Here is a 72,089-nt window from a genome sequence, read left to right on the forward strand (position 1 = left end):
CCTCTGTGAAAGATAAAGGTTAAAATGAAAAGTCCATTGGGATAAAAATAGAACAACTTTAGGTGTTCTTATGTTCCCTAAAATGGGACTAAAGTTAGCTCCACCACAATTATTTAATATTTATTAAAAAATGATTTTCTTAAACTCTAAGAGTATTTTATATCCCTTCTTTATTTGTCTAGATTTCCTTCCACCTCAAAAGTTGTGAGTTGCAAAACTCTGGCTCCTTCTCTATGCAACCTCTTAATTTTGGAAAACTTCAGGCCTCAGTCCCAAATCTTTTACTCTTCTCTCTTCTCTTTCACTCCCAAGAGTTTAAAACAGTACACACCGCTTTAAAACACACTGCCAAAGATTTCCAAGTTTATATTTCTGGCCCTGGTTCGTAAACTGAACTTCATATCGATATAACCAACAACATACTGGAAATCTCAGCCTGATTTTCTTACTACTGTATCAGACTTAATGTGGAAGAAAAGACAACTTTTTACTTCTCAGTTTCTGTCCAAAGACTTCCTAACATGGATTTTCCTCATCCTAGTAAAGAGCTACATCATTCATGCAACTGTTGAAGCCAAAAAATTATGAGGCATCAATTCTTCACTTTCTTACATGCCTAAAATGGAAGCATTAGTAAGCCCTAATACCTTCGCCTAAAATACACCCCAAAGAAATCCTCACAATCTGCATATTTCTATTTCTTTCCACACGTTCTGTGCTGTCATCTTTCACTTTATGTAACTGCAATGGTCTCTTAAATGGTTTTATTATATCAAATTGTGCCTCTCTTCAATCCACTACTTTCTTGTTTTTAAAAGCTAATAATGGCTTTAACACTTTCTTGAAATAAATTCCAAGCTTCTGGCTAGAGCCGGAAAGCTATGCCCATCACCATCTCTACCGCTGCATCTCAGAACCATAACACATCTTTGTTCATTGATATCCAGCCACGTTGGTCTTTTTGTTCCCCTTGCCTGCCAAACATGTTGTTGCCTTTGAATCATCTTTCTTTACTGTTACCTCAGTGCAGAACGACATTTTTTTTTTTTTTTGGTTTTAATTAAGTGTAAATGTCCAGTATGTAACTGGATTCCTCTTGCATGGATCTTGTATATGGTTTTATTTTCTGGACTTTCATGATAAAATAACTGGTGAATCCTTCTGGTTGTAGTAAGTGGGAATTCTTCATTTCTTTGAGCTTAATCTCAGAACAAATAGCAAGGAAAAGAGATACCATCTCTGCAGTTTTCAATAGGCTTGTTCACTGCAGGGGGACAGCTACCCAGGGGAAATAACAAGGAGTAAATTTTTAAGATTTCTGTGACATACTTGTCAAAAAATTTTCCTGGGTTTTCTAAAATTCGTTACCTCCAAAAAAACCTGATTTTACAGTAGGCCCATGATTAGGTTAGATTAGATTAGATTAGTAGTACCAAAAGTTGAATGGAATTGGGCATGGCTCCAAATTTTCTGGCAGTTAAAGAAAAAAAAAAAAAAAAACAAAACAAAAAACCTCTTTAGAATTGAGCAGACAGCTGACCAGTGGTATTTTTCAAGCTAGAAAGGCAAAACGAACAAATACTGTGAATGGGTGGGGAGTATTGGCCGGGCAGAATAACTTTCTGCAAGGATAAACGTGAGAAACACAGTAACAACAGAGGTCCAGAAGTTTGTAACTATTATCCTTACCACAGTTCCTGGAAGGAATTCCTTCTTGCCCTCTAGCAGCATCCCTGTTGATGCCTGTTATTCTCTAATTTTTTTTTTTAAATGTTTATTTATTTTTGAGAGAGACAGAGACAGAAAGTGAGTGGGTTAGGGGCAGAGAGAGAGGGAGACACAGAATCCGAAGCAGGCTCCGGGCTCTGAGCTGTCACTACAGAGTCCTATGCGGGGCTCGAACTCACGAGTTGTGAGATCACGACCTGAGCCAAAATCAGACGCTCAACTGACTGAGCCACCCAGGCACCCCGATGCCTGTCATTCTCTAAAGCAGGGGTCAACATTTGTTTTCTTCCTGCCAGATAGTAAATATATTAAGCTTTGTGGGCCATTTGGTGTGTCACATAGAAGGTAAAACATTTAATGGTTACCTCTTCCTGTAATTCAGACTTTCCTTGATATTTGGTTAAAGGTAGCATTTTTTTTTTCTTTGCTAATGTATAACCCAGTATAGTTTTCCTTATAGCATTCAGTTGGCATTAGAAAGATTTCTGTTTGTCTGTAAGTTATCAATCTCAATTTCAGTAAGGATTAATCCACTGTCCCTCTCTATAATTGCAGCAGCTGCAAGAGTTTCTGACAGACAGCAAGCACTATATTTCATGAGTAAAGGAATAAATGAATGAACACCATTTTATCTATTTTAAGTGGCTTATATTCACATGACAAACTGTTAATTATTAACTGACATATTTTATGTAAAAATTATGCAAATATTTTGTAATATCACAAGATGTGTGATGAGAATCTGAGTCAATCATTCAAGGAGAGAAATGAAGAAAAAATATTTCGCAGATCCTCATTGTACACGTGTAACTTTATTAAAAATTGTGGAAGTAGACAGTATGTCTAAAATATTAAGGAATTTAACATCTTAGGTTATCTCAAAGAAATATATCTTATGTTCCATTCATTTAGCTAATCTGGCTAAGAAATCCAACCTCACCCTCAAGCTATTAAATTAAAATAGCTATTCTGTTTCTGAAAAAAAAAAATAAGTGATTCATAGGATGTTTTCTTAGGATGTATTTCAGCATTTCTCACAGAAAGTATTCCCTGGTTAAAATAATGTGGGAAATATTTTGCTATGCCAAGTAGCAAGGTTTTTTGCTATATGCATTCCAATAGCCTTTATAATGCTAGCCCCACTGTAAGTCTCCAAGGGAAAATGTACCTTCAATGTTTTCCCATGGTACTTTAACCAGGAATCGTTTCTTGCCATGGCACATATCACAATTGGGGGAATTAAGAACATGGTCTCATTTATCCCCAGAATTTAAATTATACTTCAAATAATATTTTGTCCTCAGTATCTATGAAACACCAGTCCTACCTCAGGGCATATAGGTCTGCTGGGTGTGGTGAACAAATACCAACATGAATTAAAACAAAAACACAAAAACCCATTCTGACACAGGTGACCAAAGTTGTCTAAATGTCATTTCTAAATTACTTCCTAAAGCTTTTTCCAAAAAAACACTTAAGTGTAGGGTTTTGTATTAATATAACAGGATCAGGGTACAGGCAGCATCCTGCTAGGGTCAACCATACCTGGGGACTGAAGGGTGGTGACCCAGGGCTGCTTGTCAACCGTGTAAAGTCATGGAACTGAGGCCCTGGGCCCAGAAGACCAAGTCTGAAGCAGAAGCTGCTGCTGTGCTAAACCTGGCCAGGAAATCTCTTTCCATCGAATTCTAACAGGGTGTGAGCTAGAGATCTGCACTGCTGTGCTCGCTGGGGTGGCCACGTTTGCCGGATGTTAGTTAAGCAGAGGTCGTGGGCAGGCACGCATGCACAGACATCTGCTTGTGCAGGTGCAGATGTGGGGGTGGGGGGCACATGACACCCACCAGTGTTTCTAGTCCCGGCGTGCCTGTCCCTCCTACCATTGCCAGTCCCAGTGCAACTTTGAAGGGAAACAGTTGATTTCAGCATGTTTGTAAGAGGAGTAGGGAGATGGGGAGACGGATGAAGTGAGTGGGACACGGTGTCACCAGGTGCTAAATGACCTACCTTTCCAGACATCACCTGCCTTTCCACGACACAACTCGTCATCTGTCTGTTTGAACTCGTGGTGTCTGGCATTTCACAGTGATGCCCACTCTTAAATTTTGTGTTCAAACTCCAGTTTAAATGGTTATTTTTGTATAAATTTGTGGCATGTTAAATTTTTCAAATAAAGCGGATTTGATTTAGAGAAAAAAAAAAAAAGCTTCCCCCCATCCCACTCTTAAGACTTTTACACATGGGTGAACCTTCACAAATGGCCAAATGAAGTCAAAACATGCAAAATTCTAATTATAAAATCAATAAAATTCTGGAGGCTTAATGTACTGCCTGGTGACTATAATTAATAATGCTGAATTATCTATTTGAAAGTTGTGAAGAGAGTAGGTAGATCTTAAAAGATCTCATCCCAAGAAAAAAATTTGTTCTGTACTTTACATTTTTTAAACTTAAATTCAAGTTAGTTAACATATAAAAAAAGAAAAAAAACTTTGTAACTATGTATGGTTCAGATGTTAACTAGACTTATTTTGGTGGTCATTCAAAATATATACAAATACTGAATCATTATGTTCTATACCTGAAACCAATATGATGTTAATATAATGCTATATGTCAATTATATCTAATAAAAAAAGAACTCCACACATCTATTTAATTTCTGCATGTCATTCAATTATTGACATTAACATTATTCTAACCACATAATGAAAATAATGCTCCTCAAAAGAGAAAGGTGAATGTTGATTACCCATAGGACAAAGCTATCTTTCTTTTTTTTTTCTTCATCTTCCTAAGAACATCTTTGGGATCAATAGGCTCTGTCTCTTGTTTTACTCTTTTGGAGCTTGTGCTCCTGGGCCTGGGGAGATGGTGGAGGATCTAGAAGTGTGAATCTCCCTCTTCCAATTAATCCCCAGCTTCCGAGAGCACCAAAAGACACAAGGAATTGACCAATAACTTCCCAGTTGTGGAAATAAAAAGAGCAGTTGTGAGAAGCAGGCGAGAAGTGCATTAATGTCCCTTTTCCTGTTCGTAAAGTCCTTGTCCTGATGATCCCCCCAGCTGGTCCCTCTCCCTCTGGGAAGTACAACTGCCACATGTGACAGAGTAGAAAACCAGATTCCAGGCAGCTGTGTTCTTTCCACTGCTGTCCACCCATCTCCCAACCACCAACATCATCAATTTGATGATTCCTTCCAATGAACCAGGACCAGAACGCCCAGTCGGTTGTACCTCCTGCTCTTTCATTTAGGTCTCTTCCCACTTAAAGTCTCAACTCCTATTTGATTCTCTACAGAGTTCTGATGACATCTGGCTCACCTCTGAAAGGAACCTTATGATTGGATATCCTTGCAAACATCCAGTGAGTGAGGATTTACTTCCATGATGAATGAGAGGCTGTGGAAGCATCTGTAAGGGCCACGGTGGGCCATGCTCTCTAAAGCATTTTCTTGAAGAACTGCTGGTGCCATCTCGCTGGAATCCTCTGGTGTCAGTGTCACAATCTTCATAGGCTTGGCTATGAAAGTCAGCCAGCAGAAGCCTCCGTAAAATTTGCTTTCCTCTGATCTGCACAATAAATACTGACTACTGCTGTTGGCATTCCAATTGCTGAATACAATCCTCCTTCATGTCATGGCAATTCTACTTAACTGTCTTCTGTTTTTCCACATTCTCTGCCCCACCCCCAACTTCAAAGTCCTGCAATCTATGGATGCTCCCAGCCCTGCAACATATGTCATATTAAGACGAGCTTTCAATACATTTATAAACCAATGTCCTTTGATATACAGTTTTGATTTATTCAAACATTCAGCAATGTCCTTTAAGATTACTGGGAATTCAGAGGCTTATGTCCCCTGGGCTACTAACAGCTCTGATTTCTGTTAATTCTCATTCTCCACTTGGTGCATTGCAGCTGCACTCCAGCACAGCAGCAGCTTATATGTAGGACCAACTCCCTACCTTTTAAACTCCTACCTCTCAATATCAAAAGGCAAATACAGTAGAGTTTTACTGCTGATTCAGGGGGAATAGGAAAATTGGCTTCCATCATGGTGGGATTCAGCAGATAATGGGGTAATGGGTTTACATAATGGTGGGATTCAGCAGATAAATATCAGGCTTCTCTTTTCTTGACTCTCTCCACCATTTCTGCCCAAGGGTGTTCTAGCCTCGCACTTTTCTGCAGAAATATCTGCTTCCTGAGTTCTTCCTTGTCCTCAAATTCTCAACAAAGAATTCTCAAGTTCTGTTGTAGCTTTGTTTTCTCCTTCTGAGCCCCACATTATCCCTGGGTAAATTAGGGAGGCTCATTCCTAGGACAGATTTTGGTTCCTCAAGAGACACTTTGGCAACAATTTGGCAACAAGTAGGAAATTAATAATTTTTCTTTCTGTTAGACAAGTGGTTCCTAAAGAATTATCTACTGTAACCAGAGCCTAGTCAAGTGGCCAAGGATGGAAAGAAGGAAATGTCATCATTCAGAATTCCTCCTTGATAGTGTCCCTTTTAAGCAGCTTTATTGAGATATATTTCACATGCCATATAATTCATGTATTTAAAGCACACAATTCAATGGCTTTTAGTATAGTCACAGAGTTGGGTATCCATTAATACAAATGATTTTAGAATATTTTCATCAACTTTGAAAAGAAACTGCAAACCTTTAGTTTTTACCCCCAAACCCCATGCCCCTGAAAACATAAGAAAGCACTAATGTAGTTTCTGTCTTTATAGATTTTCCTAGTCTGGACTCATATACATGGGATCATGCAATATATGGTTTTGGAGTGGTTTCTTCCACTTAGCATAATGTTTTTGAAGTTTATTCATGCTGTGGCATGTATCAACATTTCCTTCCTTTTTATGGTTTAACATCATTTCGTTTGTATGGTTTACCACATTTTGTTTACCCATATTTCAGTTGATGGACATTTGGATTATTTCCACTTTTTGGGTATTATGAGTAATGGTGCTGTGAACATTTGTGTATTACTTTTTGTGTGAATGTATGTCTTCAATTCTCTGGAGTGAATACTTAGGAGTTGAATTGCTGGACATATAGTAACCCTCTCTATGACTTCTTAAGGAATTGCCAAACTGTTTCCCATAGCAGCTATATCATTATACATCCCCAGCAGCAATGTGTAAATGGTTTCCAATTTATCCACATTGGTATTTTCTGTTTTTGTGTTCGGTTGGTTGGTTGGTTTCATTTTTTAATTTTAGCCATCCTAGTGGGGTAAAGTGGTACCTTGTTGTGGTTTTGATTTTCATTTCCTTAATGACTAATGATGTTGAGAGTCTTTTCATGTGCTTATTGGCTACTTGTATATCTTCTTTGGAGAAATGTCTACTATTCAATTTTTTGCCCATTTTTTTTTCCTTTGTCGATTTTTTAAATTGGATTGCTTGTAACTTTGTTGTTGAATTTTTTAATAAATTCTAGATACTAGATAATTAAACAATATATAATTTCAGGTATTTTCTCCCATACATTGTGTTATCTTTCACTTTATTGATAGTATCCTTTGATGCACAAACATTTTTAATTTTGATGAAAATCAATTTATCATATTTTTTCTTTTGTTGCTTATGATTTTAGTATTATTTTAAGAAACCACTGCCTAATCCACAGCTGTGAAGACTTATACCTATGTTTTCTTCTATGAGTATTCTAGTTTTAGCTTTACATTTAGATCTTTGATTGATTTTGAGTTAATTTTTGTATATGATTTAAAGGTCCAGCTTCATGCTTTTGCATGTGGATATCGTTGTCCCAGCACCATTTGTTGAAAGCCCATTTTTTCCTCCATATGATGGTTTTTAGCATCCTCATTGAAAATTAATTGCTTGTCAATGTCTGACATTATTCTGGACTCTCAATTCTATTCCATTGATCTGTGTATTTAACTTTATGAAGTACCATGTGCTTTGATGACCATAGCTTAGTAATAAGGCTTGAAATTGGTAAGTGTGAGTCCTCTTAGTTTGTTCTTTTTCAAAATCGATTGGCTATTTGGGGTTCCCTGAAATTCCATATGAATAAAATTGTGACTTAAGGATCCTCAGTATTTTTAGGAGAGAAGGGAGTTCACCTCAGGGGTATGGCAGGATGGAAGACATAAGCACCTTATGGAGATATAAGACCTTATGTCTGCCACTCAGTACATAGGCAGACATAAAGACCCATACACGTTCACACCAAAAACACTCACGGAGAACATCAGTAAGTGATAAAATCACTTCTTCCTAGTTCAGCCAAATTAGGACCCATATTCATTCTTAACATATCATTCTAATTTGAAGGTAAAATTCATGTATTAGTTATATAATTTAAACATCTAAAAAAATCATTATTCTGTAGGACTCTTATCAAAAACCCCAAAACAGAGATCACAGTAATCCCCTGTCCAAGTTGTTTAATCCCACTTTCAGTAACTGCTCACTGAGCATATTATGAGAAAGGCAGTATCTGATAGACATAAGAATTTAAAAATTGCAGGGGCGCCTGGGTGGCTCAGTCGATTAAGCGTCCGATTTCAGCTCAGGTTGTGATCTCAAGGTTCACGAATTGGAGCCCCGCATCGGGTTCTGTGCTGACAGCTCAGAGCCCGGAGTCGGCTTTGGATTCTGTGTCTCCCTCTCTCTCTACCCCTCCCCTGCTCATGATCTGTATCTGTCTCAAAAATAAATAAAAGCATTAAAAAAAATTTAAAAATTCCATTCATAAGAAAAGGAATAGAGTGGGAAGAATAAAAACAGAGTTCCTCATAAACACAAGATCAAAATCTGTTAAATGGACATACAGAATTCCTGGAAACTTGCAAACATATTATACGTTGAAACCCTCTGGGGATGTTCCTTGGGACAACAAAATGGTTGCTCTTCTTCAAGTTGGGCACCAAAAATAATGTATTCATGCTTCTGAATCTTAACCACTCCCACTTAAAAAACTTAATTTTCTTTTCACCCACTCTCCTGCTCCTATCAGATTGTTCACAATGTCTTCAGAACAGCAGGCATTGTTCTGGCAGTTTGGTCTTGATCTCCTCAGGTAAGAGGGGCTCCAGCACCAGCAGCTGCAGGATCTGCTCCTTTCCAGTGTCTTAGATGAAAGTCATTTGTAACAGGTCATCCAGAATTGGCTTAGACCATTCCATAGCCCACAGACCTCCAGAGAGATGAACCACCTATGACACTGGTAGGAAGTCTCAAATCTGGGGAAGAACATCTAATTCTAGATTCTTTCCCTTAATTTTACTATTAGAACACCTATCTGCACTAGGTGAGTGTGTCCCATGCTCTGAGAATAAGCTTTTTCAACACTAATGTGTGTCTTCTGTACATGGGAAGAAAGAGAGAGCAATCAAGGTGGCAATGCTACCCAACTCAAATTTGGTTGCCTGTTGCTCGAAAAACCATTATTCAAGAGATGAGTTTTTGATTGGAAAGGAATTTGAATTCAAGAAGCCAGCAATCTGAGAAGGCAGACGTCTGTCCAAAAGCCAACTCTGAGGTTTCTGACTGGCCCGGGAGTTTTAAGGAGGATTAGAGTAGTAAATCAGAAAAGGGAGTGCAGTGGCCTGCAAAATTTCTTGATCACATGCAGATTTGATGGTGCCAGGCACAAATATTATCTCAGTGCTCAGGCCTTGTGCAAGGTGGTCTGGTGCTTGTTTCATTATGTGAAGGAGTACTCGGCTGTTTCTGCAGATACACAAAGGGAGGTCAGTAAAATCATTTGTGTGATCTCCAAAAAAAAGAAAAGCATTTTGCTAAAAATTGCTAGGTAAATCAGAAGGCTGAGGTGGCTTCATACTTGATGACTTCTGTGGCTTGGGAAAGTTCTGATCCTTCAATTCTCAAGGACAAAGAAAGTCTGCAAATCTCAAAGAAAGGAAATTCGTTCTCTGACAGATCGAAGGAATTAGGTCAGCAAGTAAAGAGTATGTTAACTTGAAGCAAATTGACCCTTAAACTCTCCCTGTCCAGTTTGCTTCCTAGAATGTTGGTTCTCTAGTTCGCCAACACTTCCAACACTAGGAAAGTTAGTGGGCTTCCCAGGGGCAGTAGAAAATCACACTTTTCTAGGAATTCAAGTAGACCTTAGGGTTGGAGGACCAGGAGGAAGGCTGAATGTAAAACGGGGAACTTCAGGGGCAGCAGGCCTAATGGGCCAGTTGCACAGATCCCCCTAGTCCTCCTGGCCCTCCAGGCCCTAGGGCTGCAGCATGCTCAGAATACCCTCCTTGGCTGCAGTGTACCCAGGACACCAGAACTTACATGGCCCTGAGGGGCTATCAATTACTGATAGACCTCACCTCTCCAACTTGAAGGACACACCAAGCTCTTTAGTGGCTCCAAGCTTTGCTTCACCAGCTACTATTACAGCAGTGTGGTTGTTGCCCTCCTGTGCCCTTGTGAAACCTGATGGGTCCTCTGATCCTTTCTAGGCTTCCCCATGACAAAGCTATCTTTGAAAGATAGAGATGTGGGACATAGTTTCACACTTTGGTTTATAAGTATATGAGAACACAGTTTATCTATGTATACCTATCTGCACATGGTAGATTTTGGATGAGGAGGTTCAGGAATGTCTCCAGCCATTTTCTTAATCTTTACTCAGTTACTCCTCCCTTGTTGGCCCAGCCATTTACTACAGTGGTGCCTTCACTTTAAATACAGTGTACCAACTGTGGCAAGTCAAGCCCCGTTTATGGATTTCATTCCAGGCATTCTTTTAAATCTCTTACTGCACCACACATGGCCTTGAGTATAGCATGAGCATCACAAGGATCCCACTTGAATGTGGTATCTTCTAAAAAGATGTAAATGTCTATAAGATCTTGGACAACAAAAAGACTCTTGTAAGCAGCCTGGGCCACCTGGAATATATTATCACCACACACACTTGACAATTTGACTTCAGTAGTCTCATTTTTACTTGTGCTATTTCATTACAAGTACAAGCTGAAAACCAATGGGAGAATTCCCAGCTTTCATAATAAGAACCTTGCAATCTGTTGAAACATATCATAAAATGAAATAAAAATATTATATAAATTGTTAATATTAATTCTTTAAAGATTACATTCAACTTCTCTATAAATAAGAAATTACTGGGCTGGGGGTGTTGAGTTTTATCTACCAGGTAAACAAAATTATGGAGTACTTGGAGATTCCTTATTTAGCACTGAGCCAAAATAGATCCAATCGATTTTTGTATTTTTTTTGTCAAGTGGGTACAGAATTGATATATGTTGCAAAATGATGTCAAAATAATTAAAGTCAGTTTAGTGGCTTTAAACAAGCTATAAATTTTAAAGGAATGTTCTGAACGTTTATCAGAATTAATATATTGTTTTCTTACCAGTAAACAATTTTTAACTATGACATTATGAATGTTTATATTAATGTATTAATAAGTGTCAATAATTCTTTAACCAATAGTTTAAAAGGGAAAAAATAATTTTCCTAAATGTAACACTATAAAACACCTAAAGAAATATTTAAATGTTATCAAATTTCTTCATTTGGGATTTCCTTGGGCTATTGTGAATTTAACAATTCGTGTGGGTTTTTTTTCCTTATTTTGTTGGGGATGATCTTTACTCGAACCCTATGGAGACTCTTGTTTTATGACATAATACTACGAACTTAGTTTGGGATAGTTCCAATGTCTCTGGTATGTGGTAGATAGAATTATTTTGCAACATTAAGAATAATACCCAAGAGAGAAGAGGGGCCAAGATGGCAGAGAAGCATGGAAGATTTTTTGCCTCTCTCATCCCTGAAATGGAGCTAGATCAACACCAAAACACCTTGCACACCTAGAAAACTGATTTGAGGATTAACACAACAATCTGAAAAAGTTGAACCACAGAACTTGACAGGTACACAATGTGGAGAGGCAAACTGGGGAAGAGTAGCCGTGGAGGGTAGGGAGCTGTTTTTCTTGTGCAGAGAGGAAGGAAACAGGGGGGGAGAGTACAGGAAAAGCCCACCCCCCCAAAAGCAGCTGGAGAAAATAGAAAGAGTGGAAACACCCACAATGTACTGAACAAGGGATAAAGAAGAAAGGATAAAGGAGAGAATTTAAATACTGCTAAGACTAAAACTGTATAAACAGGGGAGTGCAGAGTCTGAAACTCCACAGCTCACTACCTGGTGGATCTCTAGTGGGAGGGGCAAATCCACAGGACCAGACAGTGAGGTCTAAGGGGTCCTTGGGCCACACAGGGAGAGGCAGTTCCCTTGTTGGGAGACCATTTAGTAGAGGTTATGTGGCCTTCCACAGGCAAAGGTACTAGCAGACCCTGAAGAACAGCTATGTTCACTGGTGTTGGAACAAGGACATTAAGGGTGAAGGCTGGCACCAGATGTGTGTTGTGATTTACCATAATCCCTGAAACGCTGCTGCTACATGATTGCACAAACTTTTTCTGGGGCGGACTGGCACCCAGCCACAGTCTTTGGGCATCTGCTGCAGTGTGATCACTCGAATGTTCCTGGGGGTGAGCTGGCACCTGGTCATTGCCAGGAGAGACCTTCCCTCAGAAGGTGTGAGTGGATCAAAGCAACAAGGCCCTCAGAAATGAGGGGTTTGGAAACACAGCCCCATCTGCGTTAAAACTTGGGAGGGAGGTACCACCTGGCAGGCTGACAGGTTGATGATGGGCAGTATAGAAGTGGGGAGTGGAAGGAAGCTGGAGACAAAGGAAAGGTGATTGATTGCTGGCTGGCAAGAGCACAGCATTCTGATACTAAAAACTGGGTAGCTGGGTGATGCCATTTTCACCCCTCTTGTGCATGTGCATATGCCTACATGTGCCACAAGGATCCACCCAGTACACTGAGCAGTGCCATTTAGTGGAGAACAGAGCCATTACACCAAGTCCCATCCAACTAGGCCAACTATGCTCTAAAGAAACACCAAAAGTCTCTCTGCCTGCTTAGTTTACAGACTATAAAGTGTTATATAGTTTGACTTCTATGGGAAATTGCATGTAATTTCAATTTTATTTGATTCTGTTTGCTGACCCATCCATTGGCTTTTTTTTCCTTTCTTGAATACAGAAAGAGAACAAATTATTTTTATTTTCCATTTTAATAAAAAAGATTTTTCTTTAATTTTTTCTGTTTTTTACTCTTCTTGTAAATTTTTTAAAATTCTGTTTTACTTCCTCATTTCATTTTATTCTATTTTATTGTATTCATTTTTTAAATTTTAAAACATTTTCCTTTTTTTTCTTTTCATTCCCTTTTTTCTCTATTTTATCAAGCTTCTTTCAACAACCAGACCAAAACACACCTAAGATCTAGCATCCTTTATTTGATTTTTTGTGTTGTTATTAATTTTTACATATTTTTAAAATTTTATTAATTCCTATACTTTCTTCAAAATGATGAAATGAAGGAATTCACCCCAAAAGAAAAACCAGGAGGAAATTACAGCCAGGGACTTAATCAACACAGATACAAGCAAGATATCTGAATCAGAATTTAGAATCATGATAATAAGAATACTAGCTGGGGTTGAAAAAAAAGCATAAAATCCCTTTCTGTGGAGGTAAAATATGTAAAATATAGTCAGGACAAAATTTAAAATGCTATAACTGAGATGCAATCTCGAATGAATGGCATAACAGCAAGAGTAGATGACTCAGAGCATCGAATCAGTGATATAGAGGACAAACTTATGGAGAATAATGAAGCAGAAAAAAAGAGGGAAACAAGGCAACAGAGCATGATATAAGAAATAGAGAAGTTAGTGACTCACTAAAAAGGCATAACATCAGAATCATAGGGGTCCCAGAAGATGAAAAGAGAGATAAAGGGATAGAAGTTTTGTGTGAGCAAATCATAGCAGAAAACTTTTATAACCTGGGAAAAGACATAGACATCAAACTCCAGGAAGCACAGAGAACTCCCATTAGATTCAATAAAAATCAACCATCAACAAGGCATATCATAGTCAAATTCACAAAATATTCAGGCAAGGAAAGAATCATGAAAGCAGCAAGGGAAAAATAGTCCTTAACCTACAAGGGAAGACAGATCAGGTTCACAGCAGACCTATCCACAGAAACTTGGTAAGCTAGAAAGGTAAGGAGTGGCGGGATATTTTCAATGTGCTAAATCGGAAAAATATGGAGCCAAGAATTTTTTATCCAACAAGGCTGTCATTCAAAATAGAAGGAGAGATAAAAAGCTTTGAAGAAAAACAAACATTAAAGGAGTTTGTGGGCACTAAACCAGCCCTGCAAGACATTTTAAGGGGAAATCTGAGCAGAGAAAAGATGAAAAAAAAAAAGGACCAAAAAGCAACAAAGACTGGAAAGGATCCAGAGAACACCACCAGAAACTCCAACTATAGAGACAACACACAACACAATGGCAATAAATTCATATCCTTCAGTACTCACTCAAAATGTCAATGGACTAGATGCTCCAATCAAAAAACATAGGGTAGCAGACTGGATAAGAAAACAAGATCCATCTATATGCTATTTACAAGAGACACATTTTAGACCTAAAGCCACCTTCAGATTGAAAGTAAGGGGTTGGAGAACCATCTATCATGCTAATGGCTTCCAAAAGAAAGCTGGAGAAGCCATACTTATATCAGACTATCTAGATTATAAAATAAAGACTGTAACAAGAGATGCAGAAGGGCATTATATCATAATTAAGGGGTCTATCCACCAGGAAGATCTAACAATTGTAAACATTTATGCTCCAAATGTGGAAACACCCAAATATATAAATCAATTAATCACAAACATACAGGAACTCATTGATAATAATACCATAATAGTAGGGGACTTCAACTGCACTTACCACAATGGACAGATTATCTAAAAAGAAAATCAACAAGGAAACAATGGCTATGAATGAAACACTGGACTAGATGGACTTAACAGATATATTCAGAACATCTCATCCTACAGCAGCAGAATACACATCTTCTCAAGTACACATGGAACATCTCCAGATGGATCACATACTAAGACATAAATTAGCCCTCAACAAGTACAAAAAGATTGAGATTGCATCGTGCATATTTTCAGACCACAACAATATGAAACTCGAAATCAACCACAAGAAAATATTTGGAAGGACAACAAATACTTGGAGACTAAAGAACATCCTATTAAAGAATGATAGTCTAAGCAAGAAGTTAAAGAGGAAATTAAAAAGTATGGAAGTGAATGAAAATGGTAATACCACAGCTCAAAACCTCTAGGAAGCAGCAAAGGTGATCATGACAGGGAGGTATATAGCAATCCAGGCCTTCCTAAAGGAAGAAGGAAGGTCTCAGATGCACAACATAACCTTACACCTTAGAATAGCAAATAATACCCCAAACCAGCAGAAGATAGGAAATAAGAAAAATTAGAGCAGAAATCAATGATATCAAAACAAACAAACAAACAAACAAACAAACAAACAAAAGACCAGTAGGACAGATCAATGAAACCAGAAGCTGGTTCTTTGAAAGAATTACAAAATTGGTAAACCACTAGCCAGTTTGATCAAAAGAAAGAGGAAGGAACCCAACTAAATAAAATCAAGAATGAAAGAGGAGAGATCACAACCAATATTGTAGAAATACAAACAATAATAAGAGAATATTATGAGCAATTATTCATGAATAAATTGGACAATCTGGAAGAAATGGACAAATTCCTAGAAACATATAAACTACCAAAACTGAAACAGGAAGAAATAGAAATTTGAACAGACCCATAACCAGTAAAGAAATTGAATCGGTAATCAAGAATCTTCCTGGGGCGCCTGGGTGGCGCAGTCAGTTAAGCGTCCGACTTCAGCCAGGTCACGATCTCGCGGTCCGTGAGTTCGAGCCCCGCGTCAGGCTCTGGGCTGATGGCTCGGAGCCTGGAGCCTGTTTCCGATTCTGTGTCTCCCTCTCTCTCTCTGCCCCTCCCCCATTCATGCTCTGTCTCTCTCTGTCCCAACAATAAATAAAAAACGTTGAAAAAAAATTTAAAAAAAAAAAAGAATCTTCCAACAAGCAAGTCTAGGACCATATGACTTTCCAGGGGAATTCGGCCAAACATTTAAAGAAGAGTTGACACCTATTCTTTTGAAGCTTCTCCAAATAATAGAAATGTAAAGACAACTTCCAAACTCATTCTATGAAGCCAGCATTACCTTGATTCCAAAACCAGACAAAGACCCCACTATGAAGGAGTACTACAGACCAATTTTCCTGATAAACATGGATGCAAAAATCCTCAACAAGTTAATAGCCAACCCAATCCAACAATACATTAAAATAATTATTCACCACGACCACGTGGGATTTATACATGGGATGCAGGGCTGGTTCAATACCCGCCAAACAACCAATGTGATACATCACACCAATAAAAGAAAGGACAAAAACCATATGATCCTCTCAATAGATGCAGAGAAAGCATTTGACAAAATACAGCATTCTTTCTTGATAGAAACCCTCAAGAAAGTAGGGATAGAAGGACCATACCTCAAGATTATAAAAGCCATACATGAAAGATTCATAGCTAATATCATCCTAAATGGGGAAAAACTGAGAGCTTTCCCCCTAAGGTCAGGAACACAACAGGGATTTTTTCCGTTCTCACCACTGTTATTCAATATAGTATTGGAAGTCTTAGCCTCAGCAATCAGGCAACACAAAAGAATAAAAGGCATACAAATCGGCTAGAAGGAGGTCAAACTTTCACTCTTCTCAGATGACATGATTCTTTATATGGAAAACCCAAAAGATTCCACCAAAAAACTGCTAGAACTATTCCATGAATTCAGAAAAGTCACGGGATATAAAATCAATGCACAGAAATCAATTGCATTCCTACACACCAACAATGAAGCAACAGAAAGAGAAATCAAGGAATCTATCCCATTTACAATTGCACCAAAAACCATAAATTACCTAGGAATAAACATAACCAAAGAGATGAAAAATCTATACACTGAAAACTATGGAAAGCTTATGAAAGAAATTGAAGAAGATACAAAAAAAAAAAAGAAAAATATTCCACACTCATGGATTGGAAGAACAAATATTGTTAAAATGTCGCTATTACCCAAAGCAATCTACATAGTCAAGGCAATCCCTATCAAAATAACATCAGCATTCTTCACAGAGCTAGAACAAATAATCCTAAAACTTGTGTGGAACCAGAAAAGACCTGAAGAGCCAAAGCAATCCTGAAAAAGAAAACTGAAGCTGGAGGCATCACAATCCTGGACATCAAGATGTATTACAAAGCTGTAATCATCAAGACAGTATGGGACTGGCACAAAAACAGACACTCAGATCAACGGAACTGAATAGAGAACCCAGAAATGGACCCACAAATGTATGGCTAACTAATCTTTGACAAAGCAGGAAAGAATATCCAATGGAATAAAGACAGTCTCTTCAGCAAATGGTACTGGGAAAACTGGACTGCACCATGCAGCAAAATGCACTTGGACCACTTTTTTACACTACATGCAAAATAAACTAAAAATGGATGACAGATCTAAATGTAAGACAGGAAGCAATCAAAATCCTAAGGAGAAAGTAGGTAAAAACCTCTTTGATCTTGGCCACAGCAGCTTCTTACTCAACACGTCACTGGAGGCAAGGGAAACCAAAGCAAAAGTGAACTACTGGGGCCTCATCAAAATAAAAATCTGCTGCACACAAAGGAAACAATCAGCAAAACTAAAAGGAAACCGATGGAATGGGAGAAGATATTTTCAAATGACATATCAGATAAAGGGTTAGTATCCAAAATCTATAAAGAATTTATCAAACTCAACATCCAAAAATCAAATAATCCAGTGAAGAAATGGACAAAATATAGATACTTCTTCAAATAAGACATCCAGATGACTAACAGACACATGAAAAAAATGCTTAACATCACTCATCATGAGAGACATACAAAGACACACAATGAGATACCACCTCACACCTGTCAGAATGGCTAACATTAACAACTCAGGCAACAACAGATGTTGGTGAGGATGCAGAGAAAGAGGCTCTCTTTTGCACTGCTGGTGGAATGCAAACTGGTGCAGCCACTCTGGAAAACAGTATGGAGGTTCCTCAAAAACTTAAAAATAGAAATACCCTACAACCTAGCAATTGCACTACTAGATATTTATCCAAGGGATACAGGTGTGCTGTTTCAAAGGGGCTCATGCACCCCAATGTTTATAGCAATCCTATCAAACATAGCCAAAGTATGGAAAGAGCCAAAATATCCATTAATGGGTGAATGGATAAAGAAGATGTGGTATATATATATATATATATATATATATATATATATACAATGGAGTATTACTCAGTAATCAAAAAGAATGACATCTTGCCATTTGCAAGTACATGGATGGAACTAGAGGGTATTATGTAAGTGAAGTTAGTAAGTCAGAGAATGATAAATATCATATGACTTCACTCATATGAATAATTTAAGATACAAAACAGATGAACATAAAGTAAAGGAAGCAAAAATAATATAAAAATAAGGATGGGGACAAAACAGACTCTTAAATACAGAGAATAAACTGAGGGTTGCTTGAGGGACTATGGGTGGGGGGATGGGCTAAATGGGTAAGGGGAATTAAGGAAGACACTTGTTGGGATGAGCACTGGGTGTTATACATAGGGGATGAATCACTGGAATATACTCCTGAAATCAGTGTTGCACTATATGCTAATTTGTATATATATAAAAAAATAAATAAGTAAATAAATAAAAATTTAAAAATAGTATTAATACCCAAGAGATATTCCAGGTAATTAAATTATTTGCAATATATTTATAATAGTTTAATTTTAGCATTTCATAACAGATACAGAAGTCAAAAAATATTATTTGTCCATTATGTACACTTTGGTCTCAAAGTTATAAGTAAAATACACAGGGAATTAATTACCATGATAATCAATTTTGTAACAATTCTCCCATTCCAGTAGAGACAATAATAGTAATAAATAAACAGAGATTGAAATGTAAAAAATTGAAATTTTTTCATTAAGAGTTAAGTAATAATAAAATAATAAAAATATACCTTAATGTGATAAGTGCTAAACATCATCTGGGAAGATTAATTCTAGAGATAAATTGTATATTCTAAATTATGATCAAGAATCTGCTAACTGACTTAGAAATAAATACCAGGCAGTTTCTAAAGAAATAGAAAATATATTTTTAAAAATTGGGATGCCTGGGTGACTCAGTTGGTTAAACAACTGACTTTAGATTTCGGCTCAGGTCATGTTCTCATGGTTTGTGGGATTCAGCCCTGCATCAGGATCAACACTGACAATGCAGAGCCTGCTTAGGATTCTCTCTCCCACTCTCTCTGCTTCTTCCCTGTTCGTGATCTCTTTTTCTCAAAATAAATAAATAAACATTAAAAAAAAAAAACCTACCATTGCAACTCATATCTTTTAAATGTATTAAGGAAAACTAGTAAAATTGGAAAAACATGCTGTATGTATAAAATTAAATATTCTAATCTAATTCAGTGTGCTCTGGTAAAGTTACAAATGTTAAATATTTCATTAAGAACTTGAAATCACACTTACTGATACTGTCCAAATCGAAAGAACTTAACTCCCACAAAAGTAGCAGTATATGTCATTTGAAACATTTTAAAAAACATCTTTCCAGTATTCCTAATTACAGAGTTGATAAGGAAATAAAGCCCAATTAAATAAATCAGTTAAATACAATAAATTTGATTTGATGGAATTTAAGTTTAAATTTCAAAGTGAATGCCAAATTTCCTTTGGCATTATATCCCAAAATTTCAGACATTAAAATTGCTATTGAATAAAATTAGCACAACTATACTCAACTCTGATTTCTCTCTAGCTAGGTATCCTAATCAAAAAAATATTTGTACTGTATCAGATTTTAATTTTTATAAAGTTTGGAAACCATATGATCACTAGACATTTGATGAGGGAATATTAACCATTAAATTATTTATTCTCTAAATAAATAAAATTAATATATTATTTTGTCATTATTTGTTTCATTATAAATTCAAAAGACAGCTAAAATATACAACACAGAGGAAAGGAGATAAGAGTATTATGCAAAGAATTATAAACCATTTGATTAAGGTATATTATATTAAATTTCATGAATGCATATTCATTTAGACCCAATAGAAATGGTAAAAGTCAGTTTAAATTAAGTGATATCACTTAATAGCCATTAAATGATACTAGAAAATAGTGTTACTGTAATAAAAAGGATCATAAAACAAACTGTGTATGAAGAAATTCAACTTGAGCAAATTATATAAAAAAATGTTAGAATGGTAACTCTTTCATTACCATTTTATAGGAAAAATATGAATTGTTAGGGTTATTGATATATTTGGGAGACTATCAATCTTCCTAGGGCAAAGAAACATGATATGACTCAAAGGAACCTGGAAAATTATATTCTTGAAAGTTAAATTTTGTTTAATAATAAAATACTTTGAATATCATGCATTTGTAAGGCAATAAGGAAACAAAGAATCACGTCAAAGGTGACTCAAAATAATCCATTAAAAACTTGAAAAATAAATTCTGCATATGGGTGATTCATACATTGAAGCAGTAAGGGAAATGGGCAGATATGTTTTTTAAAAGAATAGAACTTGGGTTGCCTGGGTGGTTTCGTCAGTTAAGTGTCCAACTCCTGGTTTCAACTCAGGTCATGATCTTATGGTTTCATGAGGTCGAGCCCCACGTTGGGCTCTGGTCTGGCAGTGCGAAGCCTGCTTGGGATTCTCTCTCTCTCTCTCTTTCTCTCTCTCTGCCCCTCCCCCACTTCCACTGTCTCTATATATGTCAAAATAAATAAACAAACTTAAAAAAGTAAAAGAATAAGGCAATAATGTCAATCTGATGTGGGTGAGGTTAATAAATTCAGGATAATAAAAGCCTACTGGTAAATAGTGCCTGCATTTCTGCCACAAGTGCCATTTATTAATTCATCAAATACTTAAGTATCTAACTTTGTTCCAGGAAAAGAAGAGAAATAATATTCTGATGGCCATTATGTTGACAATGGGATATGTTTTGGTAAAATACCTATGTATTAGTATTATACTTGAATTGTTTTCTTGTGTAATGATGATAACTAATAGGAATAAAAACACAGAATTTTTGATGATTCACAGGAACCATTTGCAGTGTAGGCTTTTCCTAGAAATGTAAATAACTTGGAAACTCTAGTTACTATATCTCCTATAATAGTGATATATTTGTACATCCTAAAAAGATTGCTAACTCTCCAATGGTGCAGGAGTGAGAAGATACGTCAAAAAAAAGAACAATAACAATAATAATAACTCGATCTATTAAAGTTTATATTAATAGTTAAATCTAAAAAAAAATTCATTCACTTAAAATAATAATAAGCCCATTGCATAAATAACATAGTTTATTAAAATGTTTATACTTTCCAAAACAAAAAAAATAGTGAAAAGAGTGACATTGTTTTACATTTCAGCAAATCTTTCTTTTTTTTCCCTATTTTTTTAAATGTTTATTTATTCTTGAGACAGGAAGAGAGAGAAACAGAGCATGAATGGAGGAGGGGCAGAGCCAGAGAGGAACACAGAATATGAAGCAGGCTCCAGGTTCTGAGCTGTTTTGGGGCTTAAACTCACGAACTGCGAGATTATGACCTGAGTCTAAGTTGGACTTTTAACCGACTGAGCCACCCAGGTGCCCCACATTTCAGGAAATTTCTTAAATAATATTTCCTAAATTTCCAGCAGGCTTAAAAAAGGAAACTGAATTTGTATATCTCTATGCTAATATCACTCATCCCTTAGCCTTTTGAAAAATCCACAGTTCACACATTAGGAAATGTGAGTGAAAAAGAACTTACATGACGATAGTTTTGACCTCTGTAGTCCCTGAAAGGTTCTCTAGAGTTCATTTTGAAAGTCATGAGTATATAATATACTATAATAATACTTTGAAAGGGAACATTGACTCTCAGTAGATTGGTTAACTGTTTTGTAGCCTTGATAGAGATAGAAATGATGACTGTATTTAGAACTAGTCAATATCAGTTGATATCTTTGACTACTTAATGCTATTTGTCACTATAGTCCCAGAATTCCATGCTTAATATCGACAAATATTTCCTTTATTGTCTGAAGTGAGAACATTATTCATTACCTCATCCAGGAATCTTCTTTAGTAACCTTCTCTACATTAATGGACATGGTTAAATATAATTTTGATCACCATACTACAGACTATTTTCTTACAGAGGTAATTAAAGTTGTAATGACAAGATTTGAGTTTTAGCAAAATGACTAGCTGAACTATAAATCTTCCCCAAATTTCTTCCAGCTCTGAGTATAGAGTAAGTAAAAATTTTGCAGAAAGTATTCTCTGAGGTATACTCTCCAAAAAACAATTTTGCAGTACAACCCTCACAGGACCATTTTTTAATTAATTAAAGATTAAATTAATCATTCTTAAAGCTTGTGACCCTCATTTTCATGGAATTATTCATAAAAAATTATGCAGCATATTGGTATGTAATATAGTTACCTATCATTTAGTTATTTTTCAACGATGCTAATTAATTAGCTTTCTTAATAAATTTTGAGTGGATATTATTTCAGCATTATTTGTTTTTATTTTTATATTTATTTTATATGTCTACTAGTTCTACCAGTATAAATTAGCATTATTAAGTATATCAATTAACTAGGAAAAGATCTATCTGTTGACCAAGACTAAAAGCTCAAGAATAAAGCAAGATTTGGTACTGTACCAATTGTAATAAATTAAAACATTTAGCTGACCAAGTACAATTACTGCGTACATTTCAATAAAAGTATTTTGTAATCATATGAATCAGAAGGATATTTGACATCTCTGAACTGGTAGAGGTTGAATATTTGAAACAAATTATTGTTAGAAACAATAATATGGATAAAAACTTCTTAACAATATATGGGGACAATTAAGCCTATTTTAAATAATTTAATTAATAATATAAAATGATTTCTGTTCATTCCTTCCCTACTACATCATTAAATATTATTGAGTTAGGTCCTGACATTTTATTCAGAATTATGTTTCTGGCATTTAAGTATTCAGCTCTAAATGTTAAGGGTGTCAATTATATAAACATCCATCTTTTTCACTATGGTCTCCCATCAAACATTAATAGTAGAAGCTGTTAATTCATTTCAAGTAGTCTCAAATATCTGCCCTGAAGAAGGTTGATACTCTACAAGTGCTCTGACAACCTCTAGTAAGTAATTACTCTTAAAAATATTTCAGTAAATTCAACTCACTCCTAGAGGCATTTTAAATTATATGTCGTTAAAATGTAATGCTTTCTCAAATGACAAGGTCATGCCAAAAAGCAAAGCTACACTCTATTTTTATGAAACATACCCACTCCAATAAAAATGTTACAACTTTTACTTCAAATCGGGAAAGATAAGCCATGCTACATTGAAAGACATGTAGTAATCAAGGTAAATTGTTATATATACCAACAACTCTATGTGAGAACATGGTCCATTTGTCTGAAGAATAGGATACTGCACATTTTTATATAATTTGGAACTAAAACGTATTCACAAAACAGGATGTTAATCTGTGGCTACCTAACATTCCCTCCTGACATCTTGACTATATCCTTCTTTTGGGGTGGATATTTTCAAAGTATGAAAACTAGAAATACATGAAATTTCACATCATGTTCAAATGAGCATAAATATAAAGAATTGCCTTACAAGGCACACTCATAACCTGTTATATACTTTTACCTCTCATGGCAAAAGAATAATAATATAATGATCTGGAAAAAAATGTAAATATAAAATCCAAAAGTAGTTAGGAGAAAAATAGTCTAATTTATTCTTACCTTATAGGATAGAAACATTTTTCTTAATAAAACTATTTTGGTAATCTGAGAATAATTATATATGAAATATGTTTTCTACATTGTGATAGAATATTGACAAAATAGAATCTATTTTATCATGTCTTTCAATTCAGTCCACTAAGAAAACTAAATGTAATCACATCTATGGAAGATACAACTTATAATAATGATTGAAACACACTAGGCTGAAAGATTTACTTCTATAAGAATATGATTTTGGATTTAAAACATATCATATATTTATGTATGTATGATATTGAGTTTCTGGTAAAGATATACACAAAATTATTTTTTAATACAGATGACTATTTATTTATTTACTTATTTATTTTAGACAGAGAGACAGAGAGAGTGCATGAACTAGGGAGAAGGGCAAAAGGAGAGAGACAGAGAGAGAGAGAGAATCCCAAGGAGGCTACATACGCAGCGCAGAGCCCAGAACCTGAGGAGGGGCTTGATTCCACAACCCTGGGATCACAACCTGAGCCTAAATCAAGAGACGAATGCTCAACTGACTGAGCCACATAGGCATCCCAATACAGAGAATTTCTTTTTTAAGTTTATTTACTGTGGGAAATAAGCTTAGGAATTCCTTGAGCTTGCACCAATGGGTTAACAAGGCATAAAGAATTAGGAAGGATGAACATACCCAAGTTTGGGTAAACAAGATTAGGTAAACAGGACAAAGGCCCCAATATAGGACAAAGGTAGAGGAATAGGAAATCTCAGGATGAAAACATCCAAGATTAGGTAAACAAGATTAAGTATTCAGGGCAGAAGCGCCCTCCAATTTAGTACAATAGCAGAATGCTGCTTTCACAGGAAGGAAGGACAAAAACAGGTAACCAGGACTATAGATAACAGCAGGGCAAAGTTGCCTAGATCTGAGCTAATTAGCAAAAAAAAGTTGCCTTTTTAACACTGAGGTAGCATGCTCTGTCTTTCTTGTCCCCTTGGCCAGTTTAAGTAAACAGAGGTGGCACCTCATGTCTGCTGTAAACAACCTTCCACCCAGCACTAGAATTTTGTTTTGTATTGACCCAAACCCCTAACACCGCGTATCTTCAAAACCCCCTTATCTCCATGCCCATGAGTTAATGTTCACAGTTTCATTGTGAACTGTTCTTTGTGCACTCCCATCATGCTTGTAAGCCTTCTTGTGGTCCTAATAAAAATGGAGCAAGGACCCTTACTAGGGGCTTTTGTCTCCTCCCTGACATTAACCTCTCTCCCATTTTAATCTTGTGTCTACTCTCTTTCTGGACAAGAGAGAACACCAGACTCAGAGTCTATGACAATTTATTTATTTTGAGAGAGAGTGCCAGGGGGAGAGGGACTGAGAGAGAGAGATAGAGAGAGAATCCCAAAAATTGTGAAATCATGACCTGAGCTGAAATCAAGAGTCCGACACTCAACCGACTAAGTCACCCAGGTGCCCCAAGATGAGTTTTTAAAACTGTTTATATAAGGTCAATGTTGCTTGAGTAAATCACTTCTAATATATCTTCTGCAATTAAACATTCTTAATAAATATGAAATAAAGTAACAAACATTTCATGCCAACTCCTCCAGGGGAAAAAAAAAATAAAAGGAAAATTTCTGAAGATATTTGAGCAAATGATCTTGATACCAAAGCATAAAAGGGACATCAAAAGAAAGGAAAATTACAGAATAATTTTGTTCATGAACCTAGATAAAAAATTTTAAACAAAATATTATGAATCAGGGGTGCCTGGGTAGCTCAGTAGGGTAAGTGACCAACTTCTGCTCAGGTCATGATCTCATGGCTCGTGGTCTCGAGCCCCACATCAGGCTCTGTGCTGACAGCTCGGAACCTGGATCCTGCTTTGGATTCTGTGTCTCCCTCTCTATCTTCCCTTCTCCCCATTTGCACTCTGTCTCTCTCTCTCCCTCAAAATAAACATTAAACATTTTTTACAAAATATTAAAAAAATATGAATCAAATAGAGCAAAATGCAAAACATCAATCAAATAGAGAATATTTTAGGAGTTGAAGTTTTATTTTTTCCCTACCATTCAAATTAATCTGTTTTATTACATAATAAGAAATGAAAAAAAAAGATCATTTTAAGCATACTAGAAAGCATTTTGTAAAACAAGATATCAAGTCATAATAGCAAAATATTAAAAAGTAGGCTAGAAACAACTTTTCTTATCTTAGAATATTAATAAAAAGCCTAGTTTAGACATCTTACCCATAATGAATTAGTGAAATATTTCTACCTGAAATCAGAACAAGATAAGAAAGGCTACTATAACCACTTCTACCAGGCATTGTATTGGAGACAATAAAAAATAGATAGTGAGAAAATTATAAGAAATAGCTGACATTAGTATTAATAAACAAGAAATCAATGCATTACAGTCACTGGTAACATGATTGTGAATGTAAAAAATGTAAAATTATCCAGAAAAAAACCAGTAACAATCAATAAGTGAATCCAGCAAGATCACAGATATAGAATCAATATAAATATATCTATTTAATTATACATACTGGCAATGAACAATCGAAAAATGAATAAAATATTCTTTACAGGAATTAAAAAAAAACACATCAAATTCCTAAGAATACATATAACAAAAGATGTGCAAAACTTCAATAATGAAAAACACAAAATGTTGCTTAGGAAAATGAAAAATATTCTAAACAAATATATAAATATAAGATTGTATTTGAAAACCAAATATTGTAAAGAGAGATTTCTGAACCTTAGCACCATTGATATTTTGGTTCAAATATTTTATGTTTTTGGAAGGTGCCATGTTGTACACTGTAGGATACTGAACAGTATTCTTGACTTCAATCTTACTGGATGCAGTAGCATCTCCTGGTTGTGATCACTAGATGTCTCTAGACCAAAGAGGTCTGTAAACATTGACAAATATCACTTTGCGGTCAATATCCTTCATTGGGGAACTAGGGTGGTTAAGATTTCAGTTCTCTTACATTGACTAATAGATTCAATGCAACTTCAATCAAGATCATGTATGTATTTTCGCGTATTTGTAAATTCATAATCCAATTCTAAATTTTGTAAGAAAAGGACAACACTAAAACATGCATTACCAGATATCAATGTGTGTTATAAAATTCTAGCAATGAAGGGAGTATAATTTTGTCTAAGGGAAGTAGGTCAACCAAAGGAATAGCATTTGGTGTCCGGGCAGATATCCACATGTGCATGGTCATCTGACTTGTGACAAAGGTGACATAATCTCTGAAGATAAAAAAAGGATGCTCTTTCTTAAAAAATGATTCTGGATAATGCAATATTCATAAGAAAAAAACTGAATGATAGTATTACAAAAATCACTTTCAGATATTCTATAGATGTAAGTATGAAAGGTATATCAATAAAAACCCCAGGAAAAAATATAAGAGATTATTTTTATGTCCTTAGTTAGGCAAATATTTCTTAAGAAGGACTACAGATGGAAAATAATAAATGTGGCTATACCAAAATTAAGAAATGTGTCTACCAAAAAACATTATGAAAAGGCCAAACTCAAAGCTGGCAAATATATTTTCAATATGTACATCCAACAAAAATTCATATCTAGAATACAAAAAAGCAAAAGAGGCAATTCAACAGGGAAAAAAATAGGCACCTCACCTCACAGAAGTTTAATCAATTGTCCAATAAACATATGAAAAAGTACTCAGTATAATTGCTCATCAGGAAAATGTAAGTTATAATAAAAATGTAATATTATTATATACTGTGAGAATGACTAAATTTTTTTCTAAAGACAAAAAGATTCCAGGGTTGTTTAAAATATGGAGCAAAGAAATTCTCATGGCACCTTTGGTGAAAGTGTAATTTTCAGAACTAATTTTAAAAACTTCTTGGTAGTATCTATTTAGCTTAACATAAATATGGATATTATGTAACCAACATTTATATCCCTTGCTACCATACAGAAGTTTTTCTTAAGTCTTTCTTTGCTATGATATATGAATAAAAAATTATGAATAGCAATTCTCATTGTAGGAAGCACAAACAGGAAATAATTCAACTGTTTATCAAAAGTAGAATGATCAAATACAATATTTATATGATAAACCTTGATTTGATAATGAGAATGAATAAACTATATACACATGTAACGCTGTGGATGAAATCCAACATATAATATGAAAAAAAATGGGAACTAGATACATAAAATAAAATCCACACGCTTTTTTTAATTAAAGTTCGAAAGACAGGTAAAATAAAATTTTGTGTTGTCAGTAGAGTGACTACCATTTTGGAATAAGTGGTGACTGAAAGGGGTACCCGGGATGGTGTTGTGGTTCTTGATTTGGGTGCCGGTTATACAAAATTATACAGGGATGTACAATTAATTTGTGTTCTTGTGATTTGTCCACTTTTTTATGAAGTCTCTCTAAGCAAGATAATAGAATATGAAATATATATAGTCTGGGAAAGAAAAAAATTGGTAAGTTAATGTACACTCTTTAAATTGGGAAAAGTGATAAAAATGGATGCAGTCAGAAATGAATTTATCTTGTTTGGCAAGTGTTTGAAGGTAGAATTGAACAGCTGTCCAGCAAGAACTATAAAACTGTTCTTCTAGATTGTGTGTAAACAGTGTATTTTATTTATTCTTAATTTTAATGTTAGTAAGATTTTTCTAGAGACTAGTAGAGAATCTTGAGAAATGATATTTAGACAGAAGCATGGATCGCCTGGGTGGCTCAGTTGGTTAAGGTCATGATCTCATGGTTGTTGAGTTTGAGCCCCATGTTGAGCTCTGTGCTGACAGCTCACTCTGGAGCCTGCTTCTGATTCTGTGTCTCGCTCTCTCTCTGCCTCTCCCCTCATCACACACTCCCTCTCTCTCTCTCAAAATTTAATAAAGCATTAAAAAAATAAAAAAGAATTTAAAGAGAGGCATGATGACAGATGAATCTGGATAAGAAATTATTATTTATTTACTTTGTCTGTCATCTGAGCCAATGCAGAGTATAAAATGTCTCAAAATAAATTCTAAACTATGCATCCATTTTGCCTCCAAAACAATTATTGCAAATGTGCTGTTGGATGTGATATTACATTGAGCTAATATCTCATACCTAGGAAATCTAACATGTGAGACCCACCAGGAACATTTTGTTTAAGATTATGTTTATTGGCTAATTCTCATATTAAGAAATAGAGATGTGTATGTTAATAAGCAGTGTTCATAAAGAACATGATAAGAAATTGTTTCAAAACAATAGGAAAATTGTTGTATAGAACTAGATTAAAGTGTTACAGGTAAGACTGTTGCGTTATTTATTACTAAATATATAGATAATCTTTGTAAAGGTAATGTTAATTGCTATTTTTATTCTTTACCAGTTAATGTTATTATCCTGAAGCTATTGAAAATTATGCCATTATTAGTTTTTATTTTTTACTGCAGTAAAATAAACATAACATAAACTTTGTCATTTTAAGAAGTGAAAGCAAGGACTTAGATATTTGCATGTGTTCAGCAGCATTATTCACAGCAGCCAAAAGATGGAAGCAATCTAAGTAGCCAACGATGACTGAATGAACAGCAAAAATAAAAATAAAAAATAAAAGAGTGGAATATGCATACAATGGAATATGATTCAGTTTCCTTTAAAAAGGAAGGAAATCTTGACACTACAACATAGATTAACCTTGAAGACATTATACTACTTTCTGAGACTATAAACAAACTACTTCACAAAAGCACAATCATTGTAGGATTCCACTTATATGAGGTTCCTAGAGCAGTCAAATTCATAGAGAGAGAAATTAGAATGGTGGTTTCCATGAACTATTTTGAAATTTTTTTCAGCTATTTAAAAACTTCTTTTAACTTAAAATAGTAAAAATCGTAAATTTTATAATATGTATGTTTTATTTCAACAAAGAAGAAAAAAAAATAACTTCAAATCATTTTTAAGTGTTCAGTTCTGTGACATTAAGTACATTTACTTCGTTGCACAACTACAACCACCACTAATCTGCAAGACTTTTTCATGTTCCAAAAATCAGTCTCTGCAACTATTAAAAAATAACTCCCCTTTCCCCCATCCCCCGTATCTATCTATCTATCTATCTATCTACCTACCTATGTATCTATCATCTTCTATCATTTATCTCTCTATCATGTATTTCTATCTACCCAACATCTATTTATCTGTTCAAACCACAAAACATTGTTTATATTTAAACTGTCAATATTTAAATATTTTCTTTCCTTCTTATTCCTTACTTTCTTACTGTATCTTTTCCATTTAAATAATTTTCCTTTGGTCACCAGAAAACCCCTTAGTACACCCTTTGGTGCTGGTGGGCTGGTATCAAATACTCTCCATTTAAATTTTCATTATTCTTTTTACTGGACATATTATTTCGCCTTCATTCCTGAAATATATTTTGTTGGCTATTAAATTTCGTGTAGGTTGTCATTTAATTTTAGCACTTTGAAGATAAAATGAAATTGCATTGGCTTCCATTGTTCATGTTAAAAAGTTAACTGTTAGTGTAGTTAAGAATCCTCAGAGGATAATATATATTTCACTGTTACTTAGATATTTTACTATGATATGTCTAGATGAGAAATTTATTTTTTTAAATTTTTTATCCTTTGTTATATATTTTAATATTCTTGATTTTTGCCTGATGTATTCTATTTCTTTAAGCCATTAGTTTCTCAAAGTTCATTCCTCCCCATTCTCTTTATCTTTCTGGAACTCCAGTTACATATGTAGACTTTCTCCATTCTCTTCACTATTTCCATCTTACATCTTTTCATGTTTTAATACATGTGATTTCTTCTGGCCTATTTTCTTTTTCATGAATTCACTTTTCAGCTATGTCTTATCTATTAAAACTATATGTTGAGTTATTTAATCAATTATTGTATTTTTCATGTTTATATTTGTTTTGTAACTGACAAATATTCTTATATAGAGTCCTTTGCTAATGATATCAACATGTATTTAATATTCTTAAACACAGTAAACCTACTTACAAAATCTATGTCTGCTAATAGCAATATTTGAAGGTCTTATGGATCCATTGTCTTTCTTGTTGGTGGTTATTTTTATATATCTCGCATCCTAACATACCTATTTTTTTTTCATACATGAAATATTTTCTATTGTTTGACTGGAAGCTAAGGATAATGCTATCTTCCTTTGTCAAGTTTGGTAAATGTGAAGTCTGGAATCCTGTTAATCCTTTTTCTGGTACTAAGTTGATTCAAAGCTGTACTGAAGTCTCTAGTCAGGGTCCTTTACTTTCATGTAACCCTTGTTCCTAGAGTACAGCTCTTCAAGATCCCAATCCAAACTCTAAGTCATTGGCCACCTCACATCCTCAACTTCTGGTGGTTCCGAGATTCCAACGTTATGCCCATTTTCAGCCTTTTTGCTGCCTCATCCAAAAATAGCAAATGCTCCCTGAGAAAAGCAGCCTCAGAACAGAATCTCATCCCTGGATGTAATCTCTGGATTCTGCCTTCTCTTGAATCTTGACTCAGTGATTATTTAACAGGCAGTTAAATAATGTCTATATAGTTAGCTAATATCTTTAGTGTGTGTGTATGTGTGTATGTATATGCAGTGTGACAAACACACAGCATCATGTAACATTTTATAACTCTTCCATCAAACTTACATATGGTAAATTAGCAAAAATTATTTTATTTTGTTTATTTTATTTTTTAAATGTTTATTTTTGAGAGAGAGAGAGAGAGAGAGAGAGAGCAAAAGCAAGGGAGGGGAAGAGAGAGAGAGAGGGAGACACAGAATCTGAAGTAGGCTCCAGGTCTGAGCTGTCAGCACAGAACCCAATGTGGGGCTCAAACCCACTAACCATGAGGTCATGACCTGAGCCAAAATCAGACGCTCAACTGACTGAGCCACCCAGGTGCCCCGACAGAGATTATTTTAAAGAGAAATGTAACAAATATGCCAACATATAACATACAAATGGTAAGTGATCCTATGCGAAAGAATGAAAAAAAATTTCCTTAAGGTAAAAATCAAACTAGAATTCAGGTAAAATATCATTATGACATGAATTATAACAATTTATTGACTAATAAGCCAAATATGCTTTCATGTGTATTTATTCTTGAGAAAGAGAGAAAGTGGCAGAGTGCAAGCAGGTGATGGGCAGAGAGAGAGAGGGAGAACAGAATCTGAAGCAGACTGCAGGCTCTGAGCTTCCCAGATAGAGCCCGATGTGGGGCTGGAACTCACGAGTCATTAGATTATGACCTGAGCCTAAATCAGATGCTTAATTGAGTGAGCCACCCAGGCGTCCGAAGCCAACTATGCTTTAAAAGGGGGAAATTCATTTTTTCATGTGTGTCAGATCTGTAACTTAAATAACAGAAATTATACAATGTTGTCCTTTTCAAACATAGAAGTAGAGAAAGTTGAATAAAGAATTCTATTTACTTTAAAATGACTAATTCATGTATAAATAACTTTTGAAAGTATTAATTTTTAACTTATTTATTCACATAATTTTGATAATCACCTTCATAGTGAAATTCAAACAGCAATGTCCATATTTATGTCTTATTTTATAATAATCTTTTAAACCAATTTCCTTAGCATGGTTGATCAGATACACACACACACACACACACACACACACACACGTACACATAACTTTATGTATATATTAATTTTAATTGACTTCATCAATTGGAGCAAGGGCTCATGAAACTAAAATTATGTCAAATCCAAACTCTAATAATTTTTATTCCATACAAATTTAAAAATACTTAGTGTCATTATTGGCAAAAGAATGCAAATAAAACACACTTACTTACAAGAATCAGTTGCAAATATACATATATATATTTATATATACGTGTATATACAAGCGTATATGTACATATATATGTACACACACTAATATGAGTAAATGCATACATAATAATGTATATATTTGCAAATTTGTACCACACATTAAAACAGTATGTGTGTAGGGGCACCTAGGTGGCTCAGTTGGTTGAGTGTCCAACTCTTGATTTTGGCTCAGGTCATGATCCGATGGTCGTGAGATCGAGCCCCATGTGAGGCTCCACACTGAGAGTGGATCCTGCTTAAGATTTTCTCTATCTCCATGTGCCCCTTTCCCTGGCTTGCATGTGCTCTCTCTTTCTCCCTCTAAAAATTAAAAAAAAAATAGTATGTGTGTATAGACATTTTTAGTGTTTAAATTTTGACTGGTTTTGTACTTTTGAGATTTTGCCAAAAGAAATATAAACAAGAAAAACAGAATGATCAATAAATCAAGATATAGACCACAAAAAAGTCAATATTGAAAGTATTATCAGAATATTTTACAGAATATATGCTGCATTAAAATTCCTACACTATGTTTTTTATCTTGAAAAACTAAACATGGATATTCTGCCACAGAAGTCAATAAATTCTTACACATATGTTTTCAGGATTTCCTTTTATATATAAAGCAATTACTTTAAAGTGTGTAGTTAAAATGTGACTGAAGCAGAGACAAATAATTGTCCTAAACTCATTTTTGCTGCCATTTAATCCTCAGGATTAAATAATTGATGAAAGTATGCTTACTGAAGAAGCACTAAGTAGTACTTTGTACAGGCATTTAAATTCCTCTAACTTCTCATTCATCCATATTTCTAAGCAAGATGATTTATTCAGAATGTTTTGAATTATAATAATGCAGACCTAAGAAATCAAGGTAATAGTATATCCTCTAATTACAACACCGCTTCAACTATCCAATGCAAATTCTTCCTCCTTTCATTGGGAATGGGTTTACACAATTAGAAATTATCTTTATAACATTAATATAACATCTAAATTATAGCATGTCATGAAATGATAGTGCTAGGAATGAGGCTCTCCAGGAATTAATTTTGGCCTAAAAAAATTACACAGAGAATGATAATACATGGATTGAATTTTTGTCATATCTAATTTTAAAAACAATATTTTAGAAAAATAATATAACATATTTTAAAATCTGTGCCAAAGTCTTTAAAGGAATACCAATAAATTAAAAGGTGTAGTGACTTCAGAGGAAAATTCTTACAATTTCAAACAATTATTGTTTAACCCTTAATAACATTTTAACTTGTCTACCCCATAACCATTCATAATTTAATTTTAATCTTAATATTTCTAAAAATAGTCCCTGAAAACCAACAATGATTTATGTTATAGAATTTAACAACATATTAATTTAACAACATATTAACCTGTTCTTTGTGATGTAGTGAAACCAGAAAGACTTGGTATCAAATGCCATCTTAAAATTTGTGTGCTTAACAGTTTCAGTGTGGTGATTTCATTTCTTTAAACTTCATGTTCTTCGACTTAAAATGAAAATAATAAATTCCAAATAACATGGCTGCTAAATGAATTTGTTGAGAAATATCTTGATGTTTGGCAGAGAAACAGCATTTGAAAAAAATGATTTATGACCATTGTTACAGATGATTATTAGATATGTACTCAGATTATTCTGGAGAGAATACATTTTTAGTAAAATTGTATATTAGTCTAATGATTTGGCTGGACTTTCAAAAAATATACTCAAAGATTTATATTATATAGCTCTGAGCAATCTTTTATCATTCATTTGTTTTCAAAATGATTTAATATTGTGTTAGCTACTAAATATTAGCAATTTTAAGCAGAGCCACATGGCATAACTCATTTCTTCTTTTGTAAGCTAAATAATATTATATTTTCTTGTTATGGAAATAGTGTTAAAATCTGTTAAAATATCTTTAAAAATATGAAGAAAGACATTTAATCTATATTCAAAACACTTATTGCCATCCTGTTGTGTGTGTGTGTGTGTTTTCCTTTCTTTACACATATTCGTTTACAGATCTTTATTTATGCAAAGACACTAGATATGTATTTTGTGAAATATTCAAAATAAAGATTGGAGGTGAATAAAATTCCTCTAAGCCAGAGAGAACAAGGTAATGACAAAAAAAAAAAAAAAGAGATTGGACATTAGGTGTTCTTGTGGTATCAGACATATAGCAAATAAGCAGTTCATAACTAGGAAGAATTATTTTGGTTAGTCACGTCATACTCAGTTTGTACATTTAACAAAAAATAGACAAATAAGGGGGCCAGTAATATAGAAATGCAAGTGTCTAGGAAATGGCAACGGTGACCTAACATCAAATGCATACTGTGGTGGTAAGGTCCCCTCCCTGAAGAATGAAAACAAAAACAAAACAAAACAAAACAAAGCACCTCAAGTCAACATGAGACCACTTAATCAGACTACATGTTTGTGTGTTACCATATATGGGAGACAAAGAAGTAGAAAATGTATTAAAAAACAAACAAACAAACAAACAAACAAACAAAAAAACACCACCTGTCCTTCTGTGCTCAGTTCTTCGGTAGGAACCCAACTGAGCAATGAGGACACAAAGTTGCTACGGGGAAAAAAAAAGCCTTCCGTCATGACTCTCTGTGAGAATCCTGTTACGATACTGTGAGAAAAGAAGTTGTTGCTGGATAAAAACCAAACAAATCAAAAGAAAATAATTTCAAGTGCTCAATTCTACGTGACCAAAAACAATAAAAGATATGAGAAGAGATACAGAAAGCTTAATTGGGTCATATGCTATTTATGCTGAAATAGCATAAGGCTAAGTTACAGGGAAGATGATGGGATACTTGGTAGAAAATTAATGTATTTTGGGGCAGTATTAAGAATAAATTGGAGGGGCGCCTGGGTGGCTCAGTCAGTTAAGCGTCTGACTTCGGCTCAGGTCACAATCTCACAGTTCGTGAGTTTGAGCCCCGCATCGGGCTCTGTGCTGACAGCTCAGAGCCTGGAGCCTGCTTCACATTCTGTGTCTCCCTCTCTCTCTGCCCCTTCCCTGCTCATGCTGTGTCTCTCTCTGTCTCAAAAATAAATAAACATTAAAAAAAATTTTTTTTTAAAAAGAATAAATTGGAGAAGTATAATTTTTTAAATATATACTGATAATTAGTCTATTACAAAATGAAATTATTAAACCTTCCCTTTCATTACCTATCTCAAAGGTAAATACATAGGTATGCATTTATCACATTAAATAGTTTTACAAATCCAGATTATTAGTTTTTTAATTTTTGATTGTCTTCTAAATGTTATTTTTAAAGAAGTCATGATATCTGAGAACTTTCTTGAAAATCACAGGTAGACATAAGTCAATATTACGTTTTTCTTTATATTTGTACTAAAAAACAAATCTTCCTTATATTCCATGGTCTACCTTTCAATATGTGAAGGAATACAATTTTTTTTCAGAAAGGAATTTCATGCAGGTATAGCATCATCAATTTACAGAAGACTCCTATTACATCATGAATATTATTTTGAATAGATATTTCAGAAATGTGACAAGAGATCCAAGCTAGAATGATGTCAACTACAAGAAATAATATGTTCAATGTCTACCCCTTGCTTAGCCTAACTGCCCCTCCATTTCTACCTCCATAAATAATGCAGCTTGGCCAGAATTTGAGAGCTTTTCCCCGAGTGAAGTTTGAAAGGGATAAAAATATCATAATGAATGTCTTATAATTTTACTCTATCATCTATGCTGTTAGTTACTGGTTTGTTGGTTTTGTATTTTACCTGTTATCGACCCCATCTTTACTGGTATGTTTTCATTGAAAAAATATCACCTCCATCTTGATAATAACGAATACAAAGAGAGTCCAATAAGTGAAACCCATGTATACTCTCATCTTACCAAAAAATCAAAACAAACAACCACAATAACAAAAAAGTGAACCATATTGAGAAATATAAATCAAGTACAACTTAAATGTTCCATATTTTAAAAAAATTTTAACGTTTATTTATTTTTGAGAAGAGAGAGACAGAGCATGAGCGGGGGAGGAGAGAGAAACAGGGAGACACAGAATCTGAAACAGTCTCCAGGCTCTGAGCTGTCAGCACAGAGCCCTACGTGGAGCTTGAACTCACAGACCTCGAGATCATGACCTGAGCCGAAGTTGGATGCTTAACCAATTGAACTATCCTTAATGTTCCATATTTTTAAATGTTCCATATTTTTAAAGTTACCTGGACTCAAGGAAATATAGAAAGGACAGACAAAGGCACTGTAATTAACTGGGTGTGGGGAACTATGTTTCTACAGGCCAGAGAAATAGTCTAGATCCATGTCCATAAATGTCATCAACATGTCACCTGCTATAGAACATTTGAAAATTATGTAATCTCTTTGGCTCTTGTTTGTGTCCTGTACATAATTAAAGTAATAATGAAAACTAAAGAACATTCCAGGGAAGGATTCAATAAGATAATCTAGACAAACCATTTGCACATTATAATAATGAGAAATTTTGTAAGATTTCTGTGTATTGCATTATATGATGTTTAGTCTGGTAATGGTGTGTAATAGTCCATTATTTATCATTTATTTATTCACCCACTTGTTCATGTCCTACATTTGGATATAATCTTCATGAAGCATGTACCAATCTTGTTCTCTCTTTGATTTCTAGAATCTGGGAACGTGTTTTGCATTAATGAAGTCCAAAGATTGACAGAAGGATAGGAAGATGGTTATTAGATTAAAACAGAAAAATGATGGGAACTGGATGACAGCTGCAGCACTGAAAATGAAAATGGGTTGAAAGACATTATTAACGTTTTGAGATAAGATGATTAAAGCAAAAAAAAAAGTGTGGCCACTGATTTGATATTAACGCTAAAGTAGAAGAATGAGACCAAATAATAAAAGCTTCAGCGATGTGAAAAATATTTGAAACATTGACATAAAAAAGGAAGATTAAAGGGAAGCAAATTAGAATGATATGAAATAGAGTGTTAGGTTTGCATTAATTTAGGACACAGTTAAAGAAAAGTTATGTAAAAGTTACTAGAAAATTGAGCTTATGTCAAGATTAAGAACCGAGAGAAGGAAAATGTAGGTGCCAAAAGATAATAAAATGGAAGAATGGTAGGTATGTCTGTAAAGGTAAGCAAGGAACTGACCATTTAAAATCCTGTAGGGTAGTTTAAGTATTTCAGAATATCTTCTAAGAGCAACATGGATTCCCTGTAGTATTTTAAGTGAAGAAATTTAAGACACGTTTTATATTTTTTGAAAATTAGTCTCAGTACAATGATAAAGATAAGTGAGAATTGATATGGGTAGACTGGTAGGAGAATATTTCTTTGGCACAAGCAAAGAAAGATGCAGTCTTGATATGGTGTTAATAGTTAGCAGTAAAAAAAAAAGTGGATGATTCAGGAGAAATTTAGGAGGAAGACTAAATGCGATTATATGTAAAGTGTATAGAAAACAAAGTCATATAGAAGCAATCCTTAGATTTCTGACCAAAAATATTGTACAGTTATGACATTGATTTCTACTGCAAACATTACGAAAACAATGTTAGCACAGGCACTCTTTGGGGCACATTTGCTTGAGGTGTTTATAAGACATTCAATTGGAGAATTCAGTTATGAAGTAATTATATAAATTTGAAGTTCAAAAGTGTGGTCTGGCTTGGAAATAATTGTGTGAAGTTTTCAGTATTAGATGGTAATTGAAGAGATGAAAAAGGTGGAAGATTTTGTGTAAAATTTTACCTTTATGCTTATGTGGTTAGACAACCTAACAATTTCATATTTTATTTTTTAAAAGTAACTTCAGGTGGCTCAGTCGGTTGAGCCTCCGACTTCGGTTCAGGTCATTATCTCGCTGTCTGTGAGTTCAAGCCCCGCGACGGGCTCTGTGCTGACAGCTCGGAATCTGGAACCTGTTTCAGATTCTGTGTCTCCCTCTCTCTCTGACCCTCCCCGCTCATGCTCTGTCTCTCTCTCTCTGTCAAAAATAAACATAAAAAATTTTTAAAAAATAAAGGTAACTTCAGATATTGACAAATTCAATATACAGTAATTCCTCTTATCTGCAGTGGATACATTCCAAGACCAGCAGAAGATGCCTAAAGCCACAGATAGTAGTGAACCTTATATAACCTTTTTTTTTTCTCTATACGCACATAGCAATAATAAAGCTTAATTTATAGATCAGGCACAGTAAAAGATTAACAACCATAACTGACAATAGAATAATTATAACAATGTACAGTAAAAAAAAGTTATGTGAATGTGGTCTCTTTCTCTTTCCCAAAATATCTTATTGTGTTGCACTCCCCCTACTTGTAATGGTATGAAATGATTCACTGACGATGTGATGAGATGAAGCGAGAAGAATGCACGTTTAGGCTACTACCTACCTTCTGACTTCCTATCTGAAGGAGGATCATTTGCTTCCAGAGTAACTGAAACCATGGAAAAAGAAACCACAGATACAGTGAAACTACTGTATTAATATCTTCAGAAACAAAATGAAAACTGATATTAGAAGCTTCATTAGTGCCTCTGTTTTTCTTAAGATCATCATATTATAGAAGACAAAAAGATTTTTAACAATCTTTATTTTTTGCAAAGCACTTGAAGAAGTTACATAAGAGCAAATAATATCCCTAAGACGTATGTCCCATATGAAAAAGTAGTTCCATTATGCATAATTGGAGACTTTGTAGAGCAATGACTTTGCACATTATGAATGCTAAGACTGCAACAACTTTTTAATATGAAGATAAATAACCACAACTGTGAGGACATTAATATGCATCAAACATTCCAACAATACATCTCACTGAAACATGATTAATCTTACACATGCTGATGATGTTTAAAGCAGAAGCATTATTGAAATTAATCTTGTTCTGTTGAAGAGTTCAATGAATAGTGTTGTATTTATAATTTCAATTTCTGGATAACATACTGAAGGCTGGGAATTTGTAATTTCACATATTTTGCTAGGTGAGGCACTTTTTATACTAAAGATTATTCCATTTTTATAGAACTTTATAGAATAAAAATTCATTTAAAATTAAGGAAAATACACTGCTTGAGAAATGAGATACTACCTTATAATAAATGACAACCGTTTAATATCTTTATTTCTTGGTGGAGAAGTGGTAATGAGGAAGCTACCTTGTGGACACAGAGCTGAAAAAACATGCAATACCAAAATTTCTCCTCTCACAGTAAACTGGGTGATGAGTTATGCTTTCTATATAACTGCTTGTTTTTTAAAAATAGTTTATCATGTAAAATTATTCTCCATGCATAATAAAAAAACAAACTCATTAAAGATATGAAAACCGCAACTAAAAGTCCTTTTCTCAGAAGGCTCCAGTTTCCCAGAGGATAAACTATGAAAAGTTTCCTTTACATTTTCCACAGGTATATGTGCATTCATTCCTTTGTTTTTAGGAGATTGTGTTTATAAGTATATATTACTTTGATACATGAATTAATGATTCAACAATGTCCTTTGGATATCATTATGCCTCATTAAATATAAATTTGTATTTCTGTTGTTCTAATAACTAATAGTTCAACAAATAACAAAGGTTAATTTGATAGTAATGATGTTAATGTGACAAAAGTTGGCTTAAATAAAATTGGAGAATTATGCAACAAACGGATAGCATTTTAAGGCTTGATAAGACATTTTCATTGAACATACACAACATAAGATATACCATTTTGGAACAAGAACACTTGTTCCAAAAGAACAAGGAAGAGAAAGATATGACGAAAAGAATCATATTAGATGTTTATAATGGGTACTTCAGAAGTACTACATTTTCAAGAATTTAGGTAGAATTTGTCAATAACAGAAAAATGAAGTAGAGAAGGCATAGGGATTATGGGGCATTGAAAATTTTTTTCAAACAATGATATTTAGGGAAGACTGTTTAGAATATGAGATTTGTATACAAGTGGAAGGAGGAAGAATCAAGGCAAGTGCAAATCTGGTAAAATAGCAGAACAGGCAGAATGTTCAGTAAAGTTAAAGGCCACAAAATATACTGTGCTTCATGCATTTAAAGAAAAGAGTGGCAGCCAAGGTGCCTGGACCAAGGAGAGTAAGGCAAAAGCAACAAGCAATAAAGGCTAGAACGAAGATACCAGATCATGTGCAACCTTGTAGATCATGGCAAGGACTTGGTAAGGGGTGATATTTACCATATTTTGCAAACACAGCTAAACTGGATAGCACACGCAGCCAGTTTAGAACAAGGTATATTGGGGGAAACAATGTGCTGCTGATAAAGTTTATATGAAAATGCAAATAGACAAAAACAACAACACCTTCTTAAAGGTTGAAAATTGAAAGCTTAGTCTAGTGGATAGCAAACATACTTAAAATACAGTAATTGCAGCAGGATGGTATTGGCACAGGTTATATGGAATGGAATGGAATGGGGGAAAAAATAGACCAGCACACTTAAGACCATTTGACGTAAGATGAGGACACTATGGGGACACCTGGGTGGCTCAGTCAGTTAAGTGTCCAACTCTTGATTTCAACTCAGATCATGATCTCACTGTTTGTGAATTCAAGCCCCACATCAGGCTCCACTCTGACAGTCTGAAGCCTGCTTGGGATTCTCTCCCTCTCTCTCCCCTGCTTGTGCTCTCTCTCTCTCTCTAGCCCTCTCTCTCTCAATAAATAAATAAATAAATAAATAAATAAATAAACAAACAGCAAACAAACATTAAAAAAAGAGATGAGAGTACTTTATGCAAAAAGGAAAAGCTACTTTTTTTAATTAATAAAGTTTATTTTTTGAGAGGTGTTGGATTTACAAAAAAATTGAGTTGAATATACAGGATTATTTTTTGTCCCCACCAGCAACAAATGAGAGTTCCTGTTGTCCCGTGTCCTTGCCAGCATTTGGTATGATCAGTTTTTGGGATTTTAGCTCTTCTAATATGTGTGTAGAATCTTATTGTTTTAGCTTGCATTTCCCTGATAGTATATGATGTGGAGCATCTTTTCACATGCTTATTTCATATTCATATATATATATATATATACACACATGTATATATATATATATACGTATATATATACATATATATATGTGTATATATATTGTATATATATATACGTGTATATATATATATATATATACACGTATATATATATATTGCCACATGTCTGTTGAAATACTTTGTCCACTTTTAAGTTGGGTTCTTTGTTTTTATATTATTGAATTTTAAATAATTCTTTGCATATTTGATAACAGTCCTTTGTCAGATATCTTTTGAGAGTATTTTCTCCGGATCTGTGAATTGTTTTTTTTTTTTTCTTTTTATTCTTTTCACAGTATCTTTCTCAGACAAGAAGTTTTTAGCTTTAACAAAGCCAAAATTGACAATTTTTATTTCATGCATCATGCTTTTGGTATGTACCTCTGAAGTCATGGCTAACTCCAAAGACATCTAGATTTTCTTCTATGTTGTCTTCTAGGAGTTTTATAGTTTTGCATTTTATATTTAGGTCTATTACCCATTTTGAATTAATTCTTTATGGAGCATATAAAGTTTATGTCCAGATTCATTCTTTTCTTGCATGTGGATGTCCAGTTTTTTCAGCACAATTTGCTGAAAAGATCACCCTTTCTTAATTGTATTATTTTTGCTCCTTTGTCAAAGATCTGTTGACTATATCTGTGTGGGTTTCAATTCTGTGTCACTAATCTGCTAGTATATATTTCATTAATACCACGGGGTCTTGATTACTGTACTTGCATAGTAAGTATCAAAGTCACGTAACAGAAGTTCTCAATTTGCTCTACTCGTTCAGTATTGTGTTGGCTATTCTGGATCTTTATTAAGCTAGGAAGATTTTACAATGTGATAATATTGAATCTTTTCATCCATGTAGATGAATTATTTAGCCAAATATTTGGATCTTTGCTAAGTTTCATTGGAGAGTTTGGATTTTTCCTCATATAGATCCTACACATAATTTATGACATTAATATCTAAAGATTTTCATTTGGGGTGCTTATATAAATGGTTTATATGTTTAATTTCCAATTCCAATTGATCATTGCTGGAATGTAAGAATGTCATTGACTTTTTATAGTAACATTTTATCCTACAACTTTTGCTATCATTGCAGTTTTAAAAGGTAGATTTTTACAATGAGATACCACCTCGCACCTGTCAGAATGGCTGAAATTAACAACTCAGGAAACAACAGATGCTGGCTAGGATGTGGAGAAAGGGAAACACTTTTGCACTGTTGTTGGGAATGCAAACGGGTGCCGCCACTCTGCACCAGTTTGGAGTTTTCTCAGGAAGTTAAAAATAGAATTACCCTATGACTCAGCAACTGCACTGCTAAGTATTTATCCAAAGGATACAAAAACGCTAATACAAAGGGGGCACATGTACTCCAATGTTTATAGCAGTGCTATCAACAATAGCCAAAGTATGGAAAGAGCCAAAATGTCCATCAACTGATGAATGAATAAAGAAGATGTGGTACAGGTACACGATGGAATATTACTCGGTGATCAGAAAGAATGAAATCTTGCCATTTGCAACAATGTGGTTGGAACTAGGGTGTATTATGCTAAGCAAAATAAGTCAGTCAGGGAAAGACAAATATCATATGATTTCATTCATATGTGGAATTTAAGAAACAAAACAGATAACATAGGGGAATGGAAGGAAAATAAAATAATAAAATAATAAAATAAAATAGAAAAGGAGGCAAAACATAAGAGACTCAACTATAGAAAACAAACTGAGGGTTACTGGAGTGGAGGTGGGTGGCAGGATGTGCTAAATGCATGATGGGCATTAAGGAAGGCATTTGTTGGGATGAGCACTGGGTGTTGTATGTTAAGTGATGAATCACTGAATTCTCCTCCTGAAACCAAATCTATACTATATGTTAACTAACCTGAATTTAAACAAAAAAAAAATAATTTAAAAAATTAAAAAAAATTAAAAGTAATGTCACTTGCCTCTTGCAAATAAAATTACATTAAAACTTAAAAAAATAAAATAAAAGGTAGGGTTTTTGTTACTATTATTTATGTATGATAAGGTCAACAGATAAGGGAAATGACAGCCACTGGAAAGATAACTTGAAGCTCACAGTTTCCAAGAATAAAGGTATACCATACCTCACAAGGCCACATTAGGAAGAACCATGCTCTGTCAAGAAACAGAAGGAGTGAATGGAAAACATGGACAGACGGTTTTACTTTGGTTTCCACAAGAAAGGTGAGACAGAGCAGGGTAGGCAGGTTTAGGATTGGCTAATTAGAATTCAATGGGCTCTAGAGTGTAGGGGCTGTTATTAGTTGTCTGATAAGTGGCACTAGGACAATTAGGGCAGAGAGGAATATCGCCTCCTGTAGTATAAAAGCCAGATGGAAGTGGTTGGAAGTGTGAGGTCTTGATTAGTTCATTTGCACCATCTCCCCAGTCAGCAAGACCCCAGAACATTAAGAATACAACAAACAAACAAACAGAAAATGTAGTTAATATAACTATGTATTAACTCCAGGAAGTTTTTTTGTTGATTCTTTGCAATTTTCTACATAATAATCATGAAATGTACTAAATAAAAAGTCATGGAATTTTATTTATTAAATAAAAATGACAGTTTAATTTTCTCCTTCTCACCATGTATACTTTTATTTTCTTGTCTTACTGTACTAGGAAGAACTTCTAGTATGATCTTAAATATGACTGATGAGAAACGAATATTATTGTTTGATTCCTGATCTTAGCAGGAAAGCATTTAGTTTCTCACCAACAAGTATAACGTTAGGTGCTGGTTTTTGTAAGTGTTCTTTATCGAGTTGAGGATATTCCCATTTATTTCTAGATGACGTATTCTTTTTAATAAAATGTGGTGTATTAATTGAATATCCATGATAAACATAATTTAGATCCAAAATAAAAATTAAAAAAAAACCACAGGTGTCCATTCCAGATAGATTATAGATCATAACAATGACATTTCCAGAAATAAGGAAGACTATTTTCATGAGCTTGTTGCAGTAATATTTTCTTAAACAGAACATCACTGTAGAGGAAGAGATTGATAACTTGGATTATATTAAATTTAGCAACTTTTGTATATCCAAAGAAATCAAGAGAGGAAATGCAGGTCATGTTCTGAGATACATAGTTTCAACTTATTTATTTGGAAGTAGACTCAGAGATGAAAAACATAAGGGATATAATTACATAACAACAACAAAAAAACAGACATTCTCTCAAACTCCAAGATTGGTAAACACTTTGAAATTACACTTCACAAGAGAAGACACACAAATGGCCAAAAGTCTATAAAGAATGTTCTTACAATCATTTGTCATCAAGGAAATGCAAACTAAAACCACAAGGAAATCCTAAACTTGTAACAGAAGCCCCAAAATAATTAAACAATAACACAAATAACAACGTGACAATATCAGGTATTGGCAAGACGTGGTGCAAAAAGAAGTCTCATGACTTAACATTCTGCTCCTAAGTATATCCTTAACAGAGCTGTTGACATTTGAACACCAAAACATAATTCAATTAGAGTCCATATAGTACTAGATACACCTATTGCCTAGTACATATTGGCTAGATACAATACTCGAAAACAGGAAAGATTAGAAAACACTTTATGTGCCTTCCCAGATTTGCTCTTTCCTAACTTCCTTTGAGATTCAAAATCCTGTTCCATGGAGATAAATGGAGAGCTCCATCATCCTAATCTCATTAGACAGGCTGAGTATCAGAACGATGTAAATGCAAGTGTAGTTAACATCCTATGGGGGAGAAAGTGAGATCAATGAAAACCAGGAGAAAGAATGGTTTACAAATATAACTTCCTTTCCCTTTCTTTTTTTCTCAGTAGACTCTCCTGTCTTGCAATGATTCCACATACCCTCCCTGCACATGTGTGCAAGTACTTGCTGTGTTGTTTGGCAATGCTTTGTCTGATTCAGTAAAACACCACCTACCCTTCCTGTTCTTTTTGTTTTCCCCTTTCCTTTTTCTGACCTAATTACGAAGTTCCAGTGAGGCATTGGCATATAATATCTGTTTCATGTTTTGCTTTAGAACACGTCAGAAAATAGATAAGGTATTGATATCAGTAAGTTTTCCAAATTTAAAACATCTCTACATTAAGTACAAAATGTTTAAAACACACGAAGATTAGAGGGAATAAATAGATTGATATAAATTGGAGAGGGACAATAACTTAAGAGATGGAGATAAAATAATTTCCCTGAAATGTGACCAATTATGAACTTAGTTGAATAATATAATTATTAAAATATAGTTTAATAATATAATTAATACTGTTATTTTTATTTAAATTCAACACACTTAAAGCAAAGTGCAACTCAAGAATAAAAATTTAGGTCAATTTTTCTCCCCTTCTTTGTTTTTAAGTTTATTTATTTACTTTGAGAGAGAGAGAGAGAGAGCGAGCAGGGGAAGGGCAGAGAGAGGGAGAGAGAGAGTGAGAATCCCAAGCACTGACAGTGTGGAGTCTGATATGGGGCAGGAATTCATGAACCACAAGATCATGACCTGAGGGGAAGTCAAGAGTCAGAAGATTAACAGACTGAGCCACCCAGGTGTCCCAGGAAATTTTTCTTCCTAACAAAGGTAACATTTCTAGAATATTTCTATAAAGTTGTAAAAGAAACATTAGGAAAAACATGAAAGTTTTAGGTTAGTCATAAAATGAAAGAAGAGAGAATTCATTTTTTCTAAATGTATTCTTTATCTTATTCATTCCTAAAATAGAGTTGAAATAGTTATTATAGAAGTGATAAAAATGTAAATAACTCCAATAAAGATTAACTTCTCATATCTATAAATTAGGTCAAAAGTTTTCTATTTGCCCATAATTTTACTTTATGTAACCAATCATATTTCATTTTTTTCTATTCTCTTTGCATAACACTTGCATATCAACCACCTGTAAGAATTTTAATCAACTCAATTTAGTCTCAACCCTGTGGAGTAATAATCCAGTGCTCTACTCAAATGACTTCACCACTTTTTATTATTATTTTTTGAATGGTCAGAGCTAACATAACATTTAATTCATTCACACCTTCAGACATCATTCTTATTTTATGCCAATTTGTGTATTGTGTTCATATGAATCTGATGTTATTATTTAATTCACTTATGTTAGCAGGTGCTCATTTGTATAATTAAATTTTTGTTCATTTTGAGAAAAAGACATAAACTGTCAGAAAGAATAGAATTTTGTATCCAAAACCAACAGATCACTCATTAGAAGCAAAGTTTCTCTAATTATAAATGCACTTCCTGTTTCTACCAGTTGAGATAGGGACATGAATGTGCTTGAGAAGATAAATATCAAGGTTTCTGAGAAAAATAAAATGAGGGCTAGGATACTTTGTCAGCTCAAATGATCACACACACACACAAAGCTCTATTGCTTCTATAAAATATTATTTTTGAAATCAATATAAAATAAAACAAAGCAGTACAGTTACCATTGCACATCAGACAAAAAGTATAGGTCAGTATTTACCTTAACTATTTAAACAGGTTTTACTTTATATAACTCTTATCAGATTAGTTGCCTTAATACTTGAAATGTCCCACTTAAATTAAACAACGGCCTTGGAATATACATATGCTGAATATTTTCTGACAAGAATATTTAAAGATTTCTTACTTTACCAAGCCCAGTGATAATAAACTCCTGGCATTTACCAAACTAGACTTTCCACATTTCTGTATAGAATGACAATCTGTCCTCTCAAGCACAAGTGAGGTGAGACAATTAAGTTCCCATTTATTTCCTGTAATAGGTACATTTTTTTCCAGAAAAATGACAAATTATAGTTCAATATACCCTTGCTTTAAAGGTTCATTGCTCAAAGTTCAAATTTGGTCTAACCTTTGGGAGTCAGTGATGGAATAGGCTTTCAGAATTTTCTACAAGTTGAGTTAAATTAATAGTCTTAAAGCTGGCAGGTTATTGAAACATGTTCAAAATTTAAAGACACATTTCGTGATCTTTGTTCTCTCTAGTATGTCAGAGATAACAGTAGAGAAAAAAAAAAGTTATTTTTTACTGGAGAAATAAAATTGCACTAAGTAAGGTCAGCATATTTGTTACAGGATAGATGTGTATTCATTTTGGAGCAAATATCTATAAGGCAATGATACAAGCAATTCCATAACATTAAAAGTCAGGTACTAGACAAATGATCATTATAACGTTATGGGGCCCAATTTTCTTACCTATAATGTAAGTAATTGCACTAGATGATTTCTTATTTTCCTTCTATCTCTATGATTATTATCCCTACAATATAAATAAAAGGTGTAAAACCCTGGAAAACAATCGCTTTCCAAAAAATGAATGTTTTTATTTTTTAATTCAGAGATTTTGACTTGTCACAAAGTTTCCATGATGAAATTATTAATAAGTAGAATCTTGAATTGTCTTAATTTTTTGCCTCTGCATTTATTATCAAACTTGAGCTTCTGAAATAACTAAAAAGAGATTATCAAATAGAGAGGGAGAGAGAAAGCAGAAAGAACTATATTCATAGATGAAGAAGAGAAAATCAATAAGCAAAATAAATAAATAAAACAAAAAATAGGATTGAAAGTGTCATCGGACATTTCTCTTTCTAGTTGTATGCTAGAAAACAATAAACCGTGGCTTCAATATTCTGAACAAAAATAATTTGAAGGTAAAAGAGTGCTCTCTCAGCTAAATTACGATAAAAGCTTATAATGGTTTTTCTGTACTCTAATTTCTCTAATTGTAAAACCACTTTAATTCAGTCTTGCTTCAAAGTAATTTTCCCCAAAATGCAAGTGTGATTATGTCACTCTTAACTTAAAACCATTCAATGCCTTTCCATTTCTTTTAGAATAAAAAATATCATTTACTTACTATGTCATTATTGGTATAACTCCTGCTTAGTTCTCTTTTTAAGTCTTGTGCAAGCTAGTGTTAAATTTCTTTTATTTAATTGACAGAACTTTTCCTTTGGTCTTAGCTTTTTCTAATTTATTAGAACTTAAAACTCAACAATAAGAAAATGTGCAACGCAATTAAAATATGGCCAAAGGGCATTAACAGGCCCCTTACCAAAGATGATATACAGATGGCAGATAATCATATGAAAAATGTTCCACTTCACGTATCATCAGGGACATGCAAGTTAAAACAATGAATAATTATCACGCACCTATTAAATGACCAAAATCCAGAACACTGACAACACCAAATGCTGACAAGGACATGGAACAAGTAGAACTTGCACACAAAGCTGGTGGGAATGCAAAATGGCCCTGCTATTTTGCAACAGTTTGGTGGTTTCTTACCAAACACATAATCACATAATCCAGCAATCATGCTCCTTGGTATTTACCCAAGTGAGCTGAAAAATTATGTATACACAAAAACATTCACATGGATATTTATAGCAGCTTTACTCATAACTGCCAAAACTTCGAAGTGACCAAGATGTTCTTAAATAAGTAAATGGATGAATAAACTGTGGTACATCCAGACAATCTTAAGAGGCCATGTACTGTAGGATTTCAACTATATGACATTCCAGAAAAGACAAAAATATGGAGTCATTAAAAAGATCAGAGCTGTCCAGGGTTTAGGGTACGGGATGGGATGAACAAGCAGAGCAGAGATGTAGTGATTTTTTAGGATAGTGATGCTTTTCTATGATACTGATAGAAATATGTAATTGTACATTTGTCCAAACTCAGAATTTACATAAAGAAGGATACATAGAATGTAAACCATGAACTCTGGGTGATAATGATTTGTCTGTATAGGTTCATCAATTATAATAAATATACCACTTTGGAAGAAGATATTGATTAAGGGGAGCTATGCATGTGTGAGGGCATGGGGTAAATGGGAAGTCTCTATACCTGACTCTGAAATAGGCTATGAACATAAAGCTTCTCTAAGAAATAACGTCCAATATATATTACACTTTGCATATAACGCTCCATATATCATATACACCACCACGACCCATGAGAAAGGCCAAATTTTTTAAAAAGATAAACATATACAAAAAAGAAAACAAGGAAAAAAAAAGATGTGTTGCTACCAGAATTTCATATATCAATGAAGAGAGTAAATTGGTAAAACCAGCTTGGGAGAATGTTTGGCACTATCTACTAAAGTTGATCATATGCAAACGCTATGAATCAGAATTTCCATTCCTATATACAGAACACAAGAACATATGAAATTTAACATGTCAATTCCATCTTTGTTTCTAGGGTATCCTCTTTTTAATTACAGTATTTAAGTCTCAAAATGTTAAAACTGGTTTGTAATTTAATAATAGTTATATGATACTCAGACCTCATGTATCAAATTTGATGCCTTCAGATCTATGGGGATAAGCCCTTGACAGGCATGTGTAAACTTTATAAACTTTTCTTCTCTGCCTCAAGCCAATTTGGCCATCGCTGACATTATTCAAGTGGAGCAATCATTTTCTTTCTCTGAAATTCAGAATTTTGATCAATGGTTTTCAAGCATTTTTTCATATGAGCAGCATTATATAAATTTAAGAAAAGTGGAACAATCATATCCTATTCAATGAATGAAAAAAGTGCAGAAACCCAATTTGCAATATTTAAGAAGAATAAAGCGTATTTGCACAGAGAGGAGAGGATGACAGAAAATGCATCTGTATTTTCTCACTTATTGATAGTTTCTTAGATTCTGGTTCCATCCAAGATTTAGCTAATCTTTTGCTCAAAGTTTATAAGAATCATCATATATCATTAAGAAAAGCTTCTTTTTTTGATATAAAAGAGTATAAAAAAGAAGGGATACACAAAAATCATCTAAATAATATTTTCTTTCAAATGTACATGCTATTTCTTAATTAAAAATAAATGATTTTAATGATAAAACATAATTTTATAATACCTATGTTGATAATAAATACCAATGTCATAAAAGAATATTTGGTGTGAAGATAAATTACATTATATGAATTCAGTAGCTCTTTGGTGACTCAAATTAAAAACAAATAAGCAAAACTTTATGCTACATTCCCAGATATTTTTATTGAAATTTTACAGAAATTCCTTGTAATAGTTGGTAATAAAAACTGACTCTCCCTATGGAAAAGGGACTTATTAACTATATATTTTCATATAAAAATTGGCTTCAGAGCCCAAGATGAAACATTTTAAACAGGTCAGGAATAATGACATATCTTGAGAGAAATCTGGCACTGATAGTTTTTGGCAGTGAGAAAATATTTTATATTAGAATTTGTTTTGTTGTCTCAAAAACTGTCATGATTGTTATTGATAATTTACATCAAAAATGAAATTGTTAAATGTTCTTTGAAGTTTTATTTTGTCATATCAAGAAGTGTGCAGTATGTTATGCTTTACAGTACACTGTCGATTATATTTACTTTAATGTAAATTATATAGTCTTACACAGTAAAATCAAGGTTTGAATGTAATTTTCTTGGATATCAAATTCAAACCTGCTGATTTCTCTTACTATAAGATGAAAGAGACTTGGAGAGAAGTAAGCATGCATGATTTATTCCAGTTCAAAAACAGAACACAAACTCTGCAAAGCTGATGAGGACATTTTTCAAAGTGGTAGACAGTAGGTGTCTGTCAGAAGCACCATTCGAGCAGCCCAATGCCTGCTTCAACACCTTGTTTTCCAAGTGAAATGAATCAGTGAATTCAACTAAGTAGTTGAACCAAATGGTTACCTTCCTCCTCTGTTTTTAACTATCGTCCTATGAGTGGTCTGATTCTCCTCAAGCAACTCTATAACCTAATAATGTTTATTTATTTTTGAGAGACAGAGAGAGGCAGAGCACGAGTGGGGAAGGAGCAGAGAGAGAGGGAGACAGAAAATACAAAGCAGGCCTTGGGTTCTGAGCTGTCAGCACAGACAGGGATGCGGGACCTGAACCCAAGAACTGTGAGATCATGACCTGAGCCGAAGTCAGCGCTCAACCAACTGAGCCACCCAGGAGCCCCTTCTATAAGCTAATAAAAGCTTTAAGCAATTTAGAAACAAGCTTGTATCAGATATATTGAGATAGGTAGAACTATTAGAACTATTATGATAATTCCCAAAGGCTACCACTTGTATTTTTGCACAACAGAAAGATTTTCTGTTGCATACAAGTGCAAGCTTTCTTTTTTTCCCATAAAACTTAGGAAAATATCCAAACTTGTGGTTAGAGGTATATAATTTGCTCTTTTAAACTGTGTGTCCTTATAATGAGTAGGCTTTTATTCTACTTAGTGACGAAGGCCTAAGTTAAATATTAATACTTCATGGATGATCATGTGATTCATATGAAAACCTCTTTTATGCAAATAATGTACAAATTAATTTGAATTCTGAATTTACTGTTGACTTTGTAGCCAAAATATAATGCAATTGCTACAGTTTTGCCAAGAAGAAAAGCAAGGATATATATATATATATATATATATTTTTTTAATATATGAAATTTACTGTCAAATTGGTTTCCATACAACACCCAGTGCTCATCCCAAAAGGTGCCCTCCTCAATACCCATCACCCACCCTGCCCTCCCTCCCACCCCCCATCAACCCTCAGTTTGTTCTCAGTTTTTAACAGTCTCTTATGCTTTGGCTCTCTCCCACTCTAACCTCTTTTTTTTTTTTTTTCCCTCCCCCATGGGTTTCTGTTATGTTTCTCAGGATCCACATAAGAGTGAAACCATATGGTATCTGTCTTTCTCTGTATGGCTTATTTCACTTAGCATCACACTCTCCAGTTCCATCCATGATGCTACAAAAGGCCATATTTCATTTTTTCTCATTGCCACGTAGTATTCCATTGTGTATATAAACCACAATTTCTTTATCCATTCATCAGTTGATGGACATTTAGGCTCTTTCCATAATTTGGCTATTGTTGAGAGTGCCGCTATAAACATTGGGGTACAGGTGCCCCTATGCATCAGTACTCCTGTATCCCTTGGATAAATTCCTAGCAGTGCTATTGCTGGGTCATAGGGTAGGTCTATTTTTAATTTTCTGAGGAACCTCCACACTGCTTTCCAGAGCGGCTACACCAATTTGCATTCCCACCAACAGTGCAAGAGGGTTCCTGTTTCTCCACGTCCTCTCCAGCATCTATAGTCTCCTGATTTCTTCATTTTGGCCACTCTGACTGGCGTGAGGTGGTATCTGAGTGTGGTTTTGATTTGTATTTCCCTGATAAGGAGCGACGTTGAACATCTTTTCATGTGCCTGTTGGCCGTCCGGATGTCTTCTTTAGAGAAGTGTCTATTCATGTTTTCTGCCCATTTCTTCACTGGGTTATTTGTTTTTCGGGTGTGGAGTTTGATGAGCTCTTTATAGATTTTGGATACTAGCCCTTTGTCCGATGTGTCATTTGCAAATATCTTTTCCCATTCCGTTGGTTGCCTTTTAGTTTTGTTGGTTGTTTCCTTTGCTGTGCAGAAGCTTTTTATCTTCATAAGGTCCCAGTAATTCACTTTTGCTTTTAATTCCCTTGCCTTTGGGGATGTGCCGAGTAAGAGATTGCTACGGCTGAGGTCAGAGAGGTCTTTTCCTGCTTTCTCCTCTAAGGTTTTGATGGTTTCCTGTCTCACATTCAGGTCCTTTATCCATTTTGAGTTTATTTTTGTGAATGGTGTGAGAAAGTGGTCTAGTTTCAACCTTCTGCATGTTGCTGTCCAGTTCTCCCAGCACCATTTGTTAAAGAGACTGTCTTTTTTCCATTGGATGTTCTTTCCTGCTTTGTCAAAGATGAGTTGGCCATACGTTTGTGGGTCTAGTTCTGGGGTTTCTATTCTATTCCATTGGTCTATGTGTCTGTTTTTATGCCAATACCATGCTGTCTTGATGATGACAGCTTTGTAGTAGAGGCTAAAGTCTGGGATTGTGATGCCTCCTGCTTTGGTCTTCTTCTTCAAAATTACTTTGGCTATTCGGGGCCTTTTGTGGTTCCATATGAATTTTAGGATGGCTTGTTCTAGTTTCGAGAAGAATGCTGGTGCAATTTTGATTGGGATTGCATTGAATGTGTAGATAGCTTTGGGTAGTATTGACATTTTGACAATATTTATTCTTCCAATCCATGAGCAGGGAATGTCTTTCCATTTCTTTATATCTTCTTCAATTACCTGCATAAGCTTTCTATAGTTTTCAGCATACAGATCTTTTACATCTTTGGTTAGATTTATTCCTAGGTATTTTATGCTTCTTGGTGCAATTGTGAATGGGATCAGTTTCTTCATTTGTCTTTCTGTTGCTTCATTGTTAGTGTATAAGAATGCAACTGATTTCTGCACATTGATTTTGTATCCTGCAACTTTGCTGAATTCATGTATCAGTTCTAGCAGACTTTTGGTGGAGTCTATCGGATTTTCCATGTATAATATCATGTCATCTGCAAAAAGCGAAAGCTTGACTTCGTCTTTGCCAATTTTGATGCCTTTGATTTCCTTTTGTTGTCTGATTGCTGATGCTAGAACTTCCAGCACTATATTAAACAACAGCGGTGACAGTGGGCATCCCTGTCGTGTTCCTGATCTCAGGGAAAAAGCTCTCAGTTTTTCCCCGTTGAGGATGATGTTAGCTGTGGGCTTTTCATAAATGGCCTTTATGATCTTTAAGTATGTTCTTTCTATCCCGACTTTCTCAAGGGTTTTTATTAAGAAAGGGTGCTGGATTTTGTCAAAGGCCTTTTCTGCATCGATTGACAGGATCATATGGTTCTTCTCTTTTTTTTTGTTAATGTGATGTATCACATTGATTGATTTGCGAATGTTGAAACAGCCCTGCATCCCAGGAATGAATCCCACTTGATCATGGTGAATAATTCTTTTTATATGCCGTTGAATTCTATTTGCTAGTATCTTATTGAGAATTTTTGCATCCATATTCATCAGGGATATTGGCCTGTAGTTCTCTTTTTTTCCTGGGTCTCTGTCTGGTTTAGGAATCAAAGTAATACTGGCTTCATAGAATGAGTCTGGAAGTTTTCCTTCCCTTTCTATTTCTTGGAATAGCTTGAGAAGGATAGGTATTATCTCTGCTTTAAATGTCTGGTAGAACTCCCCTGGGAAGCCATCTGGTCCTGGACTCTTATTTGTTGGGAGATTTTTGATAACCGATTCAATTTCTTCGCTGGTTATGGGTCTGTTCAAGCTTTCTATTTCCTCCTGATTGAGTTTTGGAAGAGTGTGGGTGTTTAGAAATTTGTCCATTTCTTCCAGGTTGTCCAATTTGCTGGCATATAATTTTTCATAGTATTCCCTGATAATTGTTTGTATCTCTGAGGGATTGGTTGTAATCATTCCATTTTCATTCATGATTTTATCTATTTGGGTCATCTCCCTTTTCTTTTTGAGAAGCCTGGCTAGAGGTTTGTCAATTTTGTTTATTTTTTCAAAAAACCAACTCTTGGTTTCGTTGATCTGCTCTACAGTTTTTTTAGATTCTATATTGTTTATTTCTGCTCTGATCTTTATTATTTCTCTTCTTCTGCTGGGTTTAGGCTGCCTTTGCTGTTCTGCTTCTATTTCCTTTAGGTGTGCTGTTAGATTTTGTATTCGGGATTTTTCTTGTTTCTTGAGATAGGCCTGGATTGCAATGTATTTTCCTCTCAGGACTGCCTTCGCTGCATCCCAAAGCGTTTGGATTGTTGTATTTTCATTTTCGTTTGTTTCCATATATATTTTAATTTCTTCTCTAATTGCCTGGTTGACCCACTCATTCGTTAGTAGGGTGTTCTTTAACCTCCATGCTTTTGGAGGTTTTCCAGACTTTTTCCTGTGGTTGATTTCAAGCTTCATAGCATTGTGGTCTGAAAGTATGCATGGTATAATTTCAATTCTTGTAAACTTATGAAGGGCTGTTTTGTGACCCAGTATATGATCTATCTTGGAGAATGTTCCATGTGCACTCGAGAAGAAAGTATATTCTGTTGCTTTGGGGTGCAGAGTTCTAAATATATCTGTCAAGTCCATCTGATCCAATGTATCATTCAGGGCCCTTGTTTCTTTATTGACTGTGTGTCTAGATGATCTATCCATTTCTGTAAGTGGGGTGTTAAAGTCCCCTGCAATGACCACATTCTTATCAATAAGGTTGCTTATGTTTATGAGTAATTGTTTTATATATCTGGGGGCTCGGGTATTTGGCGCATAGACATTTATAATAGTTAGCTCTTCCTGGCGGATAGACCCTGTGATTATTATATAATGCCCTTCTTCATCTCTTGTTACAGCCTTTAATTTAAAGTCTAGTTTGTCTGATATAAGTATGGCTACTCCAGCTTTCTTTTGGCTTCCAGGAGCATGATAAATAGTTCTCCATCCCCTCACTCTCAATCTAAAGGTGTCCTCAGATCTAAAATGAGTCTCTTGTAGACAGCAAATAGATGGGTCTTGTTTTTTTATCCATTCTGATACCCTATGTCTTTTAGTTGGCGCATTTAATCCATTTACATTCAGTGTTATTATAGAAAGATATGGGTTTAGAGTCATTGTGATGTCTGTATGTTTTATGCTTGTAGTGATGTCTCTGGTACTTTGTCTCACAGGATCCCCCTTAGGATCTCTTGTAGGGCTGGTTTCGTGGTGACAAATTCCTTCAGTTTTTGTTTGTTTGGGAAGACCTTTATCTCTCCTTCTATTCTAAATGACAGACTTGCTGGATAAAGGATTCTCGGCTGCATATTTTTTCTGTTTAGCACACTGTAGATATCGTGCCAAGCCTTTCTGGCCTGCCAAGTTTCAAAGGAGAGATCAGTCACGAGTCTTATAGGTCTCCCTTTATATGTGAGGGCACGTTTATCCCTTGCTGCTTTCAGAATTTTCTCTTTATCCTTGTATTTTGCCAGTTTCACTATGATATGTCGTGCAGAAGATCGATTCAAGTTACGTCGGAAGGGAGTTCTCTGTGCCTCTTGGATTTCAATGCCTTTTTCCTTCCCCAGTTCAGGGAAGTTCTCAGCTATAATTTGTTCAAGTACCCCTTCAGTACCTTTCCCTCTCTCTTCCTCCTCTGGGATACCAATTATGCGTATATTATTTTTTTTTAGTGTATCACTTAGTTCTCTAATTTTCCCCTCATACTCCTGGATTTTTTTATCTCTCTTTCTCTCAGCTTCCTCTTTCTCCATAACTTTATCTTCTAGTTCACCTATTCTCTCCTCTGCCTCTTCAAGCCGAGCCATCGTGGTTTCCATTTTGTTTTGCATTTCGTTTAAAGCGTTTTTCAACTCCTCGTGACTGTTCCTTAGTCCCTCGATCTTTGTGGCAAGAGATTCTCTGCTGTCCTGTATACTGTTTTCAAGCCCAGCGATTAATTTTATGACTATTATTCTAAATTCACTTTCTGTTATATTATTTAAATCCTTTTTGATCAGTTCATTAGCTGTTGTTATTTCCTGGAGATTCTTCTGAGGGGAATTCTTCCGTTTGGTCATTTTGGAGAGTCCCTTGCGTGGTGAGGACCTGCAGTGCACTTCCCCTGTGCTGTGGTGTATAACTGGAGTTAGTGGGCGGGGCCGCAGTCCGACCCGATGTCTGCCCCCAGCCCACTGCTGGGGCCACAGTCAGACTGGTGTGTGCCTTCTCTTCCCCTCTCCTAGGGGCGGGATTCACTGTGGGGTGGCGTGTCCCGTCTGGGCTACTTGCACCCTGCCAGGCTTGTGTTGCTGGGGATCTGGGGTATTAGCTGGGGTGGGTAGGCAAGGTGCACGGGGGCTGGAGGGGCAGGCTTAGCTCGCTTCTCCTTAGGTGATCCACTTCAGTAGGAGCCCTGTGGCAGCGGGAGGGAGTCAGATCCGCTGCCGGAGGTTTGGCTCCGCAGAAGCACAGAGTTGGGTGTTTGCGCGGAGCGAGCAAGTTCCCTGGCAGGAACTGGTTCCCTTTGGGATTTTGGCTGGGGGATGGGCGGGGGAGATGGCGCTGGCGCCTTTGTTCCCCGCCAAGCTGAGCTCTGTCGTCCGGGGGCTCAGGAGCTCTCCCTCCCTTTGTCCCCCAGCCTTCCCGCTTTCCGAGCAGAGCTGTTAACTTATGACCTCCCAGACGCTAAGTCGCGCTTGCTGTCGGAACACAGTCCGACAGGCCCCTCCGCTTTTGCCAGCCAGACTCGGGGGCTCTGCTTGGCCGGCGAGCCGCCCCTCCGCCCCGGCTCCCTCCCGCCAGTCCGTGGAGCGCGCACCGCCTCGCCGCCCTTCCTACCCTCTTCCGTGGGCCTCTAGTCTGCGCTTGACTCCGGAGACTCCCTTCTGCTAATCCTCTGGCGGTTTTCTGGGTTCTTTAGGCAGGTGTAGGTGGAATCTAAGTGATCGGCAGGACGCGCTATGAGCCCTGCGTCCTCCTACGCCGCCATCTTCCGGAACCAAGGATATATATTTTTAAATAATTTTAAAACCTCAAACACTGGGAGCTAATTTTGAGTAAACAAATCTGCAAACTACCCTGAAGCCTCTCTAGTCTTTTTCATATGGTCTACCCTATTGAAATACTTTGTAGGTAGCAATATGTTGCACAATTGTATACTTATCATATCCATATTAACGGATCTTATTTTGCATATTGTTGTCAAATAGGAAATTTCAACTGCATGGAATCAAGATTTTTTAAAAATGTGTTTCATTAAATTATTCATTGATAGGTATTCATTTACCACTATTTTGTGCCAGGCACACTTCCAATCCCTAGGAATATAGCATTACACAAAAGAAACAAATATCATCTTACAGAGCTTACATTCTAGTGGGAAAGATAGCAACACAAAAGAAGTAAAATATAAATGATGTTAGGTAATGATAAGTATTCTGGAAAAAATGGATGTGGAAAGTTTGGTAAGTTTCAAAAGAGACACTGAGGGCTGGAATATTTAACATTAAATGTGAAGGATAGAAAAGTTTTCACTGAAAAAAAATGTAAATTTTGAATAAAAACTAGTTGGAGGTGTAGGAGCAAATTTTTAGATAACTTATTCTAACATATTCTAACGCCCTAAGGGAATAGGATATCTGGTATGTCTAAGGAAACAGCAAAGAGGTGAAGATGACACAAGAAGGGTGGCTGTGGTCAAGCAACAAGAAATGAGGTCAAACGGGAAAGAAGATGATGGGGAAACATGGGTGAGATTTCATTGCAACTTACGTAGAATTTGACTTTTCTCTAAAGGAAATGTGAAGCTTTCCTAGCTTTAGCACAAAAGAGTGTCAGACACTTTGAGAGGATCACTGAAGTTATGTTGAGACTAGAATGTATGTGGTAATACTGATGTAAGAAGACCAGAGAGGAGGCCATTAACACAAGGCAGGTGAGAGATGATGGTGACTTGGACCAGATCTATGCGGTGCCAATGATGGTGGCCAATTATAAATATATTTTGAAGCTAAAGCCCACCAAATTTGCTGAGAAATTGAATTACAAGTGTGTAATAAAGAAAAGTAAAAAAATACTCTGTGGTTTTGGATTGAACTACTGTTACATACTAATTTCTAATAATAACAATAGCTAAAAAAAACGTGAAAGTAAGATACATCACATGAAAAGAGTTTAATTTTGAACATGTTAAGTCTCAGATGATTATTTAACATCAAAATAACGTTCTGACTTAGATGAGAACCCTTTTAAGTCTGAGATAATCAGACTCATGTAGTATTTAACAGCACTGTTCACTCTGCTTTGTTAAGAACAAAGTGGAAGAGAGCAGTCCACGCTAATGAAACTGGAAATAAGAAAATGATTGTTATCAACATAAATATCATGCACAATGAACACATCATCCATGTTCCAAATCAACTGCAAGGGGCAAAAATATATTGGTTACTATTGGGATCTGTAAAAACAATGAATAAATAAGTCTTGAGCTAAAGACCTTTTGAATTGAGAACTTTTTATAAAGTCACTTCTTCAGGAAACAAATTGCACTTTAAAAAGACCAAGCCCAACTATTACTTATATTATTCATAATCTTGTTTCACATTCCTAATGATGAGTTTCACCAGCACACAGATGATAAAATTAAAGTTTGCTTGGAATTGTGCACAGCTTCCAGGTTATTGGCTGTCTAGGGAGGAATGTTTTAGTCATATCAATTCAGAGGGTCGCCTGAAAATAAATACCAGATTATGCTAGCGGAAATGCTTCAAACAGTTCTGCCCTTGGAACTTGGAATAGAACTGCTCTTGACCATTGATTACTCCAGATAAAAGCACATTTTGTAGTTTGTTCACCCATCAACAACACCAAACAATATATCACGTATGAGAATTTTTTAAGTCATGCATAATCTCCTCAATTTTTTACTTTACTGTATTTTTATACAGCTGTAACACTTGCGTGAGTGACTTATGTTGCTCTAGTAATAAATTGTGTAAAGTCAGTCAAGACTTGTATATAAACAGATTTACTATTTCCCACTTAAAAACAATTGATCTCAAAGTACACCCTGTAAAAGCCAAGAATACAGACCTGAAAGGAAGTTTATATATTTAGTACGCTTAGAAATCATCCTGGCTAGATTAGTCTCCCAGTCTCCTTAATGACCACTGATTTACCCCCAGACTTTATAAAAAAAGTTAGGTGTCATACAATTAAAAGGTTGTCCACTGGAGTGTGCGAGAATTTCCACTCTTAACTTTTCTCATGATGCTTGCTAGAAGTCTGGCAAAGGATTTCCACTGGGTTATTTAAAAAGCAACCAACATAATGTACTTCAAATAAATAAAGGTGTTTTTTTTTTAACTTGTAACAGTGCTGTTGTGACCAATATGAAAGAACTAAGACGGCTGCATGTGGGAGGATCATAAAATGACACTGACAGAAGGGAAGCTATTTTAGATAATGGCCTCACAATGCGTTATTGATCAAGATCCGTTTTCCACACTTCCTGGCATGCTAGGTTATGCAATGCATCTTGCTCCATTTTGTAGCCGTCCCACAGCGTCTGGTATCTTTCCACTGCTTTGCCTCCACGCTGAAGGGTCAGAATCTCCCTAAACAGATCATTATCTGACATGGGAATTCTAGGGGAAAAAACTGTCAAAACTTAGAGCCTCAGACATCTTCCTATCCTTTCCTGTTATCCCATAATCCACAGAGTTGGAGCCTTAACACAAAAGAACAATTTAATTATTAAATATTAAATATCAAATTAACTATGTATATACATATATATACAAATAGTTAATTTGATATATATATATATATATATATATATTTATATCACTAAGCAATTTCTATGTACTCAATAATTCCCAATTCTTCACTCCTCTTCATGGGAGAGGGCTATATAGAAGGAAGTGCACATGGGGACTAAAGGTATTTAAGAGTACCCATGCAGAAGTGAAAAGGAGCCTAGTGTGATTAGTTGAGCAAATGCTTTTCATAAAATAAAATAAAATACAATTAAATTAAATTAAATGGTAACTTACATTATTTTATGTTATATATATATAATTTACAGAAACTGATTTTTTAATTTATCAGTGTGTTATACAAATACTTTTAATAATACTACATTTAGCTATTCACAAAAATTGAAAAAAAAACTTTATTGTTTTTTATTTTAATTCTAGGATAGTTAACATACAGGGTTACATTAGTTTCAGGTGTATAGTGATCCAGCAATTCTATACATTACTCAGTAGTCATCATGATAGGTGTACTCTTTAATCCTCATCACCTACTTCACCCCTTCCCACACCCACCTCCCCTCTGGTAATCACCAGTTTGTGCTCTGTAGTTAAGAATTTATTTCTTGGTTTGTCTCTCTTTTTTTCCTTTATTTGTTTGTTTCTTAATTCCACATATGAGTAAAATCATATGGTATTTGTCTTTTCCTGACTGTCTTATTTCACTTAGTGTAGTACTCCCTAGCTTCATCTATATTGTTGTAAATATACATGAGAATTTTAATACTTGACCATGTTTCTATTACACGGGACTTACATCATATGTCAATCTCAGTTTGATCAGAAAAACTAACCACTACATGTGTTAGGAGAACAAAGGGGGTAAATGTGAGTGTAAGGACTTACACATATATGGATGGGACTTAGGGGAGGACAATCTGGAAGACCACAGCTGAGGCATATGAAAAACTGGCATTAGTGCAAGTTCTGAGAATAGCACATATATGGCTATGAAACAAGAACAAGTATAGAGATCTGTGAAATCACTTATATGCCTAAAATATCAAAACACAAACTCAGAGAACTGCTAATCTGACACCTCTACTCATTGTGATAGAGAGTCAGGAAGTCATGGAGAAGTCTTTAGGGCCATCTTGTCTGACCACAACAACCTCCAAAAATAATAGTTTCCCTGTCCCTTTCCCATCCACCTTCCAAGTATCTTATTTTTTTTTAATGTTTATTTAGTTTTGAGAGAGACGGAGCACAAGCAGGAGAGGGGTAAAGAGGGGGAGATACAGAATCCAAAGGAGACTCTAGTCTCCAAGCCGTCAGCACAGAGTCTGACGCAGTGCTCAAACCTGTGAACTGTGAGATCGTGGCCTGAGCCAAAATTGGATGCTTAACCATCTGAAACACCCAGGTGCTCCCCTCACCACCTTCCAAATTTCTTGTGAGCTCCTCTTATTGGCAAAGTCTAGCCCAAAACAACAGGTTAAAGAGACTCTTAGAAATCTATGCCAGGGCTTCTCTCTGCATTGAATAGATGTAAGCGGAAATGCTACTGAGCTAACCAGGTAACGCTGTGCAGCCCAACCCCTCATAAACTCAAGAGATATAAATATCTCCTTATACTAATTTTATAAGATATATGTTATATTATATGTGATTATATTACTTATATATATTTATATTATTTACATATATAATTATATGTAAATATAATATATAATATTCAACTTGTTAATATAAACAGTAACACCAGCATACCACCACCTAACATGATATAATTCTCTCTCATACCACCAAAATCACGCTTACCTCTCCCATAAAGTCAGACACAATCCAATATGCCTCTTCATATTTATTGATATCTATTCCTCTTCTAGCTCTTTTATAATCTCAATGAGCTATTCTGTTTATTAAAAATATAATTACATAGTGAAATATTTGGTCAATTACTATATGCACTCTTGTGAAATACTAAGAAAAGAAAATTAAAGAAAAATAATTGGTAATACACTTTCTATTTAACACACACACAAGAAGACACATATATGTATACACATAAAGTGAAGAAAAAATTGTTTAGCAATTTTCTAGTGAATAATTTGGGGTCAAATGAGACATACCTATACCTACCGCTTGGTTTTCTGACCCGTATATTTGACTATGGGGAAAATAGTGCCATCTATTTGTTGCTGGTTCAGATACACTACTGCTTGGAAATAAAGCCAAACATTCAGAGTGTTATCCTACTGTCCTTTCAGACCAAATGCTCTATTCAGCTCATAGTAAGACCAATAAAGTCTGTGGCCCAGATGCTATTGCCTTGAATCACAATGAGTTACTTTCAGGAATATGCTTCCTTTTAGAAGCAGTGATGTATGGAATACCAAGACAGCAAGTAGCATTCTATAAATATATAGATTAGGGTTACAGCAGAAACACCACGGGTATGGGAGAAAAAAAAATTGAGTATCTTAATACATGACTTCTGGAATGGTGGAGTAAGGATATTGGTGCAATCTTGTCTCAGCAAAGCAAAATTGCTCAATGATACAAAAGTATAATCATTGAAAATCTCTGGAAATTGTCTGAAGGGCATATAGTAAATAGAAAAATGTCCATATATGAAAATCTGCTAAATCTTGATGAGAATAATACCAGTTTGTAGCATTTGTGATACAGTCTGTTATCTTACCACACATCCTTCCTACGTCACTTCCATGTTATGGAAATTCTATCCTGTGCATGTGTGGCCACTAATACAGGGTTCTCTCATCTTCCAGGCTTCCTGTCTGGGTCTACAGTTTCACCCCAGAGGTTCAGGCTGTTGTTTTTTTACTCTCCATGCATGAGCATGAGCCCTTGCATAGGCTCTATTCCCATCCCAACATAAGATGTTCCCAGGAAAGGAGCACATCTTTCCCCCAGCCAAGCTCTTACTTACAGGACAGAGCCCCACTCCAGTCACAGAAGACAGAGAATACTGAGATTCCATACCTCACTTCCTCAACTTGTTTTTTTCCAAAAGAAAAATGTTTAAAGGCCAAGCGTTGCTACTCTCTAACCCTTAGTGTTCACTCAAAGAACAAAGGTCTCACTCAAATAGCAAGAAAGTAAAAACACAAACCACAGAATGGGATAAAATTTTAAAATTACATATCTACCAGGGAAATTGGATCTAGATTACAGAACGAAATTTTGACGCAATTTAAAAACGGTTAAAACATTGGAATAGACATATTTCATAAAAGGATATGCAAATGGCCAGTAAGCACATGAAAAGATATTCATCATTACTTATTAGGGGAATGCAAATAAAAACCACAATGAAATTCCATTTCCCATCCACTGGATGGCTATAATAAAAATATGGACAAGAACAAGTATTGATGGGGATGTTCAGAAATTATAATCACCAAATATTTCTTGGTGGGAATGTAAAATATTCTGAAGTTGTGATCATGGCTGCAAAACCATATGAACATACTGAAAGCATTGAACGTACACCTTACATAGGTGAATTGTATGGTATGTTTATTACTTCTCAAAACTGATACTAAATATTTATTTAAAAAAATTAAAAAAGGTATGCATCTTCTAATAAAAGTAAAAATGTCATGATGGAAATGGTTCAATTTATCAGCCTGCTTTCATGTGACTTGCTATTTCCCCTCTAGAATGGTGACATATCAGGGACTCACTGAGAGTTTTGCTGTTAGCTATGACCAGCTCAGCCTTGTTGAATGGAAATTATTGTTTTTGTTGAACTCATGCATAATCTCCTCCTTATTGTCATCAAGATACTCTAATGAGTCCATTAAACAAGGAAAAGAGTAGCTGGGGAAGCAGATTACTGACACCCACAGAAAAGATTATCTTGATCATGTTATAACGGAGAGATTCCTTTGTCTGTGATTTATTTTGATGTGCGCTTCTTTGGGAAACAAACAACCTCAATTTGCTCTTTCCCAGACCTACTTGTCATCAAATTTCCAATCTTGCTCTTTCCAAGTCCTTGACCAATTGTCAAACTGTTAGCCACATTTCATGAATCAACACAGATTTAGACTTCTCCTCTCTCCCTCTAGAAAGGTCAGCAATTAGGCATGTAAAGTTTATCCCATTTGGAGGATTTTTGTACAGTTGCTCACTGTCACGTGATACCAGCATGCTAATTAGCACAATCTGTAAACTAGATGATTTCATTTTCTTTTCAATTAAGCAATCCTATGGGATGTTCCATCAGCATCTGAGAGATGAGACACTTCCTTATGCAACTTAGTTATGCCTCCAATATCTCCTCTCTTATTCACAATTTTAACTTGACAGTGGAGTGCTGCTAAAGCACTTAGTTTTATGGCTTGATGACTCAGACATTTAGAGTCCAAGATGGATAGCTAGGTCCTAGTAATCTAGAGGTCCATGCTAAACCACTCAGTCTCTACCAAGCACAATATTAATGCAGAACTATTAAAAAAAAGATAAATTTCTGCATCAGATGGCTTACACTTGCTCTAAAATCCTTGGAATATGCATGATTTGCCTACTGGCAAATTACAGTGTTCTTCTTTGTCAGAGGCACTTCATCTACCATCCACCATCTGCTATACCCTATGCCCCAGTGTCACAGCACTTTGCCAAGCAGTCTGAATCTGTTGCAAAGCTTTCTTTCCTGCTGAACTCAAAACACATAAACATATGGGTTACACCATAAATGGACTTGTAGAAACAGGCTGAAAAGGAGTGAAAGCTGCTGCTAAAACCTAAGATAGATATTGGAGAGAGGGAGTTAAGTGAGTTAGGTGTCTCTTCCCTCTCACTCCTTCATGCAGGATTGTCCTATTTGCTAAATCATGTGTTCTTTAGTCAAAAGGCACAGCTTCTTCCAGGTGGCCCACTTCACCGAAAAAACTCTAACATACACACATTCTCTCTTCTGTCATCGAATATATAGATATTCATATATATCCAGCCAGATAATCTCTCTCATCTTTCGTATTACCTCTTCAAACCTGTGAGTGATAACAACCTTCTGCTGTGCTTCTCCGAAGTATTCCTCTAACCTTGTAAATATCTTTGAGAGCAACCGAATTCAGTGTGCTCTCTCCTTAACAGGACACTGAAGAATTCAGTTGAATATTATCATTGCATTCCAATAGTTTGCAATATTACTAATAAAAATGCTATTTTGCACTTTTTAATTTGCACTTTACTAGATTTTTTTTACACTTTCTTGATGCTATAATTTCACTTTCTGAATTACACTCTTGTTTTGATTTTTTTGTGTCAGAGGAAATTTAAGTGACTGTTTTAAGACATATAGATAAGAATAATTTAGATTATGGATATTGGTACTTTTTGTCATTTGCATTTCAATTAATTTTCCTTTTCATGGTATTTGTCTTTTCAGTTCACTATTTTATTTTTCTCCAATAAAATTCTGATTATTAATTTCTTCCCTCCTTGTTTAATATAATTATTTGTTAATGTCTCTTATTTGAAAATTAGATTTCTATGTTGTATATACATATCAATTATCATCATTCATTTTTAAAAATTTTTTAATGTTTATGTTTGAGAGGGGTGGGAAGCATGAGAGGGCGAGGGGCAGAGAGAGACACACACACAGAATCCAAGGCAGGCTTCAGGCTCTGAGCTGTCAGCACAGAGTCCAACATGGGGCTCGAACTCACGAAACTGCGAGATCATGACCTGAGCTGAAGTTGGACACTTAACCAATTGAGCCACCTAGGCGTCCTTCAGCTATCATCATTCATAATTTTCACCTTGTTTTATTTTATATTAAATGTCATAGAACTACTTTTATTTGACCTTTGAAATACACTTTGCACTTTTTCTGGCCTCAAGTTTGTTTTCTGTTGATTTGTAATATAGATTCAATCATGCTACTAAAATTTTAAACTCTACTGGCTTTCCTTAGTGTTATTTGTTATTTCTTCTCAGGATTTTCTTTTGCCTTTTCAATCTGTTCTGCATCATAATGAATTCTTATTTATAGGGACACCATAGGCTATTACTTTGTGGAGAGTAAAAAGCAGGAAACTTTCTTTTGCTTTATTTGGTTTCTGATAGTAATAAAATTCAGAAAAAAAGATTTTCTTTAAAAGCCCTAAAATTAGTGTCCTCTTTTTCTTTTTTTTTAAAGTCAATTTATTTATTTAGAGAGAGAGAGGGTATGCAAGCAGGGGAGGGGCAAAGAGAGAGAGAGAGAGAGAGAGAGAGAGAGAGAGAGAGCATCCCAAGCAGACTCCATGTTCAGCAGGACCCAACTTGGGGCTGATCTCACCACCATGAGATAGCAACCTGAGCCAATATCAAGACTCAGTCAGGCATGTAAATGACTGAGCAACCCAGGCGCCCCTAGTGTGGTCTTCCTAGTTTTAAAATGTTTCATTAATGCAAAAATGGTCTCTGTCTTACTTTTTTGTTTTTCTTTATGCTTACTTATCCATGAAAGAAGATACATTTATCCAGCACCAGGGATGGTCCTTAATTGCCTTCTGGCCATGCCCTTTCTCTAAGAGAATTCTCCTTTCTTATCTAATAGTGAATCCCATATTTTTGTGTGCAGTTCGTAGCAGAAATCTAGTAGGAGGTAACTTACTATGGTTTTAAACCTGGATGTCATGGGAGCATCTCCTGCTCAATTACTCATTTCTCAGATTTTGAGAGCCACTTGCAATTATTCTTCATAGCCTAGACATATGACAGCAGCGTAACTGTCCAAGGGTAAACAGCTTCCAGGAATCTTTCAGTCTCCATTTCTTGGGCTAGTATTCAATCACAGGTTTTGTGGTGTATCTGTTTTCTTCTTAACTTTCTTATTATGCCTTTTTCTCCTTTCTGATACAGGATGCAAAATATGTGCTGATGTCCTTTATTGCTTTGCTTATTCCAGTAACACTGTGTTATGTGACAATTATTCCCATATTGTAGCATGTCAGACTCTTTTTTTCCACTGCTGTGAAAAAAGATATTTGTTTTTGTTTTGGCAAGTTTTCAAGGATGTTTTAACAAGAAGTCAAATAAGAGTTACTAGACTGGAGAATCTTTAGTCCTGAAGTTCGTCTAAGTTTTTGACAATCTAACATTTGTGCTCCTGACAGGTGTTCAGAATTTCAGCATAAGTCCATCTGTCTATTGCCACAAAAGGTGTTGTACAAGGCACCAGTAAAAAAAGCAGGCAAATAAAAGCAGATTTATCCAACAGTACTACAAACACTAGGAACCATATGCTCCCTAGAATAAATAGCATTAACCATCCCAGGAGCATTTCAATTTTTACATAGTGAGCCTAATATCATGGAGTAAATGCTAATTGTTACCTCCCCCCTGTGGAAGTTGGGTACTTGTAAGTTGTGGCTTCCTACAATGTCCAGTTTTTCTGCCTAAATATAAGGCTGTTATTAAACTTCATCATATCTTAGGAAATAAAGCACATCTTTTGACCATAGTAATAAAATCAGTCTATTTAACTTTTTTTTTAATGTTTACTTATTTATTTTGAGAGAGAGAGAGAGAGAGAGAGCGAGCACATGAGCAGGAGAAGGACAGAGAGAGGGAGAGAGAATCCCAAGCAGACTTTGTGCTGTCAGCGCAGAGCCCAACCTCGTGAGATCATGACCTGAGCTGAAATCAAGAGTTGGACGCTTAACCCACTGAGGCACCCCGATTTTGCTTTTTGATAGTGCAGTAAGATTAACTGTCACGACACCAGAGAACTTCATACTGATGCAAGTCTTGGTTATGCTCTTCTTTTGACTGTAACTGGGAAATTAACTTTATCAATATAATTTGCAATTTGCAAAATGAGGATATTCACTTGTGAATTTGTTTCCCAAATTAAAGTAAATCATATACAATATTGAAAAATACTTCATATATCAAAATGTGTATATAAATGTGTAGCAATGTCAGTGGCAGAAATTATTTTGCCAATATTAAGTATATTAGTCATAAAATTAAAATGAGCAATTAATTTAGACCTATCCATTTTCTCAAAATATAATTTTATAGTTCTGCATTTTTATTGTAAACATTATAAGCTAACATTTCTATTATTAAATGTAGTTCCTAACATAATTATAAACTTTTAAACGCAATTATATGAGGGAGACTTTCTGAATATTATTTTTTCCCACTTATTCTAAATCATAGAATGTTTTAAGGAAGCTGTGAAAAATACAGCTTTGGCAAATGATTTTTTTAAATAGTAATAAATATTAAATAAGAGTAATGTTTTGGGAGCGCCGGGTTGGTTCAGTCAGTTGTCTGAGTCTTGATATCTGCTCAGGTCGCGATATCGCGATTGTGAGACTGAGCCCCCTGCTGAGCTCCACATTGAGCATGGAGCTTGCTTGGGATTCTCTCTTTCCCTCTCTCTCTCTTTCCCTCTCTCTCTCTTTCTCTCTCTGTCTCTCAAGATAACTAAATAAAAATTTAAAAAAATAATGTTTTCTATAAACTTAGCTTGTTGTTTATGCCTTTACTAAATAAATGCACTGTAGAAAACATTATAGAAAAGTATAAAAATTCTATGTGGGGATTTTTCTCATCTATATACCTCATACCTACTCATTTAATGTACTGAACTTTTTATTTTGTGTGGGTGTATGGGGTATACGGGCTTGGAGGTAGTTTGAGTATTTGTTTTTTTTTTAATCAGACACAGATCCCTGAAATCACTAGTACTTGACTACTTTCCACTCCTTTTTATTTTTTCTGGATGAAATATATATATGTAAATTGTCTTCATTGTGCATGTTTGCATATATCAAAAGATAAAAAGAATTTCTTAGGTGGGAATAATATATACATAAATATGTCCAAATAATTTCCTTCATCATAAAAAATTCAGAATACTATATTTTCATCATTTCTTTTCATTATTTTTGTCTCATTTTGTCTTTAATGTGTACATTTATATCTTAAAAAGGCCATGTATGTAATTGTTAGGATATAACATAATTATAGATAACCTTTATTGGGTGCTATGTTTATATAAACATTATTTAATTTTATTTAATCTTTACAGATATTCAGTGTAGGAGTAAATATCAGCATTAGAATTTCCCACATAATGAAATGAAGAATTAAAATGAAAATCTTACTTGATTAAAATTACATAGTTTGTAATTTGTGGTGCTGAGATTCAAACTCAAGCAGATAAACTCAGTGAATACACTTCTTAACACCATGCCATTTGCTCTCCCAAGTACGTTTTGATGACAGCTAAAGACTAGAAAACATGAAAATAGTGTTTCACTGCTCTAGCATCTTTATGGAAGAAAAAAAAAACTGCCACTCTATAAATGATATATTTATGTCACAAGATCTTTAGAGAACCATTCCTCAATTCCTTTCTTTACAACTATAAAAGTATACTTTCTTTTTAAATTTGTGGAATGAAAACATATTTCACATCATAGGTTACAAGAAGATTCATCAGATAATTAGTGCAAATATTTTTATATTACAGTAAACCATCTAATTATTTGAAAACTAATATTGGGAAATAATATATTCTATTGTTATCATTATTATTATTACTATTATTTCCTTGAGTTCTTCTTTGCTCCCCATAGTGTCAAGTTCACATTTCTAAGTTGTTCTTATCCAGTTGAGAATATGGTATATCAATAGATTAACTTATTTTTCTCCTTATCTAGTGTATTATCTACTTAAAATGACTGCTATTACTTAAAAAAACAAAAACAAAAAAACAACTTCTAACGGAAAGTGCATACCAGAGTTCCAGAAATATGATTGTTCAATTAATGTCTGCAAAATAAACTCACATGTATACAGAATTTCTAATAATACAAATAATATCTACGTCATTGTTATGTGTCATCTTATTTCCTAATAAATATATATTTTTTTGAAAAGTTAAACCTTTCTGGAATATATCATTGAAAAATAGAGAGAACTTAAGCATATTAATCTAGCACACTCTTGGACAAACTATATCTATATCCTGAGTTAGTGGTATATTTCTTTATAAAAGAATATGCATGGTTGAAATAGCATTTTAAAAAAATCAATACTTTAAGAAAATATATACTACTTTAATAAAACTGTGCTCATTATGAGACTAAACCACATTTTAATAAAGCCACACTAAAATAAGACTTGAAGTTTTTTTAAAGATCACTAGAAGAATTAACTATATTATTTATAAAGTACAGTGAGTAACTTGTGGGGTAGTTATAGACCATTTTGAGTAATAGTTAATTTAAGTAACTCAGTCTCCATAAAATTATGATTCAGTAGACAATATAATTCCAATAATGCAACATCAGGTGTAGAATGAAAATATTCAGCTTTCTTAAAAATATTAAAAAAGGATACATCATAACTTAACCTTTAGGATTTCACGAAGGTTTTTGTTAGGAAAAAAATCCCTTTAGAAAGATGGAAAGTAAATGGGACTTGGAAAGTCATGATATATTTGTGATAGCAGCAATGAAATGAACAGATGAAATATCTTCAAGAAAAAAAAAATCCTCCAAAAAATAAGATCAAATGAACAAATTCTCAGGTGTGGAACAGAAATAAATTCAGGTGCATCATCCAAAAAGATCAAAGTAAAAGAACTCTCTAAGTAAGCAGAGTGATATTTTTGTTTGGTTGCCATAACTTTCCTGGTAACTTGTCAGTCTTAATAAGAAAGGAAGTGTAGAAATCTCTCTGTATGACACAGAAACATCACTCCTAAACCTGAAGCAAAGTCACACTGAGCAGCAGTTTTAAAAAGAACTCAAGAAAAGATCAGAAGCTTTGGTCATATTGACTCTGCAGATTTAATGAAAAACTTGCCTATAACATAGTGTTCAAAATCTAAGAAAAAAGCTTGAGGCTTGAGGATATTATATTTTTCAGAACATGTATTATTTTGGTCAACTGAAAGTCTCCATAAACTATGAGTTGGGTAATTGCTCCCAGGCATATCTCGGTGCAAACAAATAAAACCCTATTCCAATAATTCAGAAATGCTATGCATTGGATTACATTCTAAGTCCCAAAAAAGTATTTTCTATTATAGAACCAACAAAACTACAAATGAAATTTTAGAAAGAAAACTCTTGCTTATGTATGTTTTACAGTGCGTTTTGCAGAAGGTTGTTGTGTGGATAATAAAGTATTTTGAAAAACTAGCTATTCTTTATTACTCTAATGCATGTGCAAATAATATTTGATTTATAAAAATTCTGAAGTTAGATTATTATTAATTATAATTATACAGAGTTTCCCAGAGATTCTAATTGGTTGAAGTTTTCTTGAATTATTGTT

Source organism: Panthera uncia, chromosome B1 (genome assembly GCF_023721935.1).
Source record: "Panthera uncia isolate 11264 chromosome B1, Puncia_PCG_1.0, whole genome shotgun sequence".
Classification (NCBI taxonomy): domain Eukaryota; kingdom Metazoa; phylum Chordata; class Mammalia; order Carnivora; family Felidae; genus Panthera; species Panthera uncia.